Here is a 72,089-nt window from a genome sequence, read left to right on the forward strand (position 1 = left end):
AACAAGTAATAAAATCAAACACGTAAATATTTGTTTGATTTTACTTGAATTACGTGTTAGGCTTATTATTGCATGTGAGGCCTAATCAATTCAATTCATTAGATTTTTTATGACCAAAATATGGCAAACCTCCAAAAATTAGGCCAAATCAATATTTGGGTGGGCCATAATATTCAAAATAGAATTCATGTTACATTCATTGATGGAAGGTCTATCAGGGAACTAATGAACGACTCAGATCTCAGATAGAAAGTTAGGAGGGACTGAGATAAGGAAGGTATTAGTTTTAATGGTGGAAGAATGGTCAGTATTGTTCATGATGGTTCGGTTCACTAGAATGATAAATATACCTCTTTTTTTACCAGTATCCTAAAACTATGTTGGTAAAATGGTGAATGGGATAGATTTTATGCACACATATCATGTGTGGACCATTTGGAAAAAAATAAAATAATATAAAATAGGTGTAAAAACACTCCAGCATGCAAAAGTGAAGTTGATCTATTTACGGTATTGGAATTAATCCGGAATTAATAGTATGCTATTACAAGATCCAAGCCATCCATTTGGTGGGTCATCTTATAAGATATCTAACCTGCTCTTTTTGGCTAGGATAGATAGGATAAACCATATCCATTAGGTACATTACCTTATAAAACCTAAGCACCACTCTCATGTATAACCTTAGTAATCGAAACAAATAAGGGACTTTATGAACTTGATATTTTTTTTAATATTATAGTGTACTGCATATGAATTATAGGTGTTCTCTGATCTGCTTCGGGTAGATTTCTCCCTAAATTATCAGGTGAGTAATCCCAAAATGTTTCTTCTCCATATGATTAAAATAAACTGCCGTGTTGATATGATTAATAATATTATGATTTCTGATGTACTAAACATTTGTGCCTAACATTATTAACACTCTTGTACGATTACCTAGGGAACAACCCATTGTACCCACTAGAAGCCCACTATATGTGAAAGCCTGCCCAATGGGGGGATGCGGGCCTTGCCCATGCCTACCAATGGTAGAAGCCTACCGAGTTTAGATGCGGGTTGTTGATATCTAATTCAAGCAAGTGGACGGTCTCTATTTATACCCACTTGATGCATCATTAATACCATTTATAACATTCACATTAATTATATTAGTCGCATTGTATTTCTGATTTTTATGCTTTACTTGTGTGTATTATTTTAATTATATCATGCATGAACGATGATGAGTTCACTCATTGGGCCTGGCCAACTGACGATTTATTGATGGAAAAACCATACAGATAGAATTGAAGCAGATACAATGACTTAAGAGCAAGAACATGAAGTCAAACCAGTGGATGATCCACAGGAACAATGGCCGTATTTAACTGAAAACGAGCTTACTTCATTGGATCGGTAGAATAATTAAATGGGACACATGTTTCATATTATTATTTTATTTCTATTTTATAAGTTTTGAATAACTCGATAATTCTAAGGACTTAATCAAAGTCTCAATTTGGTGAACAAAAATATTTTAGATTGTATTCTTATGAATGTGTGGTGGTGAATGTTTGTGAATGGATTGAGTTAATATGAATCTATTGATGGATGTTAATGAGAACATAAAATTCAGATTATATTATGCCTCTATTAAATAATGTGACTCATTGATTTAAGTACACTAAGTGTACGAGTCATGGACCGTAACTCAAGTCTGAGGGTGCACACTCAATACCTGAATTTCGGGGCCTGACAAATGGTGACAGATATGTACGTCTAAGTGACATTCCACTGCCCGAGCTGCCTCGAATGTCAAACTTCATGACTAGTCAAGTTAATGTGCCTTTCGAGGATGGTGCATTCATTAATGCATATCTATCGGAATATTCAGATTCATTGGATGACTCGATTGAGATAGCCATTGGATAAACGTTTAAAGATAAAAGTTGGTGCCAGTATGTTTTGAACCAATTTGTAATTCACAGAAACTTCCCATATATGGTCATGTACTCATCATCCAAGAGATTCACCGTGGTGTGTTTCAAAGATAATTTTGAATAAAGGGTTCATGCATCTAGGGTGAATGATGCAGAAATATTCAAGACAATGACTTACATGTCTAAACACACATGTGGTATGTCATGGATGAAGAGTGTCACCGACAAACAAATAGTAACTTAACCAGTGAGTTGGTTATTAGTCATATTGAACAGTGCATGGGATTGAGACCGAGTGACATTATATTAGTTATGCATGAGAAATATAATATTTTTATCAGTTATAAGAAGACATGGCAGGCTAAGGAGATTGCAATCAAGCATGTAATGTGATCTTATGAAGACTCTTATAATGAACTCCCAGTCTATTTGTATGAGCTGAGGCCAACCTAGGAACAGTAACTGATGTGCTTGTTAACACACAAACGAGTAGGTTTGAGAGATGTTTTGTTTCTCTCGAACAGTGTATTAGAAGTTTTCAAAAGTTTTTCTGAAGGGTGTTAGCCATTGACGGGACCTGCCTAAAAGGTAAATACAAAGGTGTTCTATTTGGGTAATAACCTTGGATGGAGACAATTATATCGTAATAGTAGCATTTGGTATTGGGGAATCAGAAAACAGTAGCAGTTGGAATTGATTCCTGACCCACCTCAATTGTATGTTAAGGTATCTTCCGAGTCTTACCATTATATCAGACCGACATAAAAGTTTAATGAAAGAAGTCCTCGAAGTTTTTTAATATGCAATCCATGGCTACTGTGCTTACCTATAAAAACTTGGTTAACACATTTAAAGACAAGTTGTTTGAAAAGTATTATTGGCGGGTTGTAAAGACATGCAAAAAGACTGCATTTAAAAAGTTAATACACGACATTGAAATGACTAATCCCCTAATACATGCATGGTTGAAAGAAATATGATACGAAAGATGTGCATCTTTGCATTTTCAGTAAAAGGATTCAATTTGGTGACTTTTAAAATATTAGAGTGTGTTAATGCTTTGTTCAAAGAAGCAAGAAAATACGCTGTGACCATATTGTGTGAGATTATAATGACACAATTAAGCTCAGTAAAATTTTGTGTACATATTGTGAGTTTGTGTCAAAAGATTGCCTTATATTTAAGTGTTCTTTTAGCATATATATATATATATATATATATATATATATACATATTATAATATTCTTTATTATATTTACCGCTCCTCACACTACAACAAAAACGTGCTTACTCGGCACTCTGGGTGCATCATTCAGCGGTGCTATGTAAAACGGTGCCCATGCATTTCACTGGATATATAATAATAATTAAAAAAAACCCTACTCCCTCATTTCGTTCCCAACTCCTGACTCTCTCCTCGTACCGGCCCCGACTCTCTCTCTCTTTCTCTCTCTCTCTCTCTCTCTCTCGTTTTCTAGGGTTTTGATCTTTCATGAACATATGGAAACCAGATCGGATCTTTGATGGTGGATTTAGTGCAGACGCCATGACTCCATCTCCTCGCCATCCCATCCTCCTCATGCGACGCATTCCGGCCGTCGATTCTGCTGCCGTCTGATTCCTTCAAGGGCCGCAGGAAGGGTTCCTCAATCGCACATGCACGTTGATGATCTTATCAACCTCCTCCATGGCTCCGACCCCGTCAGGGTTGAGCTCAACCGCCTCGAGAATGAGGTCCGAGGTCAGGATTTCCTCATCTTCTGTTACATCTTGGCTGTGGATTCATCGGTTTTTTGCTTGATTTTGCTGGGTTTTAGGGGTTTAGGGCTTGATTGGGGCAGGTTTAGGGTCTTTGAGGTGTTTTGGATGTGTCAGTGCACGGCCGCCCAACTTCCATTGGAAAGCCGCTACCATCATAAGAGGCCGCCCGTCCCTCATCATCAACAACCAAACACATCTCCACCTACAATCGTCCACCATCAGTTCTGATTGGTAGGGATTTTTTTATTATTATTAGGGTTTTGATTATGGATTTTTGTTTTGAGTTTTCTGATGGATCGGCATTTAGGTCAGGCTTTCGATTAGGGTTTTTTTGTTTTGGGACTTATTATTAGGGCTTTTTCAGTGTTTTTATTATTAGAGCCCTCACAGCTGATACCATCGCAGACAAGGTGAAGGAGATGATGAGCCACTATTTTGTTTGGGTTTTTCTAGTAGTTCTTTTTTTTTTTTTTTTTTGGTTTCAATTTATAATGACTATAGAACTTAGCAGTTAACCATCTATATGGTATGAAGCCATTGCAAACTCCTCGACTTTTGTTTATCATGCATGATTCATTGCTCATTTGGATCTATGTTCAATCATTGATTCAAGCTCTGTTATTATTGAGGCTTTTTTTTTTCCAAACTTGTCCATATTTTGTATTCCCATGTGATTGCTTAAATTGCAAGTCATTTTGTTTTCTACATTTCTTGCTTATATTTGGAGCAGTACTTTTCCAGTGCTATTTAAGGAGAGATTATATGTCATGTTTCTGTTTAGTGCATTTCTTGGTGCTTGTTTGATTTCTTGAATGTGTGCAATAATATTTGTGTCAGTTGACCTCTTTGTTGTTGCTATGTAATAAGGCTCTATTACATTTCCTTGATCCAGAGAAATTCAAGAATAAAGATGATTTTGTTGAAAAATACAAGAATCTAAGCTCCTTTAATGACATTGAGGTTTTATCACTTACCTTGCACTCTCAGTTCCATGTGGTATATTCTGTTTCCATATGTAGTTGAAGTTTACTGGGTTTTTCTTTAGCTTGCTAATCTTCACAAGGAATTGAGGCCTCACATTCTTCGAAGAGTTATCAAGGATGTGGAGAAGTCTTTGCCTCCAAAAATTGAGCACATCCTCCGGGTTGAAATGTCTCCCCTTCAGAAACAGTAAGCACACTGCCCTTAACTTGTAAGGGACTACTTAAAGTACTTAGTATGTTTGCTAACTTGGAGTGTGTCTGTTTATGGTTGCATCCTTCCATGTATTACAAGTGGATTTTAGAATGTAACTTTCACAACCTGAACAAAGGAGTCCGCAGAAATCAAGTTTGCACCTATTTCAAATATTTAGGGCCCATTTGTCATTGAAGAAATGAGCACTTGTGATCCTTAAAAATCACTTATTAAGCACTAAATATGTTTGAGTTAATACTTAATTTGTTGCTTAATAAGCAATTTCCCCAGTAATCGCAGGTTTCTGAAATGTCCAGGGGGTCATTTCCCAACTTAATAAGCAATTGAGTACTTCTCATTTAACTGTTCATATGTTGGCCACCAATTGGAGGTCATAGTCATCCTTTAATTTTCTTTTCATTCATTCATTCATTCATTCTTCTTTTTCTTTTTCTTTTTTCTTTTTGGTTATGAGCTATGACTCATCTATAGTGTGAACCATTGTTTTAAAAAGTTGAAATAGATGTACAAATGTGCCAACTGTAGAGTCAGTAGGACCTGTTGAGAAAATTTTCAAGAAAATGAAGAGTGGTGATTAGACAATTCTGACTGTGAAAACAATTCCCTGTAGGAAATTTTTTCTTTCATGTATGTTTAAAAAACAATTTCCTTTTGTTGGCATAAGCATTTCTCAATAACATCTTAGAAGAAGCAAAAGACTTACTAAATCACTGGACGTTGTCACCCATCTAAGAAGAAGCAAAAGGCTTATCTGAATCACTGACTGCTGTTGTCAACGACATAATGGTCTGCTAATGAATGGGTGAACAAATTGGCAAAAGATGGGGCCTTGTTGCAAATTGGCTTTTTTTTTTCCCCCTAATAATATTCACCCATTCATAAACAAAAATCTAGAGAACTGTTTATCATTAATCAATTCTCATTCTGCACGCCCTCGGGGCAATGCAAAGGAGCCCTGTTACAAGGGTTGCAGGAAACTCACTCTCTTCTGTTATATGGAGAATATGAATAGGAGACTTGTATGTGGGTCCATTGTAGGAAGATAGCCTTGGAGAAATTCTAATCACCAAATTTCACAAGCATGCTAATTTAGTAGTGCCATTCATTCATGAATCCAACTCATTCACTGGTTAGCACTCACCATTGTATGGTTGTTAGCTCAAAATCACATGGCCTGATGTTGCCTTAAATAAGTATACTGGTTTTGTTGAATTTTCTTCTTCTTCCTTTTTTTTTTCTCCCTTTGAGCAGTCTTAGCACATTAGTGAAAAACTCAGGAACTTTTGATTGAGGGAAACCTGAAAACAATCTAAAGGGCCTCTTGCTTATTTGAGAAATTTGTTGTTGTTTCTGATTTTTCTGGAACACTATAATCTCCAAGATCAATTCATGGGGTTATTCTACCATAAATTTCTTTGCTCCAATGAGCCGCTATGCTAGTTCTGACAAATGGTGAAAGCCTTGCATAATGTTGGAATTGAGGTATGGTAGATCTTCCATTGTTTTAGGCAGTTTGCTTTTCCTCTTAAGGATAGTTTCTGATCAGCAGTCTGTTTGACATTGATTTTATTTGTAATTCATGACTTCTCAATAAGTAGCTTGTGATTTTTGGGTTAAAGCATATTAAGATAGTTTTCATATGTGAATGGCATCTATCCTATGTAATATTCTCCTTTTAACAAAGCTTGGCAATGGGTCGGGCCTAGGCCAACAAAATCAAATTTTCAAAATCAAAATCCAGGCCAACCTTCGACTATCATGAAGCAATATAATCTTGTGCATTACGATTCCTCTTTCATTACAACTGTGGCCAACATCAAACAACATTGATCTTCGGTCATGCACATGCATAATCAGGGACACTGTCAGACAAACTCGACTTTCTGCATTAACTTTGTATTGAAGCATGTTGAATATCTTTTTACACACCCATATGTGCATTTTCATGGTTTGATAGCTCCACCCATTTGTTAGCTGTGCATTTACAAACATTTTGAAAACAGAGCAATGATCACATTCATCAGGCAAATGAACTTCCACATTTGGATGAAACCATTGGATCATATAATTTTTTTTTTTTTTTTTTTTAATGCCAGATCCATACCATGATGTGCATTAGCACCCCACTAATTTGCTTAAGCATCAGAACCAAGAATTGAGATTCACTCTTCCAAAAGGGAGAGAATCTCTCTTAAGAATAGAAAAAAAAGAAGAAGCCTAATTCTATGTTCGACTATTATCAAAGGAGGCTCTACAAGCATGTATAAGTATGGAAAAATCCCAACTATCCATACAATCTAATTGTAGTCATTAAAAAAATTCACCTAAGCAGTCCCTCACATTTTTCTACTTTTGCATAAAATAAAAATAAGACCTAACCAAATTCTAAACAAATTAGAAGGCCAGTTAAAAACCTCAAAACTATAATCCCATTGTATTCTTGTACCCACCATACTTTGGCAACAACTTCCTAGAATCATGGAGGGATCACATTATCAAGGAATCATTTTAATGCTAACTCAAAATGCTTTCAAATGGGACTTTTTTTTTTTTTTTTTTTGAAGTCCTCAGCCGGACATCGTTTCACACCCAAAAGAATTATGATGCCCCACTGAACACAACTTTTTTTTGCTTGGCCAAGAAACTATATGGGTGGGGCCCTTATGGTGACCTAGAAAGTTCATTTGTTGGGCCCATCATTGACAGATGATGCTTTGGAAGTCTAATTAGTGACATGGAAATGGTGGTTTAGCCAATGGTTCACATTCAGTGACAAAAAAAAAAAGAAACTATCTAGCATATGATAGTGTTTTTTTTTTTTTTTTTTTTTTTTTTTTTTGATGGATGAGATATTTGGGATATGCTCATTCAAGATGAGTCACATTTGATGAACCTCTTGGATTGTAGGAAGATCAATCTGCCTGTATTGTTGCTTGTCAAACAAATGTTGTTTAGTCTAGTCAAACATTGTATAGTTCACGTTCTTCTCTTTACCTCCCTACGAGATGCCTTGTACTAGGCTTGGTTTATATTATTAGCTTCCATCCTCTAGCATGTATTCATCAATCTCAATTAGTTTCTACTAGGTGATATTGTTTGTGCTTCCCGGATTTGAATTTACATGGGGGGCAAGTAAGGATGTCATCAAAGCCTCCTACTTTGTGATCCCAATAGAGAAGGTTGATACTTTGGAAAGTGATATTCTGATAGAAGAGTATTGAAATTCAGTTCAGCTTAGCAATGTTCAGTTAAATTTTGTAGCTATGGGAGTAATTAGCCAGATAAAACCTCGTGGGAAATTGATTATTTCCACTCAAATCACTTGAAACCTCAAGGGAAACATATGCTTTCAGCTCAAATCATGAGCAGCGCTGTTTCATGGATGGAGTCACAACTCCATCCATGATTTCAGGTGAAAATGCTCCTTTTCTTTTTCAAGATACTTGCGCTACTCAAGCTGCCATTTTTCTTCCTAAAACATGCTTCTGCTTAAATCATGAGAGGCTATTTCTAGTAGGATTAAGCTACTTTATCTGTCTACAGATGGTCTTCTAAATGGAGAAATCCCAGAGTTTGCTGGGAATATAACCTCACTTGTGGGTCTTGAATTGAAATTCAATGTGAATACAAGAGGTAGCATTCCAAGAGCCATAACTAAGCTAATCAATTTAGAGAGGTTGTCATTGTATGGATACCATATACATGCAGCCATTCCTAATTGGTTAAATGAACTCAAAAATCTTAAAGAACTTGTTCTGTACGATTGCATGCTGACATACCAAATATTTAGACCATTAATTGTGATTTATTGTTGTTTTCTTAATTGCGATTGTATTGAAGTACTATTTCATTGCAGATATCATGCTGACAAGGTTTTTCTTCTCCATGTGTTTGGTTTTTCAGGATAGGTAGGTTGAAACATTTGAGAAGAGGTACAAGAGTTTGTATGTTGTGGGTTTCTCATTTGAGTTTGAACAAGGTTGTATTTTAAATAGATACAAGAGTTTTATGAAATTGTAAGAATTACAACCAAGTGCAGTATGGCCATGTAATGATGGATGTTGTTTCTTTATTGCAGGCCCCTGTTTACATGTTACCACATTCACGCACATGTTTGATGATAGCAAAAGGGGTGGGTAGTTCAATTGCAAGAAGAGAATCATTGCATGTCAGTTGCTTCCATTTGTACAACTTCTCTCTATTTTTTGTTCTAACAAAGAATCCATGTTTACCTCCATTTGTACAACTCTTCTCGTCTTTTCTTTTTTCCTTTTTTATTTTCTTTTTCTTTGGTAATTTACCTTGACTGTTTTTTCTGATAATCTTGTAATTTGAGAATTTAGAACAGCTAGAAGCCTTTCAAAAGTCAAAATCAGAAAAGGCTTTGGAGGGAAAGGAAGTGTAAGTAATAGAAGCATTGATTAGACATTGTGTTTTTTGTCATTCTCTGTTTGCACTGTCTTGATAAGTAGAACTTTTGAAAAGATCCCCTGACACATAATTGTTGACAGTTCATCCTTATATGTATATTTTTATTTTTGTTATCAAGTACCTTATAATTTTGTTATATGCTTGCACAGGTGATTATCCTACAAATGTTAATAAGCTCTGTTTTATAGTTCTGTTATTTGAATCACCATTCCCATTTTCTGTGAAAGTGATTAATGCTTATCTATTACATTTATTTCTTAGATTGGATTGGCGATGTCTCCATTGAGCAACAACTCCTTGTTTCTGGAATATAGTTTTGCTGCACAGGTTTATTTGATTTCAATTCCTGCTTTTTTGTCCAAACATCCAAGGTCAGGTCACTTAAAGAGTGATATGTTTTCAGGTATGGAAGCTCACTGCTTGTGATCTCTGTGAGATAGCAAGAAATTCAGCTCATCAATCTGGATTTTCCCATGCAGCAAAGGTGTGAAATCTCAAAAAATGTTTACTTTTTTGCTTTCTTTTGATTGATTTTTAGTTTCTTTTAATCATGTTCTTACTTTTTGGTTGTTAAGCTATTAGCGGCTCTTACTTTTTTGGTTGGAGAGCATTCTGATTACAGTATATTCGCATCCAACATGACTGTTCATTTTCTGAAATCTCAAAAAATGTTTACTTCTTTGCTTTCTTTTGGTTGGATTGATGGCTATATTTCCCAAAAATCAAGGAATTGTTACTGATTTCCACTGTTTTACTACTAATGACCTCCATCCATTTCATCTAAAACTTTTAGAAATTTAGTTAATTAAGTCTTCCTTTTTTGTATGGACTTTAGTAAGCTGAATTTGCAGTTAGTATGGTTTGCTAAACAAGAACTTTAAAAAAAAAAAAAAGAAAAAGAAAAAGAAAAGTGGAAACTAATCCCATTTGCTTGGAAACAAATTGTGGCTGCAATCATTGTAATAGTACAGGTATTGTTGTCTCTTACTACCAAGCAAATTGTTAATTCTAATGTTTTGTTTCTCAATTCAAGTGCTTCAAATGTGAGGAAATCGCTTCTTTAAATCTGAAGCATTTTCAATGTGGATTTATATCTTATATAATTTTTTTCTTGGACCAACAGATTGTCAATATTTCTCTTTTATGCACAATTTAAGTCTGGAATTCATCTGCTGACCTATTCATATATGCTTGTTCAGGACATACGCATGTGGCTGAGGCACTAAAAGTACCACTTCACATATTCTTTACTATGCCTTGGACGTAAGTCTTGTTGTTTGAGTAGAAATCCAATACTCTTAAAATTATCAGAGGCACCACCTTATCATTATATTGTTCATTTGTCACTACCTAGGTATTTCTTATCTATTAAATTGATCACACCCCTTACAGGGTTGGAACATTAAAAAAAGATGCTATTAAATGCACGCAGACTGTTAGATGCATACATTCATGAATGCTTATATACCCTAATGTGTACATGCATACTTAGGAAAATTTACTCGTTTCAAATCTTGTAGCTCCCTATTGGAATTAACCCCAATGAGGCAATATACAATTGTCTATCATGTGTTGATAGACCCAATAGCTGTTATAGGGTGTGAAATCATATACCATGATGCATTTTGAAGTAGAACTGGTGATTGCTACCTTAATTTTCATATATGAGAGTTGCTAATATCTCCTTCAATGCATGTTGAGGTTGCTCTGAGAGATCTTATACTCTCAGATTATGCCAAGAAGAATAATATAAACACCTCGGCACTGACACAGTCTGAAATTCATGATATAATACTGGGGGCTGAGATAACTCCACCTTCACAACATAGGCAACAGATTACGGAGATTGAGAAGCAGGTGATGTGTTTAATAAAAGCTAGCAAGCTGAGAAGCTTCTTTGCCGGTTTCACTTGGCTAATAATCTTTAGCAAATCTTCATGTGCAGGCGAAAGAAGCAAGCCAACTTATAGTAGTCACAATAAGGACAGCAATTGTGCATGGCGATGAACTCATTGTCACCACAACAAGCCCCTATGAGCAAGCAACATTTAGTTCTAAAACTGATTGGCGTGTGTAAGCAATTTCAGCGACGAATCTATATCTTGGAGTCAATCATATTTATGTAAACAATGAGGACATTAAGGTAAATAATTATGACTATTTTCCATTGTATGCACTTTTTAACTTTAAAGGTTCTGGAAACTGAACTTATGCGAGTAATTCATGATTACAGGAGACAGGCTACACATACATCATGCCCAAGAACATTTTGAAGAAGTTTATTTGCATAGCAGATCTTCGGATTCAAATTGCAGGATATTTGTATGGCATAAGCCTCCCCAGATAACCCTCAAGTGAAGGAAATCCGCTGTATTAGTTATTAATTAACAATATTAATTTTTAGCCAACTCATCAAATTGAAGATATGTATTGTAATAAATATATATATTTTTTTATTGTCTAGTAATATAAATTTTGTTTAATATTTAGTTTTATTTGTATGGCATCATTTTTATGTTTCAAATATTTTCAAAATATAGGTTTCGATTGAATTATATATAATAATAAAAAAATTACTGGCATGCTAGGGCCTACCAAATCTATACAAAAGCTTTAGTGGCGCTTGTGTAGAAACTTTGACGGCGCTTTTTCTTAAGAAAAAATGTTCAGAAACCACTTCTACCGGCGCTCGGAGCAACTTTTAGCAGCGCTTATTTGCGTCGGGAAAAACTACAATTATTGGCGCTCATACAGGTGCCAATAAAACTCACCTAGTGTCGACAATACTTTTCCCGACATACTCATTTATCGGTGCTTGGTTAGGGCAAGTATTGAAATTACCGGCGCTTTTAGGGGATTTTAGCGGCGCTTTCGAGCACCGGTTAAACTCCCAATGGTTGCAGTGTCATTCTAAGCCACGCGAAACTATAGGATGCATCTCGAATGAAAATGTGCATGTCGAGTGATAAAAGACTGAATTCTAACACACGGCGACTGAAGGTAGGATCCAACTGAAGAGTGGCCAGGATGTTGTGCATTGGGAAGCGGATTGGCTGATGTACCACAGATCAGCTATATAGCAACTATAGGTACGTGCCGTGACAGGACGAGCACAGGCGCCTCGGGCTCCGAGTTGTACGGACGGTTCAAAGGAGATTGAAGTTACACCGGCCCCACAGTGATGCATTTATTATATCTACACTGTTAATATATTTTTAAAGATCATTTTAGAATATTATATAAAAAATGAATCATATCAAAAATGAATCATATCCTAAGATCATATGGACCACACCACAAATAGTAGCGGATATAGTAATTTTCACGGTTAAACTATCCGCAGGGCCAGCCCACAGTAACATTTATTTTCTATCCAATTTGTCCATAAGGTTATAAAGACCCAAATAAAGAGGAAAAACAAATTTCATATTAATCCAAAACTTCTGAAAACCAAAAAGAGTTTCAATGGTAGACAGTTCAATCCCACACTGCTTTTTGTAGTGTGGTCCACTTGATAGTTAAATCCGTCTTATTTTTCGTCTCAAGCCTTCAGACGAGCTCGCAAAATGGATGGACGGTTTGGATATAAAACATACCTCATGATCAGAGCCACGGAACTTACTCTGGCGCCAATGCAGCAGCTCTATAGCTGATGGGATGTACACCAGCCAATCCGTTTCAGTGCGTGTGAGCTGCATGTACGGTGATCTGATCATTTAATAATTAGCTCAGCTACCAGCGTTTTGCCCCATGGTGTCAAATCTCCTTCCCTACGAGATTTTCAAAACTTGAGTATTTTCTCGAGATATTATTGAAAATTTTAGAAGAAAATAAAAATCTTTTAAAATTTATAAGTAAATCTAAAATTTAACCATAGGTTTCTATAACAATTTCCTTAATGTTTTTATTAATCTTTTACTTAATATCATGATAAAAATGCAATATTTTAAAATATTTTGAGATTTATCGATTAATGCATTTATTGTGATATTATCACGATATTTTAAAAATCTCGTAGATATTTGTCATGCTGTTTTGCACCGATCTGCTTCCTTCTTCCCCATGACTTTTCTTCGAAATCGGATTGCGTGCTGAGTTACTCTGTACGCTCTCATCGTATCGAGTAAACTCAGTTGGGCCCACCTTGAATGTATGCGGTCTATCCACACCATTCATCCATTTTTCCATTTAATTTAAGGGTTTGAGCTAAAAATTGAAGCGTATCAAAAGATGAAGTGTATCGTACCACCGGAAACAGTGGGTATAATGATTTCCACCGTTGAAACCTTTCTAGGCCCAAATTGATGTTTATCTGTCATCCGACCTGTTTATAAGATCATACAGACATGGATGACGGGAAAAGACAAATACAGGCTTGATCTAAAACTTATTGGCCTCCAAGAATTTTTGGACAGTAGACGTTCAATTCAAATGTTTACTGTGGTGTGGTCCATTTGAACATTGGATATGCCTCGTTTTTTGGCTCAAGACCTAAAATTATCCAGTAAAATGGATGGATGGAGCGGATAAAATACATAAATCATGATGGACCTCACGGAGTTTACTTAGTACGCTATGTTGGGTCTAAAACCCAGCTTCTTGCTGATGTGTGGCTGCAGCCACCAAAAAAGAAAAAAATTGAAACTTTTGGAAGAAGAAGAGAGATTGCTGCTGTATTGGAATGAATGAAAACGTATTACACTGCTACCTTTTATAGGCTTTCTTATTCTATGAAATGACTAATTTATCCATGTCTAGATTCATCGTAGGGGTAGCTAAAGAAAGAAAAGAATCCAAAAAATATCTACCGTTTATCTTCACCTAGCTAGCAAACTAAACTTAGAAAAATCTCATAGCTAGCATACACGGCATGCACAGCTAGCTCAAAAAATCCTTATACAGTTATGGATTTGCACAAATCCTCTACCGTGTCCAACACGTTAAGCGTAGTGAGTTACTACACAATCCGGGGCTTGACATTTCCTCGTTTGTAAGTCAGTATGTAAGAACTTTTCCTTTGGTTCTGAATTTCCCGACGAGTATCTATCATCAGAACAAACTTCTTTTTAGCTTTCTTCCTTTCAGTCTCTAAATTCTTTTCTCATGGCCGATGGACTTGTTCCATCGGTTCTTGGTTCCTCGAATTCCATCCTCCTATCCGAGCTAGGATCCATGTTGTCCTGTCGCCAAGAGCTACAAGACCTTTCTAGTGCATTCAAAGCCATTCAAGTTGTTCTTCGTGATGCTAAGAGGAAACAGAGAAAGGAAGAAGCTCTGAGTGACTGGCTGGAGAAGATCAAAGATGTGGCCTACGACGTTTAAGACTTGCTGGACCAGTGCAAAGCCGAGTCCCTCAGACGTGACAATGAAGAGAGCAGAATCCCACCTTTTACAAAGCGGGTATGCAACTCTATCTTACTTACTCTTAATGTCGATGAAACAGTCGATGAACTGGGCTTTCATGTTAAATTGGGCATTGAGATGGGGCGTAGATTAAAAAATGTTAGAAAAAGGCTCAATGCTATATGTAGTGAGAAGTCTAACTTTCATTTGGAAGAGAGCATAGATAGCAAGATGGCGATGGCGGAGAGGAAAACTAGTTCCTTGGTTGATGAAACGGAGATTATTGGTAGGACTCTAGATAAGGAAAGGATCATACGCTAGTTGGTTACCAACCAGCGTATGATCCTTTCTCTAACCTATGGGTCGTGGTTGTGATGCAATCTACGAGCAGAAAATCAAAACCATGATACATATAACATGACATACATAGATATCAAATATCTCATGTACTCACCAAGTTAGTGCAAGTCACATCATAGTCGTGCAAATGATATTTGTATCGTAGCATAGGCCCAGGTGGTTGTAATGCGGTAAGGGTTGTGGTTGTCATGAGTTATGGGTCATGGTTGTTATGTTATATGTCTCGTGGTTGTCATGGATTGTAGTTATCATGTTAAATGGGTCGTGGTTGTGTTGTTATATGGGTCGCGGTTGTAATGGATCACGACCCATCAAAGTTAGTACATGACATATGTAGATATCGAATATCTTATGTATATATGGGTCGTAGTTGTCATGTTATATGGGTCGTGGTTGTGATGCAATCTGGGAGCAGGAAATTAGAACCACGACCCATATAACATGACATACGTAGACATCGTTTATCCCATGTACTCGTGGATATGACGAACAATGGGTCGTGGTTGTCATCCAAAATGGATCGTGGTTAGATAACACCGCTCAGTACCATGACGAACAATGGGTCGTGGTTGTCAGATGGATACATCGTGCATATGATATATGTATCATATGACAAGTCATGGGAGTGCAGTACCATGATATATGTGCCATCTGGACGCTATAACAGTCAAATGAATCAATGCTATAGAGGGAGGCTGATTGACTGTGCACACAGATATTCCTTTACCCCTTGTTGTACAAAGCTACTAGGGCCCACAGATATGCCCATAGCAAATCCAATCCATCTGGATGACAACCACGATCCATTATGCATGTAAACCATGAACCATTGTATGGGTCATGGTTTTACAACATGAAGGCTCGTGGTTGTCACTATCAATGGTCGAGGTTTGATTTCTTGAAGGGTGGACCATGCATTGAGGCTAGTACGAAGGGTCGTGGTTATGAAGCACAAATGGTCCCGGTTGTCATGGACAATGGGGCGTGGTTCAAATGCACAATGGATCATGGTTTTCATGCACATGGGTCGTGGTTATGATGAGCAATGGATCGTTGTTATATCCTGCGTGGAACGTGGTTGCCAACCACGATCCATGTACCATGACAACCACGACTCATGTAACATGATAACCACGACCCACATCAACTGACAACCATGACCCGTGTAACATAAAACCATGACCCATATAACATGACAACCATGATCCGTAATAGCCTTCAAGCCATGATCCATATATCGTCACAACCACAACTCATGTAACCGAACAACCACGATACAAGATTATGAGCCAAACGAGTTAGGCCTTGCATAGGGCAGTACACGGCATGAATTATGGACGGCTCGGTACTTATGTTTTTTATCCATGCCGTCCATAATCCATGCCGCCCATCCTTTTTGCCATGTCATTTTAGGGGTAAGGCATCTATGCCGTCCATAATCCATGCCGTGTCATTTTAGGAGTAAGGCATCCACGCCGTCCATAATCTATGCTATGCATACTTTTTGTCGTGTCATTTTAGGGGTAAGGCCGATTATCAGCCGACAAGGTGGATAAAAGTGGATACTGCTTAAATCAGGACTTTTTAGGCCCACAGCGAGCTAGCCGATAGGGTGGATGGATCAAATCACCCCATTGTGGGCCTTAAGTTATGATACCAATGGTTTGGTAGAAAAGGAAGTGAACACATTGAAGACAACAACCACGATCCATGCAACATGACAACCACAATCCATATAATATGGTAACTACAACCCATATAACATGACAATCACGACCCATATAACATGACAACTACGAACTATGCAACATGGCAACCATGACCCATGCAAACCACGACCCATATAACATGAAAATCTTAACCCCTATAACATTAAAATAACGATCCATGACAACTGCAATCCATATAACATGACAACCACGACCAATATAACACAGTCACTACCAGAAGAGAAGCTCAGTGAGGCACAAGACACTGCAAGTTTCTTCCACTTAAGTAAAAATGGGGATATTATCATCCTCCTCACTCTCATCATCACTGGTGAATAACTACGACCCTTCCCTTCAGACTCAGTTCATCCCTTCGGAATTAGTGCCACATGTTAATAACTACGATCCATGACAACCACGACCCATTTAACATGACAATCACGACCCATATAACATGACAACCACAACCATAATTACAACATAATACAAAGTATATTTTTCTTTGACGGGCACCCAGGGAGTTGAAAAACTCCATTGAGAATGTCTTATTTTAACCCGATCAAAAACTCCGTTGAGAAGGTCAGGCTTAAACAAGTCATTCTCAACAGAGTTTTTCAGCTTGCTAGGTGCCATTGAAGAGAACTGTTCTTCCTATTGTATTGTAATTTTAGTCGTGGTTGTCATGTTGTATGGGTCGTGGTTGTTACGTTATATGGGTCTTGCATGTTATGTTATGTAGGTCGTGGTTGTCATGTAATATAGGTCGTGGTTATTACGTTATATGGGTCATGTCGTCGAAGAGAACTGTTCTTCAACAAAGTTTTTCAGCTCGCTGATTGCTCATTGAAATTGTCGAGTTGCCAGAGTTTGAAAATTGTCTTCAGAATTTCATGTGGAGGCCGTTAAGCTTCAGGAAGATCGTCAACATCCCTGAGGAAAGAGAAGGGATCACCAATAAAGGAAGAATACGAGAGGGACTCGATGGCTTTTTCGATTATCTCCCCCATTATTTTGATTGAAAGAGCAAAGAAATGCATGAATGCTTAAGTTGTTGCAATAAGAATTCTGGTTCGGATTGACTTGTGGAAGTAATTTGAAATCCAAGTACCACTTTTATAAGTTGGTCAACCAATGGTCAAGGTGCTGATTCCGAAGGGTTGCACTAATTCCCAATAGATTACGGGAAAGTAACGATATTAATGACATTTTTTAAAAAAGAATGTGGCGCTGATTCTGAAGAGTCGCGCTGAATCCGAAAGGAATGATCATGGATATGACGAACAATGGGTCATGATTGTCATCCACAATGGATCGTGGATAGGAACTATGACCCAGTGTGTATGACAACAATGACCCTGTCATGTGATTGTCGTTCACATGGACATTGGATCGTGGTTTTCATCCATGTTAGATCGTGGTTATCATCCAACGCTGGATCGTGGATCCAGGAAAAACGGAATGGCAACCAAGACCCATATAACACGAGAACCACGACCCATATAACATGAGAATCGTTCATCTATTTTTTGTAGATCATTTTAAGGCTTGACCTAGCTAAGCTGCACTCTCACTACTTTGGTCAGAATACCATTCATCTATTTTTTACAGATTGTTTTAGGTCTTGATCCCAAAAATGAGACAGATATAAATCTAAGGTGGAATACACCATAGGAAATCAACTGACAACCACGACCCATATAACATGACAACCACGACCCATATAACATAATAACCATGTCCCATGAAAACTACGACCCATATAACATAACAAACATGACTCCATTGGAAACAACGACCCATATAATGTTACAACCACGACCCATATAACATGACAACCAAGACCATAATTACAATACAATATGAAAAATAGCTCTCTTCAATGGGCACCCGACGAGCTGAAAACCTCTATTAAGAAGGTCCATATAACATGGGTTATGGTTCTCATGTATTATGGGTCATGGTTGCAATTCTATTTTTCCCCGATCCACGATCCAACGTTGGATGATAACCGTGATCCAACGTGGATAAAAACCATGATCCAATGTGCATGTGAACGATGATCACACGACAGGGTCATTGTTGTCATACATACTGGGTGGTGGTTCCTAATCATGATCCATTATGGATGACAACCACAACCCATTGTTCATCATATCCAGCGCGACCCTTCGGAATCAGCACCATATTCTTTTTCAGAAAATCGCATTAATATCGCTACTTTTTCGAAATCCCTTGGGAATCAACACGACCCTTCGGATTCAACGTGACTCTTTGAAATCAGCGTGACCCTTCGGAATCACCGCCTTAACCATTGGTTGACCAACCCACAAAAGTGGTACTTGGGTTTCATTTCACGAACCAGAATCTTTATTGCAACACCTTAAGCATTCATGGATTTCTTTGCTCTTTCCATCAAAATAAGAGAGGATATATTCGAAGAAGTCATCGAGTCCCTCTTGCGTTCTTCATTTATTAGTGATCTACAACCATTCACTTCAGATTCAACGAGACCCAGGAAGCTGAAAAACTCTATTAAGAATTTCGATGGAGTCGCTGACCCATATTAGATGACAACCACGACCCATATAACGTAACAACTACGACCCATATAACATGACAACCACGACCTATATAACATAACAACCACGACCTATATAACGTAACCACCACGACCTATATAACATGACAACTATGACCAAAATTACAATACAATAGGAAGAACAGTTCTTTTCAATGGGCACCCAGCGAGCTGAAAAACTCTGTTGAGAATGTCTTGTTTAAGCCTGACCTTCTCAACGAAGTTTTTGATCAAGCTAAAATAAGACATTTTCAATAGAGTTTTTCAGCTCGCTTGGTGCCCGTTGAAGAGAACTGTTCTTCCTATTGTATTGTAATATTGGTCGTGGTTCGCATATTATATGGGTCGTGGTTGTCATGTTAAATGAGTCGTGGTTGTCATGTTAAATCAGTCGTGGTTTTCATTGATCATAGTTATTAACATGTGATGCCGATGCCCAACGGTCGCGCTAAATTTGAAGGGAAGGGTCGTGGATATGACCAAAAATGGGTCGTGGTTGTCATATTATATGGGTCGTGGTTGTCATGTTAAATAGTTCATGGTTGTCATGGATCGTAGTTATTAACATGGGTTGTGGTTCGCATGTGAAATGGGTCGTGGTTTTCATGGATCGTAGTTATTATCATGGGTTGTGGTTCACATGTGAAATGGGTCGTGGTTGTCATGGATCGTAGTTATTAGCATGGGTCGTGGTTTGCATGTGAAATCAGTTGTGGTTGTCATGTTAAATGGGTCGTGGTTATCATGGATCGTATAGTTATTATTATGGGTTGTAGTTCGTATGTGAAATGGGTCGTGGTTGTCATGTTATATGGGTCGTAGCCCTAAAATGACACGGCAAAGGATGGGCGGCATGGATTATACACATACTTCAATGTGGGCCCATATGGGCCGTGGTTCTCATGTTATGTGGGTCGCGGTTATTATATGTTCACTTCCTTTACTACTAAATGATAAGATAGCCATTGGTACAATAACCTAAGGCCAACAATGGGGAGATCCGTTTCGTCCACCTTGTCAGCCAGCTCGGCGTGGGCCCAAAAAGTCTTTTTTGTGCAATGTCCAATTCTAACAAACATTACAGTGAGCCTGGAAAGTTTCAATAGTGGCTTCCATTGTCGTGATTTTTTTCTATTATGTGACCCACACGAGCTCTAGATTAGGCTGATATTTGGGCCATAGCCCTAAAACGATGCGGCGAAAAGGATAGGCAGCATGGATTATACACATATATCAATGTGGGCCCCATGAGTTTGGTCCTTGCCCACGCACAAAAAAAGGGTTCCGTACACATTACTTTCTTAGCATTAAATACGACGTAACTTCTTATCCCTTAGAAAACCGCACAACTTCTGAAACAAGAACAAGGACATTTTCATCCGAAACAATCTTCAAACCTTGTCAGAAGGCCACTCTTAGGATATATGGAACGTCCTACTTTTCTAGGTAATTGACCCAAACTTCGAGGTCAGTATAGTCAATTTCCCTTTTGCTTCCTTATCGTCCTTTGACATTTTGTTCCTCAGGGCTTCTGAATTTCTCGATGATGATCAATCGTCGAAACGAACTTCTTTTTAGCTTTCTTCTTTTCATCGACAGGGGTTCTAAATACTCGAAACAACGGCATGGAAGACTCTAAGCATAAAGGAAGTAAGATCAGTCTTATTCCCTGCTTTACGATACACATTGGATGTGAAGATGTGATGTAAGACACGATATTTATGAAACAGTTTGTTTGAGGGTAAGGCATCAACAAATCACTATTCAGCATTGAAACCAGACATTACTGCTCTTATAATAGTTTTCTTTTTAGAGTTAGACATTTTCTTTAAAAGTGTGGTAATTGGAATTCCATCATCTGCAATGTCTATACCCATTAAGGTATATATGACAGAAGGTGTAACCATGAATGTTTCTTCTACAAATTGAATAGAGAAAGAAAAATTCTCAAGAGAAATATCACAAATAGAGGCATACATACGTTACACTACGGACCAGTAAGTCGTTCCACCTCAATTAAAAATACATTCCCATCCAACCTCAGAAAGAATTGGAACTAGACCAAAACGAGTAATATGGTCCAGATTTACTACTTTTTCAATGATAATGTTCCTTGTGTGGAAATCTTGGATAATTTTTGGATCATCCTCCGGCGAAGGTATGGTCCGTACACCAAGAGGGTGGGATCTAGAAGATGAGCCGGATCTTGATTTACGTACTATTTTTTTAGCCCGACATTCTATTATAAATGCACGAGAAATTACAAGAAAAATGGAAGGAAGAAAGTATATCAGATTTTGATGAAAAACCCAACAAGAAAAGGGTTTCAAATTGATGAAGAACTACTTAAACTAGCACATCTAGTGACGGACAACCAAAATCTAGAAGGAAATTGAAATAAAATTACTTATAAGAGAGTTTGGTTGATGGGTTGGTCAAATGGGACACCGGCTAATCGAGGAAGAAGATGTGGAGTGAAAACAAATTGTGAGGTTTTTCCCCTTTTGAGCAAACCAGCGCGATCTTCGGCTAGCCCAAGCATTTGCTCGGCTGGCCGAAACATCTTAAAAATTTAAATTTTTTAAATTTTATTAATATTTTATTTTTCATTTTACCTTTCATGCATTTCATAATTACGAATAAACATAAAATTAAATGTAAAGAAAAAATAATTAATTAACAATATACAATCCAATATCATGCTTTAGATTTGAAAACTTAACATTGTCGAGCGGCTTCGTCAGTATATCTACAAGCTGCTTCTCAGTTTGAATGTATTCTTGCATGATAGTTTTATCTTCAACTAATTCTTAAATATAATGGTATTGTATATCGAGGCACAGGTGAAACCCCATGTTGACACATGTACTTATATTAATTTTAACAAAATAGTAATGATATCCTGATAAATGCTTGATTCCTTCGACCAATATAAGCATAATTTCAAATTTCATTCTCGCAGTCACTTTATCTCCTAGCTTTAAATTCTTTCTCTTCTTTGAAAATCTCATTCCCTTCCTCCAATCCTCAATGATGACCACCTCTTCTCATCTATTCCTTCCTGATATAATGGTTGTGATGGACGAACTTGCCGACAAGTGCGCTGTGAAGACGGTCTTTGAGCCGTTGCTGGAAGAATACTTTATGCCTTGGTCCAACATTCTATGGACTGGTTCCCTTGATATCTAGATACGATTTATTTTGAGGGTCCTGGATTAAAATAAGCTTGTCCAACGGATGGACGGTATGCTGCGGACCTCGTAAACACACAGGACTGATTTACGTAAGTACACTTCCAAAAACGCCAATGATGTCAGTAGCTCTGGCCCGCATATAGCTACAAGTGGGGGGTAAAAGTGTCTAATTTTTATTATTATTAATTTTTAAATGTTTTAGGATAGTACTTACGATTGTTTAAGGTCACTAATGTTAGGGGACAATGCTAATACGGTCAAAATCTCCAAGTCATACAGAAACCTTACCTTTGGTTCTGAATTTCCCGATGATGATCTATCATCGGAACAAGCCTCTTCTTTGCTTCCTTCCTTCTGCCGTCCAAACTCGTTTCTCGTGGCCGGACTTGTTCTCGATTCTTGGTTCCTTGAATTCCATCCTCTTATTGGAGCCAGGATCCGTGTTGTCCTGTTGCCAAGAGCTATTTGTGGTGTGGTCGAGATGATCTTTAGATGTGATTGATTTTTTGGATTATGCTCTAAAATAACCTCTAAAAGTATATAAACGGTGTAGATATAATAAATACATCGAGGAGCGTCGGCGCTCGTCTTCGCACGACACGTACCTACAGCCGCTATATAGCTGGTGTGTGGTACACCAGCCAATCCGCGTCCCTTGTGCGTGTGAGCTGCATGTACGGTGATCTGACCATTTCATAATTAGCTCACCTATCAGCGTTTTGCTCCATAGGGACAAATTTCGTTCCGTAAGAGATTTTCAAAACTTGAGGTTTTTCTCATGATATTATTGAAAAATTTAGAAGAAAATAAAAATCTTTTAAAATATTTAAGTAAATCTAAAATTTAAATACATGTTTCTATAATAATTTTCTTAATGTTTTAACTAATTCTTTTAGTTAATATCGTGATAAAAATGCGATATTTTAAAATATTCTGAGATTTATCGCTTATGCATTTACTGTGATATTATCACAATATTTTCAAAATCTCGTAGATATTTGTCATGCTGTTTTGCTTCTTTATCCTCCTTTGACATTTCTTCTTCGGGTCATAAACAGAAACATAACATTTGGTTCTGAATTTCCCGATGATTATCTATCATCAGAACAAACTTCTTTTTAGCTTTCTTCCTTTGACCCTCTAAATTCTTTTCTCATGGCCGATGGACTTGTTCCATCGGTTCTTGGTTCCTTGAATTCCATCCTCCTATCCGAGCTAGGATCCGTGTTGTCCTGTTGCCAAGAGCTACAAGACCTTTCTAGTGCATTCAAAGCCATTCAAGCCGTTCTTCGCGATGCTGAGAGGAAACGGAGAAAGGAAGAAGCTCTGAGTGACTGGCTGGAGAAGATCAAAGATGTGGCCTACGACGTTGAAGACTTGCTGGACCAGTGCAAAGCCGAATCCCTCAGACATGACAATGAAGAGAGCAGAATCCCACCTTTTGCAAAGCGGGTATGCAACTCTGTCTTACGTACTCTTAATGTCGATGAAACAGTCGATGAACTGGGCTTTCATGTTAAATTGGGCATTGAGATGGGGCGTAGATTAAAAAATGTTAGAGAAAGGCTCAATGCTATATGTAGAGAGAAGTCTAACTTTCATTTGGAAGAAAGCATAGATAGCAAGATGGAGATGGTGGAGAGAAAAACTAGTTCCTTGGTTGATGAAACGGAGATTATTGGTAGGACTCCAGATAAGGAAAGGATCATACGCTGGTTGTTAAATGATATTAATCATGTCAGTAATGACATTCCCGTCATTTCTATAATTGGTTTAGGGGGAGTAGGAAAGACTGCTCTCGCTCAATTAATATATAATGACCAGCTAGTTATTGGGCACTTCTCGAAAATGATGTGGGTCCATGTTTCAGATAATTTTAATGAGACTAAGATTTGTAATGCAATCATTGAATCGGCAGAGGGTCGACCTGCCCCTGGTTTCTCGGAATGGCAAATGGTGCAAAATCATCTACGGAAAATCTTGATAGGGGAGCGATTTTTAGTTGTGCTTGATGACATCTGGAATGAAGATGAAGACAAGTGGAATAAATTGAGGCTTCCTTTGAAATATGGAGATATTGGAAGTAGAATTTTGATCACGACTCGCAATGAAGGCGTGGTTAAAATTATGCGCGGCACGAAAATGCATGAACTAGCGCCCCTATTAGAAAGGGATTCTTGGTCATTGTTCAGTCATATTGCTTTTGGGGAAATAAATACAGAGGAACGTGCAGAGTTGGAACAGATTGGCAAAGAAATTGCTAGAAAGTGTGACAGATTACCTCTTATTATAAAGAGAATAGCAAATGCAGTGCGTTTCAAGAGGACGAGAAGGGAGTGGGAGCATGTGTTGGAGAGTGAAACATGGGATTTTCCAAATGTTACAAGAGGTCTTCAATTAAGCTATGAAAATATGCCTCCTTACTTGAAGCGTTGCTTTGCCTTTTGTTCTATATATCCTAAGGATCATGTTATAGAGAGGGAGACATTAATCAAGTTGTGGATGGCCCAGGGCTTTCTTCCAGAGGAAAGTACAGCAATGGAAGGTATAGGCGATGGGTATTTTTACGAATTAATAGGGCGATCCTTGTTTGATGCTCCAATTACAGATTGCTTTGGCAATATCATGCACTGTAAGATGATGGATATTGTTCATGACTTCTTCCAAACTGTCGTGAGAGAATGCCATACCATGAACATGGAATTGTCGAACAGCATCCCCCTGCATGTGCGCCATGTCTCATTGAAATGCAGTAAAGATTTCTCATCAATTCCGGGAAGCTTGTGCAAAGCCAAGAATCTGCGCACGCTCCTGTTCATTGGGTGGTCAACAATCACTGTGCTGGCTGATGATTTTTTTGAAAATTTCAGGTGCCTCAGAGCATTAGATTTGAGTGGTACAAACTGTTCCCATATTCCCAAGTCCTTGAAGGACTTGAAACTTTTAAGATACCTCAACTTATCTACTGCTCAAGTAGAGTTGCTTCCTGAATTCATATGCGGACTGTATTCGTTGCAAACCTTGATACTTAATGCGTGCCGCCGAATCTCTATACTTCCCGAAAAGATGTGGAAACTTGCGAGGCTTAGACATCTGGAAATTGAAAGTACCTCGCAATTGCAGGCTTTACCCCATTGGATTGGGAGGTTAACTTCCCTTAGAACATTGTCAAAGTTTATTGTTGGGGAAGGGATGGAATGCAGGATTGGGGAACTTAAAAACCTCAATCTCCTCCAAGGAAAGTTAGCGATATACCATTTGGAGAGGGTGTTAAATGAGGGTGACGCCAAGGAAGCAGAACTAATGAATAAGAAACACCTTCGCCATTTGGAATTGTATTTCATTGGCTGGGGACTGTCAGCACCATTGCTTGGAAGTTCAGTAGTGTCAGTCGGGATTAAAGTAAAGATCAATGAGGGCGTGTTGGAAGGCCTTCGGCCCCATGCAAACCTAGAAGAACTGAAAATATCGGGTTACATGGGATTGAAGTTCCCGGGATGGATGGAAGATGCATCGTTCTCCAATCTAGTTAATGTGACTCTTCGTAACTGCCATCACTGCATAAAACTACCAGCACTTGGGACACTACCATACCTTAAATACCTTACCATAGTAGCAATGGCTAAGGTGGAATTCATCGGTCCAGAGTTCTACGGGAACAACGATAGTAGAGACGTAACAGGTGCAGCTCCAGCATTCCCCAAGTTGGAGACACTCGTTTTGATGGGAATGGCTACTTTGAGGGAGTGGGCTGGAAGACCAGATGGAGGAATGCCGTCTCTCCTTGAACTACGTATTGCAAAATGTCCCATGTTAATGAAAGTGCCCTTATTCCGTCATGGTAAACTGTGGAAAGTGGATATTGAATTACCAAGCACCTACTGGACATCGTGCATTTCAGAATCTGTCGAGTGTTTGGTTGTAGACGACATCAGAGGCAGCCATCATGTGTTAATCAGAAACAACGTAGACGGCATCAGAGGCAACCATGTGTTAATCGGAAACAACGTAGACGGCATCAGAGGCAACCATGTGTTCATCAGAGACAGCGATGCGCTCCACATCAAAGACATCGATATGATCCACCTGCCGTTATCTAACAACCTCAAGCACTTGGTGATTAAAAACTCACCATATTTTGAGCTCCCCGCTGGGATACAAAAACTCCGTGGGCTCCAGATACTCCACGTTACAGACTGCCGAAAACTGACACATCTGCCTAAAGAGCTCAAAGACCTCCGTAACCTTCGTCAACTGAAGGTCATGCGCTGTCCGAATTTAGAAAAATGGTGTGAAAAATATGCTGACGATGATCAGGAACTAGCAATGTCACACATCCCTAATATCTGGATCGGCAACCGAGAGATAAAGCGAGATGGGCAAGAAATCTCTGGACATGAAGGTAAGAGTCATTTACTTCTCTTTTTGAACCCTGCCACGTGACTCCTGCATTGCACCTGTACTTGCCCCACACGTCAAAATATGGCCACTCCCGTGCATATCCGATCCGGTCATCAGGTTTGCCAATGTATCTAGGCATGAAAAATGGTTGCCATTTTCTTTCTTCTCTGTTTCTGGGCTCCGCACCCAGATTCCATCAAAACTCTCTATTTGTTGCGCCCTTTTCTAGCCTCACAAGCACCTTTCCACGATGCACCAACATGCTGCCAAGCTGTCAAAATGACATGCGGGTAGAACGACCCAGCCATGTGTCAGGTGGGACGACACACCGTCAAAATATGGTTTTCCTCAGTAGCCCACGGTAATCCCCAAAGAAATCGGATTGTGTACTGAGTTACTCAGTAAGCTTTTATCGTACTGAGTAAATTCAGTTGGCCTTACTATGAATGTATGTGGGTTATCCACACCATCCATCCATTTTTCTAGCTCATTTTAGTGGTTGAGTCCAAAATGGAAGTATGCCCAAAGATAAAGTGGAACACACCAAAGGAAACAGTGAGAAAAATGACTTCCACCGTGGAACACACCAAAGGAAACAGTGGAACACACCAAAGGAAACAGTGATGTTTATTTGTCATCCAACGGGTTCATAAGATCACACAAACATGGATGAAGTGAAAACACAAATATCAGCTTGATGGAAAACTTCTGTGGGCCCCAAGAAATTTTCAACGGTAGAATTTCAATTCATATTGTTTCCCATGGTGAGGTCCACTTGACATTTTGATATACTTAATTTTTGGGCTCAAGTCTTCAAATTATCTTTTAAAATGGATGGACGGATTAGATAAAATATGTAAATCACGGAATACCCCACGGAGTTTACTCAGTAAGCGTACTGAGGTACTCAGTACGCAATCCACTTCCCTGGCCAAAACCCAGGTTGCTCGATTATCGGAGAAGGTTGCTCGATTATCGGAGAAGCCACACGTTTACAAAAATTACGTACAACTACAAACAAACCTTTTGTAACTACATTTCCATGGCATTTCTTAACGTGTGACACAACTACGGGGATTGTACTGAGTAACTAGCTTACTTAGTAAACTCTATGCCCACCATGATGTCTTTATCCATGCTATCCATCTGCTTTTTGAAATAGTTTAAGGGCATTAGCACAAAATTGAAGCATATTCAAAGCTCAAGTGGACCACACCATAGGAAATGATAGGAATTGAATATCTACTTTTGAAATTTTCCACGGAAGTTTTGGATCAATTCAAGATAATATTTGTGTTTTCCCTTTCAAACCGCTTGTGTCAAATTGTAGCAGAGTCTGTCACAACATTAGTAACAATATCAACATCACCAACTATAGTATATCTAATCAAATGACATAAACCACCCATTAACTTTCCTTTCGCCACTACCATTGCTCACTTTACAATTTCCAATCGACTCCTTTCATCCGAAATTTTGTACTTATCTCATTTTCTTTTCTTTTTTTTTTTGCTCGCACGCACGCACACACCATATTGTAGTGGGATTTCACCACCTATGGGTACTCAAACTCTTGACCTAGTGTTGAAACTCTTGTGAGTCTACTACTGCTGCAAGAGTAAGGACCTGGTGGTCATCTTCATTGAACTTTCGCAATGACAAAAGATTGTTCCATAGGTTTGGTATGTACCACACATTAGAAACTGTATGTATGTGTGATACTATCAAATATAGTAATTCTGACATATATAATCCTCGCAATTTTATACCTATTATCACCAATGTAAACTGTGCAGCCATCATATGATTGATATGTATGAAAACAATCTCTATATGGAGTCATAGACAACGAAGTGCCTGAATCTAAGATCCATGATGGCTCAAATTCTCTCGTGAAATCACTGCCAACAACATTCCCCTATTCTCAGATGAATTGTCTTTCTTAACTAGATTTCCTTAGGAATCCATTGAATCTTATGTTTGATTATGCGAATTAGGTTTGTAATTTTCATGATTTGCTTTTTTGAGTCTATAATTTCTGCGCAAGTGGTCATTTTTTTCGCAATTTTGACACTTAACCATTTTGTACATTTTGACTTGGATCTTGTGTGATTTTTTCCATCAGTACTCTTTTGATCGGTAGATGGTCTTCTGACTAGTATGACATCACCAACTGATTCTACATGCATTTTTTACAAGATTCTTCAGTAAACAATATGTATATGAATGACTTTATACTAAGATCCAAACCGTTGTTGAAATTCATAATCAAACCATCCCACAATTTTAGCATTGAATAGAGTGAAAGTGCGACATTCTCTTCATCGTCAATCTTCACATTGATTGCCTCCAATTTACTAATCAGAGTATTAAACCCATTAAAGTATTCTTATAAAGAAGATCATTCCTTCATTTTCAAGTAGTATAGTTGTCGTTGAAGAAATATCTTGTTTGACATTGATTTCGTAATTTGTCCCACAGGCCTTTCGTGGTGGTTTGATCAGACACATTGAACAAAATTGAATTATCTAATGTAAGAAGAAGGTTTGCCATGGCCAATTAATTTTTCTCCTCAAATATCATATTTTTTTATTTCTTCATGCTTCTTTTCCTTTTCTTGAATCACAATTGCACATCTTTCCTTCACCAATTGCAAAACAATTGGCAACATAGATCTCATGCTAAGAGACTTCTCAACCTTTAACTCTGATACCAATTGTTGTGGAAAAATGCCTGCACATGATTAATGTAGATGAAGTTAAAACACAAAAGAAAACGTCCAAAGAAAAGCGAGAAAAAAATACGACGCATAAGAATTTACATAGTTCAACAATATACCTACTCTATTGATGAAAATGTTGATAGACCTATTAGATTTAATGTCCACTCTCCCCCATATATTACTTGGTTAGTTTTAGGCACGTCCTCCGTGCGACTATGCATTGTCAGGCCAGCATACTGTGCGATGCTAGATATTTCATATGTCAACCACCCAAGGAAACTAACACAAGGATGAATGTGATGAGGTCGATCATCGTCTTCCTCAAGGGGATAACCACTCCAAATCCATGGAGCTTCTCTGGACTCTTCACAGAGATTCCTCGAATCCACGAGAAAAAATAAGAAAATAGAAATAAATTATAAGAAATTTAAAGCTGATTGATTGATTCGTGATAAAAATAAATTTACAACTCTTTAAATAGTGATACCAAACCTTGGAAGAAGTTTCCGAATCAAATTCCCTAAAATTCGTAATTACCAAAAATAGTAAAATTCTAACTCTGATAAAAATCCTAATTCCATTAAAATTTTCTAAAGCCTAATTTCTAAAAATAAAAATTTCAAAAAAACTTTTCCTAGAAGAGTCCTAGCATGATTACAAATTATTTCTAAAGGAAGAAAAATCTAAAAGTCTAAAAATAAGAAATTAATAATAAAAATTTTTAAATTACTAAAAATAGTAATGTTTTCCTTAAATTTTTGTTTTTGAGTTGAAACTGTGCTTTTTTTGGCGAAACAGATAGACACGACCCACTTTGTGGGTCGGTTCACTTCAGATGGCCTGTTTTAGTAAAGATTGATAAGTTGTGCACCCCGTAAATATACCCGGATCAAAAGTTAATTATGGTCAATTTATGGTTCACCTTATTTTGATCCAATCATGCTAGGAATATATTTATGCCACTTTCTATATCAAAAACTTGCACATAATGGATGACTCTGATCATTAGTATACTTGTATAAATACAAAATATGCCCAAATTCATTCCAAAGTTATTTCTTACCAAGTCTACTCTTGCCCCACGTCCCAATATGCCACTTGTGTGCATCGGCCGGTCGTCACAGGCACGTCTACTGCTATGACAACACGTGTTCAAAAAATGTACATGCTTGCCATGTTGGCACTAGTGGGGTAAGCGAGCATATCATCTCTCCTCTTATATTTAATGCATTACTCTTTTATTTTAGTTCCACGAAGAGCAGCGGCGGAATGACGCATCAGGCCTGAAGGATTCGACTGTAGTGTAAGAGGTATGGAACGATCTGACCATGTGCAGGACATCTAACCATGTATGGAATGGGACATATCATCTTGGAGCATTTGACAAAAAATAAAATAAAATCAGGCTGTCTGGTTATCAGGTTGCCGGACTTTTTCTTTTTCCAAAGCAGTGGATAGCCAAATAAAATTAATTTATTTCTTTCAGTGTATTTTTAGTTACCAGCCATTGCTTCTCAAAATAGGTGGGATGCCTAATAATTAAACAGCCTGAGTATTTGATCAAATGATTTGGAGATCCACCAAATACATTGAGTATATTGTTCCTGGAGCAACAATTAGTGGGGTCTACTATTAGAAAATATCTGTTATAGAGTGCTGATATCGTGACAGTGTGATTGGGTTTCGAAAACAAATGCCATATATCCATTGAGGTCTTCTCTCCACAGAAGCTGTACGAGTGCATTTGTGATTGCCCGTGCCCCCATGAAAAGTGATCAAAGCCCTTCATCACAAGGTCTTTCTAACAGAAAATTTCTGGTCTGTCGATCACAATCTAATCAGTGTCACGGTCCTCACTCTTGCCCCCGTGGTGGACTCAACAGGAGTTTCAACACTAGGTCAGGGGTTCCGTAGGTGGACAGCGTGGGTGTGTGTGCGTGAAAAAAATAAAAAGAAAAAAAAAATCACAATGTCACAGATACTCCCTGTTATCTACATGGTCTTACCATGGAATGGCTGGATGCAACATCCCTCTCGTTGCCCATAACTCTCTCTCTCTCTCTGGTTAAAAAAAAAAAAGAAAAAAAAAGAAAAACAAGAAGAAAAACAGAGAGAATGAAGAAAACAGAGGAGAAGAGAGAGAAGAAGCCAGGGCTTACTCATTATTGATCCAGACCTTGACTACGGGCTTACTGTCACTTCACTCTGATAGTGGGCTAAAGAGGCTCATCCTCTTGACGTGTGATTGATTTATGCTGGTCTCCATGTTTTTGTGTTTTAGTGCCTTATTCAATCCCATTGTGCAGTTGCTGATATCAATCTCCACCATCCATCAAATGATACTCCTCTTCCAATCAACACTGATGCCCGAAAGTCATAACAGTCGGTAAGGGGTGGCTGTAGGTAGAGCAACCATAGAGGTTTGTTACCACACTTTCTCCCTCATTTATTTTGGATTTCAAGGCATGTATGCCAATGTGTGTTGGTGTGAAACTCTTTAACTCCAAGGACAGTATACTTTGGATTTTTAAGGCATGTAATAGTGTGAAACTCTCAACTCTAAGGGCATGTGGCTAAAGGTGGAGCAACCATAGAGGTTTGTTTCCACAGTTCTCCCTCATGTATTTTGGATTTCAAGGCATGTATGCCAATGTGTGTTAGTGTGAAACTCTTTAACTCCAACGACAGTATACTTTGGATTTTTAAGGCATGTAATGGTGTGAAATTCTCTACTAAAAGGACAGTAAGACTGTAATATTTGTGTGGTGTGGATTTTTCATTTGGATGTTAAGGCATGTGTCAATGTGTCTTCGTGTATTGTAATGCAATATGTTGTGTGCCAAGAACTATAAAACATGTTAAAAAATAAACATGTCTTGAAATGCTAATGTTATATGCCATGAACTGAAAAACAGGTTCACAAATGAAGAGGTGGTTACCTGGCTCTAGCAAGCTAATAAACTGATTTCAATCAACCAAGACATCAAGATGTGTCATGATGTACTACTTGAGCTTGCAAAATTGGATTTCACACTAATTGAACAGTTCTTTTATTATGTTTTGATATTATTGTGTTCTTAATTAGATGTTGTATACAAATGAGTATTTATTCGATGCAATGTATTGTGTTTAATAGTAAATTTTATTTGTAGGACGTGATCAAAGTTCTTCTAAGTATCGTGAAACCTAGGGTTATTGTTGCTAAAGGAGTTGTTTTAAGTAAGGATTCACTCACAAAAGTAGGGGGGTTCCAACTTGGATATGGTTATTGGGAAATATCTGTTCAGGTAGCAATTGTACGTCAAGAGCATTTGATGAGACCCCATGTACGATACAAAACAATTGGGGATGCAATTGGAATGAGTATTTGTTGGCCCACTAGTTGTTGTTTGGTAAGAATTTTTTATTTTTTATTTTTGCATATACAATATAACTTCTTATATAAGATTGTAAATATTAACTAATTTCTTTTTGTTATTTTGTTTTGTAGGTTGTGGCAGATATGGATTGAGCTAAATGGAGGGATCTCTCTCTCTCTCTCTCTCTCTCTCTCTCTATCTCCCCCCCCCCCCCTTCTCTCTCTTTTCCTGAAAACAAAAAAGATTGGTTTTGAAAGTTGCTCAATTTACTTGGCTAACCTTAGATTGAATTTCACTTCTAGAACTTTATTTTTTTGGTTGAATGTCATATCATCTCTTTCATTAGATTGGTTTTGCTATGATCTTTCAATCATTCTCTAATTTAATTTTCAGTATCTTGCTAACCTTCGTTTGTGGATGATCTTGGCTTCTGCGTAGATGATTTCTGTGCATATTCAGTATTCCATCTGGAGCTGGTTATGAGTGTAGTTTTCTGTGTAACTATTAAAAGGAAATCAATTTCCCCCTCTTTATTGGTGACTCAAACAGAAGAAGCCATCTCATGGTGAGTTTTATATATGTTCTCCATCCTTTTGGCACCAACACACTTGGTAAAATCATTCTATTTCTTTTCTTTTTATAGGTGGTCACTTGGTCATCATATTTGTAGTGCAAGAGTTCCTGTCATACCTTTTAGTAAATTTGCCTATCTTGCTTCATATTTGTAGTGTTATAAGTCTTAGGCTCCATTTGGTTATCACATCAATCTTCATGAATATAATTTTTTCTTAAACCAAATGGAGCTTAAGCCCCTTTTTAACTCCGCCAATGCACTTCTTGCATTGCCGGTCCCAAGCCCGGGTAAAGGAGGAGGGAGAAGGGTGTCAAGGTGAGTTGTGTCATTTTCTTCCATTTTCTTTTACATACAACGTTAATGCATATTTCTGATGTTTTGAATATACTTCACTTCGACGTATGTTTTTCTTTTGTATTTTGCATGATCAAGTTCAGGGTTATTACTTTCCTTGAAAATGAGCAGAGTAAGATAAAAAAGGACTTTTGAAATGTGGAAGGTATCTAATTATTAATATCTTATGCGTTGCAAACTTTTCAGTGCAACTGCCACATAGGAACATTTATAAGTTTGCTACTCTATGCAAGTAGGTTGGCCTTCATATTTGATCAACCAAATCTGCCCACACTGGAAGTAGCTCCCTCTCTCTCTCTCTCTCTCTCTCTCTCTCTCTCTCTCTCTCTCTCTCTCTCTCTCTTTCTTTCTTTTTTTTTTTTTTTTTTTTTTTTTTGATAAGAGGGTCCACAGGCTTCATATATTGGAGAAATATTTACAACCTAGGCTATTTCGGGCGGGGCAGCAACAACTTAGCAGCCCCGCCTATCATATCCTATACAATCGAAGATTTTTTAAGATTCCTAGCAGAGCTGAGGCCGGCTTTGTCCAAAAGAAACCGGCCCCTGATCGGCCGAGGGAGGAGATGGACGTCCGGGAAGTACCTGTCAGATTGCGTCGTGCTCCCCTCTTTAGCCAAACCATCTGCTGGCCCGTTCGCTTCCCTAGGGGTAAGGGAGATACAGAAGGTTCCCCTACCGCATAACCCCTAGATCCGAGCCACCTAGTATTTCCATTTCCATAAGATTATGGATTTCCTAGATGAACACCCCACCACCCAATTGGAATCTATTTCAATTAGAACGCTGTCAAGACCGGAAGAAACACACAGCTTCACCCCTTCGTAAACAGCCCGGAGCTCAGCCAAGTTGTTGGAAGCAATCCCGTATCCATTGGAGAAAGCAAATTTCATATTACCTTGATTGTCTCTACATATGCCCCCTCCACCACCTAGGATTGGATAGGGCGGACCCGTCCACATTGAGCTTAGACTAGCTGTGGGCCCCACCGTGATACTTTTCGAACATTAACGCCGTGCATTGGGTGGGCCCTTAGGCAGTGGCCCCCCTGCCAAAAATCAGCCGTATACGGAACTCAGGTGGGCCATACCATCTAAAATCATGTGAGGACATGCCTAAAACATATAAAATCACTCGGTGGGGCCTACCTGAAATTTGGATGCGGCTGAAACTTGGTCTGAACCCTCAGTCAAGTGGGACACACATAATGGGAGGACCGGATTTGTGAACAACATTACCGTGGGCCCCAGGCCCACCCCCAGGTCCATGTGGTCTTATAAACAGGTTAATTGATAAAAAAAAATATTACGATGGGCCCCCTCCCTGACCATGTGACCCTATCAACAGGTTGTATGGCAAATAAACATTCCAGTGGGCCCCAGTCTAGTGGGCCCTACTCTAGTCCACGTGACCTTATGAATAAATTGGATGATAAATAAATATTACAGTGGGCCCTACCCTGGTCCACGTGACCTTATGAACAGTTGGTTGGAAAATAAACATTATGTTGGGCCCTAGGTTGGTTGGAAAATAAACATTATGTTGGGCCCTAGGTTGGGTGAAAAATAAACATTTCAGTGGACCCCAGGTTAGGTGGGAAATAAACATTATGGTGGGTCCTACTTGGGACCCACTTGTGTATGAATTGTGTCCACACCTTTCATCAGTGTGGAACTCCACCATGAAGTATGTGATTTATCTATGCCTTCCATCCCTATGGGACCTACCATGATGCATATGTTTCATCCTAACCGTCCAACCATGTTAGAGGATATTTTAAGGCCATGTGATAAGGCCCATATTATGAGGCCCATTGTGATGTAGGCAAGGCCCATGTGACTAGGCCCATCTTGATGCATTTGTGGCCCGTCGTTGAGGCCCACCTTGATATATATATATATATATATATATGAGACCCATGTATGAGGCCCATTTGATGTACTGAAGGCCCATGGGTCAAGGCCCAATAGGACGTACATGGTATATGTGTTGATTTTATAGCGGGCTACACCTTGAGAGCAATGATGGTTTAATTTCCACATTGTAAGGATGATGTTGGTTAAATATCCGCATTGTCACTCTCTCCCTAGGGCCCATTAATAGGCCCATACCTGTAATGTGCAGGCCGTCTAGGCCCATATTCGTTTTGATCAGAACCCATCACCCCATATCATGCTTAGTATAGATTTGTGAATCATGATCATATGCATCTTATGTATGCCTAATGTGAGGATTGACCGATCATTGCACATGCCTTCAGGTAGATGGTTTATGGACTTCCTGATAAGCAGAGTTGTCCTACATGAGAACGCGGTACGCACAAGATTGTTGCATGTCTGATGATATGATTCATGCACTTACATTCGTGTGATTATGCTCATTGTATGCCCTAGTGACATCAGGGCCATAGCCTCCACAGACACATCGTGGGTGGCTGGATTGGATACCGAAAATGTTTGGTTCTAGTATACGGGCACCATAAATGTCCCTAGGTGAAAGTCCCTAAACCCGATGGTACTAGAGGATGACTCCAACGTCGAGACCGAGTGAATATATGAGCGCACGAGGGCCGAATACCAAAAGGCCGCGTCTCCCACTGTGTCGTGGTCGGTTGGAAAGGGGTGTGGCCTTACTCGCACGAGGTTAGGGGGCAATACTAGGCTGAGTTTGACCAGCTCGTGAATGGGTCCGCTATCGATGTGCCGGATAGGTATTGGTAGACTATTGGCCAGGCGGATAGTGAGGTTTCTTACGCTCACTTGGACTGTGCGGCTAGGAGAGCAGCAGTGCCATTTGGAGTGTACTGAACCCTGATGATTATCCAGAATGAGAACTGTACTGATATACGATGAGGATTGACATGCTTGGGTTGCATCTCGCATCGCATGGCCATGTTATGGCCGATAGCATTCACATCTTCCACCGCATAGCCTTGGTACGGCTGATTGCATTCATGTACTCATCACCATGATTCCGCATTACTCTGACCTTGCATTCTGAGCACGCTTATATTGTGAACACACTTACACCACCCTTTAAGCTTTCTATAAGCTTATGCACGATTGATGCATGTAGGTAACGTCAGGACATAGCTATAGCATAGTAGCAGCAGGAGCGTGCAATCGAGCTTTGGAGTTTTTGTTATTTGCATTATCTTGTATTTCCCTTCAGACGCATTGTACTTAAAAGTTTTTGATCATAGTGAATTTTGTGATGGTGTTCTTGTTGTTATTATTCGTGGGTTATGCTTGTGGTTATGCTCACTACGAATCAGACTGATGATTAAAAATCCTCCTTTTAGGATCCCAGGATCGGAACCTGGTAAATGGGTGCTGGGAGCCGAGAATGGGGTTCTACGGAGGCTGTCGGCGCCGGATTTGGCGATCGAAAATTTTGTGAGCCCGGTTTCCGAGTTCGGGCATGACACCAGCCCTCGGGGGGCCTAACCCATTTGACGATGACGACTGCCGAGGTGGGGAGAGAATGCGAAGTTGGTCTCATGCAAACAACTCTTAATTGAGTTCATCTTTGTGCAGCTAGCCATAGTTCCTTGTAAGCTTTTAAACTATGCTTTCTATACTGCCCCCCCATACTTTGAGTAATGTAGTGGTTATATTTCCAAATAATAGAAATGGGTTTATTTATTAAGAAAAAAGAAGTGCTAATCACCACTAATGTAGTTTATCCTACAATAAGAAATAGATGAATATGTGCATGCGTGCATGTTTATAGAAATGTTTTAATTGATATTTGTGCCAAGTATTTAGATTGGAAAGGTGAATTGTGGGACCCATGCCAATTTGGCACATTTGTAGGAGATATGGCTCATTTATTAGAGGGAGCTTAAAATAAACATATCTCTGCTCATCAAGTAGGCCACATGTGCACATTGGATATTAGCCATTGGTGATTTTGTATCTGACAATTCCTTTTTGTTGTAGATCTGTGGTCCCCCTGATGATGTATTTATGGTTGGCCCATCTAATGAATGAATTGGATTGGATCTCATACATTTTGTACCAAGTCGGCATGTACATGTGTGGCTGAATTTCATTTCTTGGGCCTCTCCTTAGGGTCCATGAATGACAGGCAATGGCAGTAATTGATTTTGTCAAGTCAAATGAGATATTGGAATTTCATTATGAGAAATTATTATCATGGCTGTAGTAGTCTTGGCATGAAAGTAAGTAGGTAAGGATGATGGTTTTCTAATTACTCATCACAAGAAATAACTGTTATTATTATTATTATTATTATGCCCCAAACTTGGAAACCGGGCTCACAAAATTCCCGATTGCCGAATCCGGCGCCAACAGCCTCCGTAGTACCTCATTCTCGCTCTCGGCACCCATACACCAGGTTCTGATCTTGGGATCCTACAAGGAGGATTTTTAACATTAATTTGATTCGTAATGAGCATAACCATAAGCATAACCCACGAACAATAACCACAAGAACACCATCACAAAATTCACTATGATAAAAAACTTAAGTACAATGCGTATGAAAGGAAAATACAATATAATAAAAGTAACAAAAACTCCAGAAGCTCAGCTGCACACTCCAACTACGGCGAGGCTATGACTGCTTCCTGGCATCACCTGCAAGCATCAATCGTGCATAAGCTTATAGAAAGCTTAGAGGGTGGGGTAAGTGTATGTGCAATATGAGCGTGCACAGAATGCAAGGTTAGAGTAATGCAGAATCATGCTGATGAGTACATGAATGCAAACAGCTGTACTAAGGCTATGCAGTGCAAGATATGAATGCAATCGGCCATATCAAGACCATGCGATGCATGATGTAATTCAAGCATACCAATCATCATCCAAATCCACATACAACTCATTAAATATCAGTACAGTTTTCATTCTGGATAATCATCATGGTTTAGTACACTCCAAATGGCACTGCCCCTCTTCTAGCCTCATAGTCCAAGTGAGCGTAAGAAACCTCACTATCCGCCTGACCAATAGTCTGCCAATACCTATCCGGCACGTCGATAGCTGACTCATTCACGAGCTGGTCAAACTCAGCCTAGTAATGCCCCTACCCTTGGGCGAGTAAGGCTACACCACTTTCCAACTGACCACGACACAGTGGGAGACGTGGCCTCCTGGTATTTGGCCCTCGTGCGCTCATATATCCACTTGGTCTTGACGTTAGAGTCATCATCTGGTACTATCGGGTTTAGGAATTTTCACCCAGGGATATCTATGGCGCCTTGATGCTAGAAATTGTATTTCCGATATCCAATCCAGCCATCCACGATGTATCTGTAGAGACTATGGCCCTGATGTCGCTAGGGCATACAATAATCATAATCACACATATGCAAGTGCATGAATCACTCTACTAGACATGCAACAATCCTGCGCGTATCGCATGCTCATGTGGGGCAACTTCGCCTATCAGGGAGCCCATAAATAATCTGCCCGAAGGCATATGCTATAATCAGTCACTCCTCATATCAGGCATACATATGATGCGTATGATCATGAATCATGAATCTATACTAAACATATTATGTGGTGATGGGCTCTGTTCATAACAAAGATGGGCCTAGACGGCATACACACTGCAAGTATGAGCCTAATAAGGGGCCCTAGGGAGAGTGACAATGTGTGCATTTAACTAACATCATCCTTACAATGTGGACGTCAAACCATCATTGCTCTTAAAGCATAGCCCGCTATAAACATCATTACATAAACCATGGTAGAATCACACATTGCAATGGACCTCGTGTACATCCCATTGAGCCTCAACCCATGACATTAGATACACTTAATGGGCCGTATCACATGGGCCCCATATATATCAAGGTGGGCCTCAATGGATGGGCCATAACTCAATCAAGATGGGCCTTCTCAAATGGGCCTTATATATGTCAAGGTGGGCCTCATCAACGTGCCACAAATACATCGAGATGGACCTAATCACATGGGCCAAAACAATGAGTTGAATCAACTAGGCTAAGTCGAATGGGCCGAGTTGAATGGGCCGGGTTGAATATACTGAGTTGAATGGGCCGAATCAAATATATCAAATGGGCTGCATCTCGTGGGCCTCATATATATCAAGGTGGGCCTTAACAACATACTCATACACATCAAGGTGGGCCTCAACAACAGGCCATAAATACATCAAGATGGGCCTCATCACATACCCAAAAAGAGTCATATGGAAGGATCATTGGACCATGCCCCAAGTAATAATGGAGATAATTTTCACTGTTTAAACAATTCACAGGGGCCTACCATAAGGTTTATTTCCCACCCAATCTAATCATAAGGTCTTAAAGACCTGGATTAAGAGGGAAAAACAAATATCATATTGGTCTAAACCTTGTAATCCAATGGTTTTAATGGTGGACGTTCATACCCACTGTTTCCTGAAATGTGGTCCACCTGATCCTAGATCTGTCTTATTTTTGGTCTCGAGCCTTAAAATTATCCTTCAAAGTGGTTGGATGGTTTGGATGTAGCACATGCATCATAGTGGGGACCACACTGATGGAAAGTGTGGAGCACACACATCAGTGGGTCCCAAGTGGGGCCCACCATAATGTTTATTTTCCATGCAAATCTGTTAATAAGGTCACGCAGACCCAGATGAAGAGGAAAATAAATTTCATAATGATCCAAAACCTCTGACCCAGAAGGGTTTCAATGGCAGACGTTCAATCCACTGCTTCCAGTGACGTGGACCACCTGAGTCATGTACATGGCTGATTTTTGGGGCAGCTCACGGCTAGAAGGGGGGCCCACTAAATGCACAGTGTTGATATCAACACACATTACGGTGGGGCCGATGGTTGGGACCCCTGCCTCCAGTGCCCACGCAGCAGGACGCTGCTGGGTGTCCTTGGGTTGTCAGCAACAGCAGCGACGGCTGCTGCTGCTGTTATTTTTTAAAAAAAAGAAATTTTGATGTTTTTCCTAGGTGGGGCCCACATCAGGAAGATCCACTCCAGCCATTGCATTCCATGGCTCAAGACAGACCAGTCAAATCTAATATTCAATATTTTCTGGGGTGTAGAAACATCAGAGTGGGTTTTAATAGTAAAACCACTGTTCTCTATGGTATGGCCCGACAGATAATCGGATTCACTTCATTTTTCGGCTCAACGCCTAAAATGAGCTAGAGAATGGAATGGATGGCTTAGATTAAAGACATATATCGAGGTGGGGCTTACATGAGCGGCCACCCAAAACTTTATATTTTTATATATATTATTTATTTATTATTATTATTTTTTATCGTTGCCTGACAGCACATAACACCGCCAGTTCACACATTACTGTGGGGCCATGCCCAGCATCCTTGGACGCTGGACGATGTGGAAATAACATGAGCATCATGGTGGGTCCGACATGGATGTGGCCCACCATGCATGTATATATATATATATTAATATAATATTCATATAATATATTATATGTCATTTAGTCCAGCAAGTGGGACCTCCCACCATCCCAACAATGGATGGTGGATCTCGCCTGAAATGCGGTGGGCCACACCATCTGATGGATGGAGTAGGTTTAACACAAATAGGTGGGGCCCACTTCATTCAAGTGGGAGGATAAAGTGTGTGAGAGAGAGAGAGAGAGAGAGAGAGAGAGAGAGAAGATGACACGTGAAGGGGAGGGACCCCGCCACTATTGGACCCTCCCAAATACAATGCATATATTAAGTGGGTCCCATAATAAATGGGCCCTTAGGAATCGAAAACGATGATGGATCACTTACCTATTGCACTCCTCCTTGATCCCTTGGACTCCTATGCTCCTTGCCTTTACTTTTAATGGTGGTTGATGGAGTTTTGATGGTGGGGATGAGAGATGAGAGGGTGGGCCACACTTGAGTTGCTCTTGAAAACTTGGGGAGCTTGGACGTTAGATTTTTTTGTTGCTTGGGAGAGTGTTTTTGAGAAATGAGAGAAAGAGAAAAATAATGAATAAAAGGGATGGATGGAATGGTGGGTGTAAGGAAAGGAGATGGGGAAGCATGGGCTTAGTTGAAAATTGTGTAAAAGAGTGATGGGTAGGGGAGAGAGAGAGTTGACTTATGGAAAAGGAGGGATGGAGCTTGTACTTGAGGTATGGGGTGTACTTGACTTGAGTGATTGATTGATGGGACATGTTGTAGAGATTCCCTCGAAATTCGTAATGCGCGGTGTTTCTTCGGAATGAATATAGGCCCACATCTCCTAGCCCAAGTATCGGTTAGGTGCGCGAGTTGCGACATTCGAACCGCGGCGACGGCGCAGACGCTGAGGTACAAGTTTCGGATCGAGCCGACTTCGGTATGCAGGACTCGGCTTAGGATCGCCCGCAAATGTCGGATACAGGTCGAGGGTTGTCGGAATTTGACCGGAAGGACCGCGGAAGTCTATGAAATGGTATGGACTAGGATACGGGTCTTACAAATTTTTTTATATCAGACAAAAAATGATTCCCCATTGGTTGTATTCCTGGCAGGTGTTGTTTCAACCCTTTTCTTTGCTCATTGGTGCATGTAAGTTGCAAGTTCCTAATATTTGCACATCACCAGTCTATGATCAACTTAATACACCAATTTCTTCTTGTAAGATCATTCAATTCTCGATTTCTTCCTTCAATATCTTTTCACCTTTAAAAAAAGGAAAAGAAAACAAAAGAAAAAAGACATCATCTCATCTTTAAACATTAACTTTTTCAGAAAAAGAAAGTGGGTTGTATTCGAATCGATGGTACTACTCCATCCTTGTCAGCAGCCGATTTTGGCCGGGAGCGGATTAGGTGTGGCCCTGGCCTCACCTAAGATGGTTTGGCCCTTACTGTGGGCTATACTATACATACGAAAAAATAGTGATTGAACACCCCACCATTAAAAACTTCCTAGGGCCTACTTAGAGCCACTTACCTTCTAATTCAAATTACATTCAATTGCTAAATAGGACCTTAATTAGATTATAATTTTGAGTAGATTATATTTTTTATTCAAATTACATTTAACTGATATACTTTCTGTTTACTATTTTGTTTTGTAGGATTTATGTAGGATGAATGGGAGCAGGATCGATGGATTTCTTTTTCTTCATTCAACTTATTATTGTAAATATTATTTTAATATTCATTTTTAGGGCTGGCCAATGAATGGGCTATGGACGAGCTCAGCTGGTTTGATAGATCTTAAGAACCCGCAGATCCTCGTTACAGGCCCATCATGAAAAGGTTCATCTGATTGATGGAATGGATATCTAACATAGATCAGTGGGGCCCACAACTTGACCTCATAGGAAATCTCTCTCTCTCTCTCTCTCTCTGTTGTGCCATTTGACGATTTCACAAGTTCGTAACACATTTTAATTTCAACCATGATTTGTTTTTTTCAGCATAAGCATAACAAGTTATATATCTGTAGACTCTGCCCATGTGGGCCTTGCTTTACCTGGAGTCGTTTGATCGTGGCAAAGAGAATGCGAGGTCAATCTGGCTTCTTTTTTTTTGTTATTATTATTATTTTTATTTAACATGTTCTTGTAAATGATTTAACCCATGAAATGAAGTGGGTTGATGGGCATGCATTACACCACATAATGGCCGTTGAATGGAATGGGATCACTATAAATTGAAGATCATCACCCTTTGATATTTGGCCTTTCTCTCTCTTGAGTTTTCACCACTAATGTATTTTCTTCTGTGTGTTCTTAAGCCATAACATAAGATGGTTCAGATCTTTGAATATTGGATATCCACCATCCCAGGCGAAGCCCATTATTTCAACACTTTGGATCATCAGACCTTGGGCGCCACATGCACATAATGAGAATCATGATTGAGAGACCACATCCATTGCAAAGCTTTAGAGATCAAGCTTACCCTACAGCCCTATGTGTGGGGCCCACTGTGATGTATGCATGACATCCAAATTACAGGTATATATATATATATATATATATATATATATATATATAACAGGTTTCAATCAAATATACTAGCATATACCAGCATTTCAGTAGACATTTACTGGCGCTTATTGGGGATTTCTTGGCGTTTTGAGAAAGCACTGGTAAAAGTGTATAAACCGCCGGCAAATGTTACATTAGGTGGAAACTGCCAGTAAAACCTTTACCGATGGAGCTTTTACCGGCACTTTTCTGACCGCCAGTAAACATTTTACTAAGCGATTTTCTTAGTCTTTACCAGCGGTTTTAACCGTCGGCAAAAGATGGTTTTCTTATAGCGTGTACTACTTGAGCTTGTAAAATTGGATTTTGATATGTTGCAATTGATGCACCAAAGTGCAGTAATGGATATTTCATGGTAAGATTTTCACAATCTTTTAGTAATGTAATTAGGAAGAAGTAGATCACAACTTGTTTGGACATAGAAAAGGTAAAAGAACAAAAATGGGTTCCTGTCATTGGTATGAAGAATGGCCTTATAGCCTCTTCATTGGAAATATTCCCTTCAATTTCTCACCAAACGGCTTAGAAGTCACGTTTGGGTGTTCTGGCAAGATTGTTGGGATCTTCCTCCCGAGGAACCTGAGCACTGGAAAGAGTCAAAGGTCTCAATTTGGCATTCATCACCAAATTCTCTCCTCATCCCATTTTACCACAAATTAGAGATGGTATCATTTACTACGAATAGGGATCTTCACAAAGCTATATTGTTGAGCAAGATGAAAGTTTGGAATCCTTCAATGGTGGGCACTATATGCAACTCTGGGATTAGGATCTTTAGCATTCTGGCCCATATTTGATGTGAATCACTGATTATTGATATTAGTTTGATGTTTGGTTTCAGGGTGGAATTCAATAAGGGCAAGGTTGATGAATCTTTCATGATGTATGCTGGAGCGAGAGTTGAGGGACTTGCCTCCCCGCAACTTTGCCAAACTAAAATGTGTTTCTTGTGTCAATCAAGAGAAGCCCACAACTATAAATCCTGGCTCTGCGGTCTTGGAGGTACAAAATTTATAGGTCATGGGGACCCAATCGTTTGGACCATCAAAGAACAATGCTAGATTGATGTTGGGAGAGGTTAGGCTGGCTAGTAGATATTTAAGACTCGTATCCTAGTCCGTACCATTCCGTAGGCTTCCATGGTCCTCCCGGTCAAATACTGACAACCCTCGACCCGTATCCAACGTTTACACGCGATCCTAAGCTGAGTCCTGTATACCAAAGTTGGCTCAATTGGAAACTTATATCTTAGCGACCGCGCCGTCGCCGCGGTTCTAACGCCATGACTTGCACACCGAACCGATACCCAGGTCAGAAGATGTGGGCCTGCGTTCATTCTGAAGAAACGCCGCGCGTTGCGAACTTTTAAGGAATCTCTACGACATGTCACATCAAATCAAGTCAAGTACACCACCTTTCCTCCATGCCACCTCACCCAACAACAAGTACAAGTGGCCTCTCTCTCTTTTCCCACAAGTCAACCCTCTCTCTCCCCTCACCACTCCTCTTTTACAAGTTTTCAAACAAACCCATCCCTCTTTACAAAATTTCAAACTAAACCCATGCCTCCCCATCACCCTTCCTTACAACCACCATTCCACCCATCCCTTTTATCCTTTATTTTCTCTTTATCTCAATTATCAAACACTCTCCCAAGCTCCATACGTCCAAGCCTTCCCAAGCATTTCCAAGAGCAACAAGTGTGGCCCATTTTCCCTACCCTCTCATCCCCACCATCAAAACCCTATCATCCACCGTTAAAAGTTGAGCATAAGAGCATATAAGCCTAAGGGAGCAAGAAGGAGGCCAATAAGGTGGGTGATATACCGTAGTTTTCGATTTTAAGGGCCCACCTGTTGTGGGACACACATAATGTATGCATTGTTTAAGGGAGGGCCCATTAGTAGCGGGGTCCCTCCCCTTTCACGTGTCTCTCTCTCTTTTTATCTATCATGATTAGAGTGGGCCCCACAAATATGTGTTATGTACCATCTGACAGTGTGGCCCATTGTATTGCAGGTGGAGATCCACACTATCCATTGTTGGGAAGGTGGAGATTCCCACACTGGATTGAATAATATATGCCATACTATATTTATATTATATTCATAGGTGTGTGTGTATATATATATATATATATATATATATATATATATACACACACACACACATACATACAATGGTGGGCCACATATATGTGGGACCCACCATGATGTGCTGTGTGCAAACCGTCCAGCGTCCAGAGACGCTGGATGTAGCCAGGCCGACCGTGAAGTGTGGACGGATGGTGTGGTGTACTGACACCACAAAAATAATAGCTTGGTTCAAAACGTTTGAGTGGACTACTCCTACAGGCCCCACCTTGAAGTATAAATCAAATCCAAGCCATCCATTCTTTTCTTGAGATCATTTTAGGCGTTGAGCCGAAATTTGAGACCTATCGATCAGGGGTTGTAGAATCCAATGGTCGAATTGGATTTTTCAGATGCGGGCCCTATACTTGAAAAACTGTGGAAAAAATAAAATAAAATGCAGCAGCTGACGCTGCTGCAGCCAAAAGGCACGCAGGCAGCGCCTACGCGCTGACGGACGGACGGACGCCCCACCATGATGTGTGTCTATCATCAACACCGTGCATTTTGTTGGGTCCCCTCTGACAGTGGGCCACCCCAAAAATCGGCTGTACATGGGACTCATGGCCCACACGGTAGGAAATAGTGGGTTGAACGTCTGTCATTGAAACCCTTTTGGGTTAGAAGGTTTGGATCAATATGAAATTTGTTTTTCCTATCCATTCAGGTCCATGTGACCTTATCAACCGTTTGGATGGCATATAATCATTACGGTGGCCCCCATGTTTATGTGGCCTTGTCAACATATTGGATGATAAATAAACATTACGATGGCCCTTGGGCCATGTGACCTCATCCACAGGATGGGTGGAAAATAAACATTTCGGTGGGCTCCATATCTGGGTGATCTTATCCATGGGTTGGGTGGAAAATAGACATTATGGTGGACCCCACATGGGACCCACTTATGTATGTATTGTATCCACACCTTTCATTGATGTGGGCCTCCACCATGAGGTATGTGATTTATTTATGACTGTCCATCCCTATGGGACCCACCATGATGCATGTGTTTCATCCAAACTATCCAACCATTGAAATCCTTGGGACCTTATGATCAGATGGGATGGGAAATAAATGTTATGGCGGGCCTTGGGAATTTTAATAGTGGTAATTATTATCACCACTTACATTTGGGGTGTGGCCCATTTGTTATACACGGGGCCCATTGACGTAGCCCATTTGATATACACATGGCCCATGTGGTGTGGTCCACTTACCATACTTATGGCCCATTGTTGAGGCCCACCTTGATTTGTATAAAGGCCCGTTGTTGGGGTCCATGTTATGAGGCTCATTGTGATGTTTGCGAGGCGTATGTGATTAGGCCCACCTTAATGTATATATGGGCCCATGCTATGTGGCCCATTTGATGTATCTGAGGTCCATGGGTTGAGGCCCAATGGGATGTATATAAGGCCTATTGCAATGTATGATTCCACCATAGTTTATGTAATGATGTTTTGGCGGCCATGCCTTGGGAGCAATGATGGTTTGATGTCCACATTGTAAGGATAATGTTGGTTAAACGTCCGCATTATGACTCTCCCTAGGGCCCATTGATAGGCCCATACTTGTAGTGTGTAGTCCGTCTAGGCTCATCATCGTTATGAACAGAGCCCATCACCGCATAACTTGTTTAGTATAGATCCATGATTCATGCTCATACGCATCATATGCATGCTTGATATGAGGAGTGACTGGTCATAGCATATGCCTTTGGGCAGATTGTTTATGGGCTCCCTGATAGGCAGAGTTGCCCTTCATGAGCGCGTGGTACGCGCAGGACTGTTGCATGACTGGTAGTGTGATTCATGCATTTCACATTTGTATGACATGATTACTATACGCCCTAGCGACATCAGGGTTATGACCTCCACAAACACATCGTGGATTGCAGGATCGGATACCGAAAATATTATTACTAAGCATCGGGCGCCGTAGATGTCCCTGGGTGAAAATCCCTAAACCCGATGGTACCAGAGGATGACTTCAACGTCGAGACCGAGTGGATGTATGAGCGCACAAAAGCCGAATACCAGGAGGCCACGTCTCCCATTGTGTCGTGGTCGGTTGGAAAGGAGTGTGCACTACAAAAAATACCACTTTTAGCGATGAAAATTTTCGTCGCTAAAAGTCAGATTTTCGTAGCTAAAACCCTTTAGCGACGAAAATTTTTGTCGCTAAATTCGTCGCTAAAAGACCGACGTACAAGGATTTTATCGGCGAAAAATCCAATTCGTTGCTAAAGCAAGCTTTTTAGCGATGAAAATTTTCTTCACTAAAAAAACTGTACAAGACTTTCGCTGCTAAAAGAATTCATTACACTTTTAGCGACGAAAATTTTCGTCACTAAAAAACCTGTACAAGACTTTTAGCAGCGAAAATTTTTGCTACTAGAAAAATTTGTTACACTTTTAGCGATGAAAATTTTCATCGCTAAAAAAACTGTACAAGGATTTTAGCAGCGAAAATTTTTGCTGCTAAAAAATTCGTTGCACTTTCTTAAAAAATTTCCAAGACTTTTAGCAGCGAAAATTTTCGCTGCCAAAAAATCATTCCACTTTTAGCGACGAAAATGTTCGTCGTTAAAAAAACTGAACAATACTTTTAGCGGCGAAAATTTTCGCTGCTAAAAATTCATTCCACTTTTAGCGACGAAAATTTTCGTCACTAAAAAACCTTTACATGGCTTTTAGGAGCGAAAATTTTCGTTGCCAAAAAATTCGTTACACTTTTAGCAACGAAAGCTTTCGTCACTAAAAAACTTTACAGGACTTTTAGCAGCGAAAATTTTCGCTGCTAAAAATAAATTACAAAACTTTTAGCTACAAAAATTTTCATCGCTAAAAGTCTATTTTTTTTAATATACAGCTCAAAATTCCACACAAAATTCCTGATATATACCTGTTAACAATATATTTCATCATATTCATCCTGATATACACCTATTATATAATATATTTCATCATATTCACATTCACATCCATCTAAATTGACCTAAACCCAAACATAAACTACATTCATCCAAACACAAACAGTCTTATTCGCATCACATTCATTCATGCATAAATACATATAAACTTAACATCATAAACAAATATACAAAAAATCACAATGATGAAGGCAGAGGTGGTGGGGCATCGGTGGGTAAGCATACAGCGAAAACATGAAACATCTCCATCATCCGTCGCTCATGCTCCACTCGCATCTCCTCCATCCTCCTCTCCTGCTCCTCCCTCTGCCTCGCTAGCTGATCGTCCATCCTCGTCTCCTACTCCTCCCTCTGCCTCGCAAGCTCTTCCTCTATCCTCGTCTCCTGCTCCTCCCTCTTCCTCGCCAGCTCCTCCTCTATCCTCCTCTCCTGCTCCTCCCTCTGCCTCGCCAGCTGATCCATCATCTTCCTCTCCTGCTCCTCCCTCTGCCTGTCCAGCTGATCTTTGATGTCATCGATGACGACCCGTAGCTGCTGAACCTCTCTCTTTACGGTATCAGCTCGGCGTATGACGCTATCACCAACAACGATGGATCGGCTGGAGGTAGCTCTAGCGGGTGCCATGAGCTTGGCATCATGGCCAAACCCACACACATATCCAGAACGGGTGCCAAGCACCTGACTCAGGATCTCTGGCTTACTCCGCTGAGTATCATCAAGAGTGGGCTGACTGCGTAAGGTGTCCATCTCCTCCTGTAATGAAAACATATGAATTTTCATAATAAATGACATTATTATAATTTAATGCAAATAAATTTTACAATGTAAGGATCTTTACCCAAATCTCGCTGGCTCTAGGATGTACCCAAGATCCCGTCGCCTGTCGACAGTGATCCCTTTTTAGAAGTCTACTGGTCTAGGCTCCTGGCCAGTGACAGAATCTCGCTGCGCAATCGAAAAGACAATAGAGTTGATATAAATGCATGGAAAGAATATATAAACGTAATAATTACCAGTACTTTCTTACCATGTCGTGACAAAGTCGTACAAATGACTTTGAACCAGCTACATGGTTCACATCTAACTTTCCTCTGTTATCAGAATTTATTTTGCTCATCTTCTGAACACATTATTCATAATACATTGTTATTAATTATGAATTTAATTATTACGTTAAGATATCATAAATATGTAAATATTACCTAAAAAGAATCAGACGAAAACCTATCATAGAGTATCCGCTAGTCCTCATCGGTCACGTGCAGCGGTGTGGACTGTACCGCCTCCTCGTGGCTCATGCACCGCTTGTACTGCCAGTGTAACTTACTGCGGTAATCCTTGAATCGCTCCTTCATCATGTCGTCGACGATATGGGAGATGTGCGGAACACTCAAATCCAAGTCAAATTTATCTTGCAGCGTAAATAATAAATTAAGACAATAAACTTATTAAGAAAATAACTTAACCGTAAGTGAACTTTTATAAAATAAATTTTAATTTACTAAAATTTACCTGAAGGCGCTGCCGGATGAGCTGCCGCACATCATCTATCACGTCTCCCCAACAGGGGGTCGTGGGGGGATCAGAGATCAGCATAAGACACCAGCCTTCGATGTAAACAACATGGCATTGTTCCCAACAGGTCTAATGCAGTCCTGTGGAAACTTTACTGTCACCCTACCCTCATGCGTAAGTCGCTCTAAAAGTAACCCGCGCATGGGTCCACGTCCTCGTCGGCTGGTCGACGACGCTGTTGCAAAAGAAATATGTAAGTCTAAACATAAACAGAAATCATTAAAAGAAATATATGTCTAGACTTACATGCAGTACTCGGTGTATGCGCGACTGAGGGATCAGACGCCTGCGATGCAACATGTGACGGCGATGCTGGCTCCGTCGCATCACGGGTAAAAAGGGTAAATCCAGTGCGCGAACGACGTACTCTCTCACCTGGTGCCATCACTGAATATGTGCGAGCTACGAACTTATAAATTTAAACAATGTCAATACAAGTGGAATGTACTAAAATATTATACAAGTAGTGTTGACGGTACAATGCATTTGTGCTTATGCTTAGAGAGATGATTAAAATATGATTAGACCATTACACTATATGCTAGCAGAATATAATAAAACTGTAAACTTTAATTTATAACCATTGAAAATTCCATTATATATTGTCATTCTATATTAAATACACATATTTCGTTGTAATACGAAACAACTTTGAGGTAAACTATCCGAAGTACTCCCTGCGTAAGCTATCGTATGCTTAAGAAGCATATGTCATTTCATGTGAAGCACTCGACATATTTATAGCCAACATGCCAGTCACAATAGGAGAAATCTGGTCTCTTGGGACTCCATTCAGATGTGCAAGTGATAGAGTTGCATCTTCCATATCTCGTTTCCCACGGTTATATATCTCTATCAACCCCGGAATTTTTTGGGATGGCATAATCTTTCCTCTGAGTCATCGTCGATATATTCTACTCTACACTCATCGATCAGACCGGGTATCTTTATGGCCCTACCAGAAGAAGATAGGACCGAAACATCCATCTGCAACAGCTGATGAAGTATGTTGCGTGATTCTGCTATGCTCCAGTTTAAGGTGGACATGATCAGAAATTGACTCAACTGCAAATGTGGATTATAAATAAGTCAATAAAAAGAATTAATCATGACTTGTAATTTTCACGTATACATGGAATACATAAATTATTTGAATTAAAAAATGACATGTAAATCATGTGTACATTTAATAATCGTCATCTGTATCACTATCGCTTAGGGCTATTTCTTCACCATCACTATCGCTGATCAGTATTTCATCCTCATTGTCCGTAACGTCGTCATCAATAAAACCGCTATCATCTGTAACAATATCACGTATTATTGAGGCATCAACATGATCAGGTGGCACATCATCTCTATCTAATTGCACCACATCAATATCAACACTTGAATCAGTCCCTGTATCCCTAGATGGCATGTCTTCTTGATATGCTTCTTCAACCCTAAACATGTCATTTCCCTCATCCTCGCTATCTTTAACTTCTGGTACAGGAACATCAAATATATTCCTAGGCTTTATTTTCTACACCACGTGCCAAAAACCACCTAACTTGGTGTCAGTGAGGTAAAATACTTGTTCGGCTTGACTGGTGAGGACAAATGGGTCGTCTTTAAACCACTTTCGAGATAAATTTATTCTTGTAAAGTAGTTGTCAGTCTGTATTCCCAACTTCTTATTTCTAATATCTCACCAATCACATCTAAACAAGTACACCCACTTTCTCATACAATAACTGAACTCAATAATATCTATTAAAATGCCATAAAAGTCAATTTCATCCTCCTCATTTGTTCCCTTCACAACCACCCCACTATTTTGTGTGGTCCTGTACTTCTCACGTTCTTCGGTGTGAAATCGAATCCCGTTTACAATACAACCTATATATCTAGATACACGTATATCAGGGCCACATGCCAGTGAGTATAATGCATCAGACGTATCCGTAGAGTTGCTCGTGCGCAACGTCTTCATCTATTATCATGTACAGAATATAATTGTTTAGGAATTTTCATAAGTTAAAATAATGTGCAATATAACAAAAATGCTAAGTGCGGTGAGCTACAATGTGAAATCTTACACGTTTGGCGAACCATTCTGGAAACTGATCCTGATGCATTCGATCATAATTTGTGGAGAATTTGGACTTCATCTTGTCTATGTGTTCGCTACACATAAATGACACGTCATCAGCAAGAAACATTAAGATCATCGTATGTAGAGAAAATAATAATCGAAGGAAGACTTACTCCAAGTACGACTCTATTTCTTCACAATTATGCAACACATACCACTGCACCTTTGCTAGATCCCCAAGGTCCATATCCTGAAACGTCGGGGATCCTAAAAGACGAACGTTATGTGCAAATACAGATATGAGTCCTTGTTCATGCTCCTGCCCTTCATCGGCATTCTGATCTTCTCGGTTGAATCTAGTCTCTATGCCACGAAAATACATGGAGCAAAATGTAAGGCACTCATTATCAATGTACGCTTCAGCTATCGACCCCTCCGATCGTGCCTTATTCCTCACAAATCGTTTCAGTGTGTGAAGGTATCTGTACGCAAAACCACTATGCTATACGTATGAAAATATGGATATATATAGTTTATGGAATGAATAAAAATTTTAACATATTGGTACCACCTTTCGATCGGATACATCCAACGATATTGTACTGGGCCTGCAAGCTTCGCCTCGTGCAGTAAGTGAATCGCTAGGTGTAGCATGACATCGAAAAATGCAGGTGGAAATATTCTTTCAAGTTTGCAAAGGATTACGGTAATGTCCCTCTCCAGTCGTTTAATAACATCTACATTCAATGATCTCGAATACAAATCCTTAAAGAATATCCCCAACTCAATCAGTGCTACACTAATATTCTTGCTCAAGAATTCACGAATCACAACCGGTAGTAGGCGTTGCAGAAGGACGTGACAATCATGACTTTTCATTCCTGTTACCTCACAGTCCGTAACGTTTACGCGTCGAGATATGTTTGACGCATACTCATCGAGAAACTTCACCGATCTCAACCATTCACATAAATGCTTTCTCTCTAGTTTTGTCAACGTGTAGCAGGCTGTTGGTATAGTATACGAATTTTCATGTGGTTTTAAACCCATTTCTTGTAGATCCAATCGAGCCTTGAAACTGTCTTTTGTTTTCTTCTCTATGTTCATCAATGTTCTGAAGACATTGTTACATATATTTTTCTTAATATGCATGACATCCAAGTTGTGTCACAATTTTAGATCACTCCAATAGGACAAGTCAAAAAAGATGCTCTTCTTCCTCTAGTTATAGTCCAATACTGTACATTTCCTCTTCTTCAAGTGCGATGCCTTACCAAATCTAACTTTTCTGATGTTACTCAGTTGCTGCATCACGTCTTCTCCAGGTAGCTCTTTCGGAGGTAGCCTATGATCTTGTTTGCCATCAAAGATCATCGTCTTCCTACACCAACTATGATCGCTCGGAAGGAAGCGACGATGGCCCATATAACACGTTTTCCTACCATGCTTCAATGACAATGAACAAGTCTCAATACCACATGAAGGACAAGACAACTTGCCCTTCGTGCTCCACCCAGATAAATTTTCATATGTTGAAAAGTTATTTATCGTCCACAAGACCGCTGCATGCAATCGAAATGTCTGTCCTGCAAATGCATCATACGTTTGTACACCTTGACTCCACAACTCGTTTAACTCATCTACTAACGGTCGCAAATACATATCAATGTCATTCCCAGGTGACCTGGGTTCAGGAATAAGCAATGACATCATAAAAAATGACTCCTTCATATACAACCAAGGAGGTAAATTGTAGGGTATAAGTACCACTGGCCACATGCTGTACGAGCTACTCATATTACCAAATGGATTAAAATCATTACTTGCAAGGCCTAGTCGAACATTGCGAGAATCCTCTCCAAACCAGTCATGTTGCTTGTCAAAATTTTGCCAAGCTTTAGAATCCGCAGGGTGCCTCAGTGTACTATCATCATGAACATGTTTCTCCTTATGTCACCTCATATCTTCAGCCGTCTTACGAGACATAAACAATCTTTACAATCTGAGTTTCAATAGGAAGTACCTTAACACCTTTCGCGGGATTTTCTTACCCCTGGATCTGTCATTCTTCCACCTAGACTCTCCAAATTCTTGACACTCTTTAGCCTTATCATGCTTTTTTCAATATAATAAACAATCATTTATATATGCATGTATGAGTTCATAACCAAGGCCCAAGTCTCGCATCAAGGATTTTGCCTCGTAATGAGACTTTGGCAATGTCTCACCATCCGATAATACTTCTTTCAACAACTCAAGCAACATGTCAAACGATTTATTACTCCAACGATTTATTATCTTCAAATGAAGTAACTTTGTAAGAAAATTCAACTTGGAGAAGTTCTCATACCCCGGATAAAGTGGACGTTGTGCATCCCTCAACAACCTACTAAACTTTTCTGATTCGACATCACCCATTGGAGGAATATCTTGACTACTGCTTTTCACTACAAAATCAGTATCCGCAGCTGTTCCCCTGAACACTTCTCCTATGATATCTAACATTTCGTTAACGTCTTCATCCTCGTCATCCGGCACAATTGAGTCAGCAAGGACTTTAGTGGGCTCAACTTTATGGGTCATATCTTCACCATGATAGATCCACCAAGTGTAACCCTGGTCAATCCCAACTATGAACAAATCGTCCTCTACTTTATCTAAAGTTTTATATATCATGTTCTTGCATTTTTGACATGGACACCTAATCCTATTCCTTGAATCTGCCCGATTTCGCGCAAATTCCATGAACTCTTGAACCCCTTGTTTATACTCTGGGCCAAACCTATTCTTAGCTCACATCCAACTCTTATCCAAGTCTACAATGAAAAGACTAAAGTCAGTTTACGAAAATAGCTTTAAGATTAGGCTAGGTTATAGGTTTAGGTTATATGTTTAAGTTTAGGGAATAGAGAATAGGTATAAGTTTAGGTTTAAGTTTAGGGAATTGAGTTGAGATTAGGATTAGGTGTAGGTTTAGGTTTAGGGATTTGAGTTTAGGTTATAGATTAGAGGTTATAGGTTATAGGTTATAGGTTTAGGTTAAGGTTATAAGCATAGGTTAAGGATATAGGTTAAGGTTTAGGTTTAAGTTATAAGTTTAGGTTTTGGGATTTGAGAATAGATTTAGGTTAAGGTTATAAGTTTAGGTTAAGGTTATAAGTATAGGTTATAGGTTAAGGTTATAGGTTAAGGTTATAGTTTAGGTTAAGGTTATAATATAGGTTATAGGTTAAGGTTATAGTTTAGGTTAAGGTTATAAGTATAGGTTATAGGTTAAGGTTAATGTTTAGGTTTCAGTTATAGGTATAGGTTTTAGGATTTGAGAATAGGTTTAGGTTAAGGTTATAAGTATAGGTTAAGGTTATAGGTTATAGGTTATAGGTTTAGGTTAAGGTTAGGTTATAGGTTATAGGTTTGGGTTAAGGTTTAGGTTATAGGTTATAAGTATAGGTCATAGTTTAGGTTAAGGTTATAAGTATAGGTTAAAGGTTAAGGTTATAAGTATAGGTTATAGGTTAAGGTTAAGGTTTAGGTTTCGACCATAAGTATAGGTTTTGGGATTTGAGAATAGGTTTAGGTTAAGGTTATAAGTATAGGTTAAGGTTATAGGTTATAGGATATAGGTTTAGGTTAAGGTTAGGTTATAGGTTATAGGTTTGGGTTAAGGTTAGGTTATAGGTTATAAGTATAGGTTATAGTTTAGGTTAAGGTCTAGGTTTAGGCTATAGGTATAGGATTTGAGATTTGAGAATTGGTTTAGGTTAAGGTTATAAGTTTAGGTTAAGGTTATGGGTTATAGGGTTGGGTTAGGGTTTAGGTTATAGATTTAGGTTTAGGTTATAAGTGTAGGTCATAAGTTTAGGGAAAGGTTAGGTTTAGGTTATAGGTTTTGCGATTTGAGAATAGTTTTCAATTATAAGTATAGGTTTAGGTTATAGGTTTATGTTTAGGTTATAGGTTATATGTTTAGGTTAAGGTTTAGGTTTAGGTTATGTGTTTTGGGATTTGAGAATAGGTTTAGGTGATAAGTATACGTTTATGTTGGGTTATAGGTTAAGGTTTAGGGATTTGAGAATACATTTAGGTTTTAGCTTTAGGTTATAGGTTTTGGGATTTGAGAATATGTTTAGGTTACAAGTTTAGGCTTAGGTTTAGGTTATAGGTTTAGGTTAAGGTCTAGGTTTAGGTTAAGGTTATAAGTATAGGTTATAGTTTAAGGTTTAGGTTTATGAAATCGGATTCGGGTTCGGGGTCGGGTTTAGGTTATAGGTTTAGGTTTAGGTTTTAGGTTATAGGTTTAGGTCTAGGTTTATGTTATAAGTTTAAGTTTTGGGATTTGAAAATAGATTTAGGTTAAGGTTATAAGTTTAGGTTAATGTTATAAGTATAGGTTAAGGTTAAAGGTTATAGGTTATAGGTTTAGGTTAAGGTTAGGTTATAGGTTAAGGTTAAGGTTATAGGTTATAAGTATAGGTTATAGGTTAAGGTTAAGGTTAAGGTCTAGGTTTAGGCTATAAGTATAGGTTTAGGTTATAGGTTTTGGTTTTAGGTTATAGGTTTAGGTAAAGGTTTAGGTTTAGGTTATGGGTTTTGGGATTTGAGAATAGGTTTAGGTTATAAGTTTAGGTTTAGGTTTATGTTATAGGTTTAGGTTAAAGTCTATGTTTAGGTTAAGGTTATAAGTATAGGTTATAGGTTAAGGTTTAGGTTTATGAAATCAGATTCGGGTTCGGGGTCGGGTTTAGGTTATAGGTTTAGGTTTAGGTTTTAGGTTATACGTGTAGGTCTAGGTCTAGGTTTATGTTATAAGTTTAGGTATTGGGATTTGAGAATAGATTTAGGTTAAGGTTTTAAGTTTAGGTTAAGGTTATAAGTATAGGTTAAGGTTATAGGTTTAGGTTAAGGTTAGGTTATAGGTTATAGGTTTAGGTTAAGGTTTAGTTTATATGTTATAAGTATAGGTTATAGGTTAAGGTTAAGGTCTAGGTTTAGGCTATAAGTATAGGTTTAGGTTATAGGTTTCGGTTTTAGGTTATAGGTTTAAGTAAAAGTTTAGATTTAGGTTATGGGTTTTGGGATTTGAAAATAGGTTTAGATGATAAGTATAGGTTTAGGTTGGGTTATAGGTTAAGGTTTAGGGATTTGAGAATCCATTTAGGATTTAGGTTTAGGTTATAGGTTTTGGGATTTGAGAATAGGTTTAGGTTATAAGTTTAGGTTTAGGTTTAGGTTAAGGTCTAGGTTTAGGTTAAGGTTATAAGTATAGGTTATAGGTTAAGGTTTAGGTTTATGAAATCGGATTTGGGTTGAGGATCGGGTTTAGGTTATAGGTTTAGGTTTTAGGTTTTAGGTTTTGGTTTAGGGTTAGGTTTAGGTTTTAGGTTATAGGTTTTGGGATTTGAGAATAAGTTTAGGTTAAGGTTATAAGTATAGGTTATAGGTTAAGGTTAAGGTTTATGAAATCGGATTCGAGTTCGGGATCGGGTTTAGGTTATAAGTTTAGGTTTAGGTTATAGGTTATAGGTTTAGGTCTAGGTTTATGTTATAAGTTTAGGTTTTGAGATTTGAGAATAGATTTAGGTTAAGGTTATAAGTTTAGGTTAAGGTTATAAGTATAGGTTAAGGTTATAGGTTATAGGTTATAGGTTTAGGTTAAGGTTAAGTTATAGGTTATAGGTTTAGGTTAAGGTTTAGGTTATAGGTTAAGTATAGGTTATTGGTTAAGGTTAAGGTCTACGTTTAGGCTATAAGTATAGGTTTAGGTTATAGGTTTCGGTTTTAGGTTATAGGTTATAGGTTTAGGAATTTTAGAATAGGTTTAGGTTAAGGTTATAAGTATAGGTTAAGGTTATAGGTTATAGGTTATAGGTTTAGGTTAAGGTTTAGGTTTCGGCTATAGGTATAGGTTTTGGGATTTGAGAATAGGTTTAGTTTAAGGTTATAAGTATATGTTATAGGTTATAGGTTTAGTTTAAGGTTAGGTTATAGGTTATAGGTTTAGGTTAAGGTTTAGGTTATAGGTTATAAGTATAGGTTATAGTTTAGGTTAAGGTCTAGGTTTAGGCTATAGTTATAGGTTTAGGGATTTGAGAATTGGTTTAGGATAAAGTTATAAGTATAGGTTATAGGTTAAGGTTAAGGTCTAGGTTTAGGTTATAAGTATAAGATTTGAGATTTGAGAATATGTTTAGGTTAAGGTTGTAGGTATAGGTTATAGGTTAAGGTTAAGGTTTAGGTTTTGGATATAAGTATAGGTTTTGGGATTTGAGAATAGGTTTAGGTTAAGGTTGTAGGTTTAGGTTATAGGTTAAGGTTAAGGTTTAGGTTATAGGTTAAGGTTAAGGTATAGGTTAAGGTTTAGGTTATAGGTTATAGGTTAAGGTTTAGGTTATAGGTTTTGGTTTAGGTTAAGGCTATAGGTTTTTATTTAGGTTTAGGTTTAGGTTTGAGGTTTAGGTTAGGGTTATAGGTTTAGGTTTAGGTTATAGGTTATAGGTTTGGGTTTAGGTTAAGGTTATAGGTTTTGGTTTAGGTTTAGGTCTAGGTTTTAGGTTTAGGTTAAGGTTATAGGTTTAAGTTATAGGTTTTGGTTTAGGCTTAGGTTATAGGTTTTGGTTTAGGTTAAGGTTATAGGTTTTGGTTTAGGTTTAGGTTTAGGTTTAGGTTAAGGTTATAGGTTTAAGTTATAGGTTTAGGTTAGGTTTAGGTTTAGGTTATAGGTTATAGGTTATAGGTTATAGGTTGTAGCTTTAGGGAATTGAGAATTGGTTAAGGATTAGGTTTAGGACACTAGGTTGGGGTTCGGGATCGAGTTTAGGTTTGGATTTTCAAGTTTAGGTTTATGTTTAGGTTAGGGAGTTGATATTAGGATTAGGTGTAGGTTTACGTTTAGGAATTTGAGAATACATTTAGGTTTTAGGTTTTGGTTTAGGTTTTAGTTTATAGGTTTAGGTTATAGGTTTAGGTATAGGTTTTAGGTTTAAGTTAAGGTTAGGTTATAGGTTATAAGTTTAGGTTACAGGTTATAGGTTATAGGTTAAGGTATAGGTTATAGGTTTTGGTTTAGGTTAAGGCTATAGGTTTTGCTTTAGGTTTAGGTTTAGGTTTTAGGTTTAGGTTAGGGTTATAGGGTTAGGTTTAGGTTATAGGTTATAGCTTTAGGGAATTGAGAATAGGTCAAGGTTTAGGTTTAGAAAATCGAGTTCGGGTTCGGGATCGGGTTTAGGTTTGGGTTTTCAAGTTTAGGTTTAGGTTTAGGCTAGGGAGTGGAGATTAGGATTAGATGTAGGTTTAAGTTTAGGGATTTGAGAATATATTTAGGTTTTAGGTTTAGGTTTAGGTTATAGGTTATAGGTTAAGGTTATAGGTTTAGGTTTAGGTTTTAGGTTTAGGTTAAGGTTAGGTTATAGGTTATAAGTTTCAGTTATAGGTTATAAGTTATAGGTTAAGGTTTAGGTTATAGGTTTTGGTTTAGGTTTAGGTTTAGGGTTAGGTAATAGGTTATATGTTATAGGTTATAGCTTTACGGAACTGCGAATAGGTTAAGGTTTAGGTTTAGGAAATCGGGTTCGGGTTCGAGATCGGGTTTAGGTTTATGTTATAAGTTTAGGTTTTGGGAATTGAGAATAGATTTAGGTTAAGGTTATAAGTTTAGGTTAAGGTTATAGTTTAGGTTAAGGTTATAAGTATAGGCTATAGGTTAAGGTTAAGGTTTACATTTCGGCTATAGGTATAGGTTTTGGGATTTGAGAATAGGTTTAGATTAGGGTTATAAGTATAGGTTAAGGTTATAGGTTTAGGTTAAGGTTAGGTTATAGGTTATAGGTTTAGGTTAAGGTTTAGGTTTGGGTTTTCAAGTTTAGGATTAGGTTTAGGTTAGGGAGTTGAGATTAGGGTTAGGTGTAGGTTTAGGTTTTGGGATTTGAGAATACATTTAGGTTTTAGGTTTAGGTTTAGGTTCTAGGTTATAGGTTTAGGTTTAGGTTTATGTTTAGGTTCTAGGTTATAGGTTTGGGTTTAGGTTTAGGTTAAGGTATAGGTTTAGGTTTCGGTTTAGGTTATAAGCTATAGGTTTAGGGAATTGAGAATAGGTTAAGGTTTAAGTTTAGGAAATCGGGTTCGGGTTCGGGATCGGGTTTAGGTTTGGGTTTTCAAGTTTAGGTTTAGGTTTAGGTTAGGAAGTTGAGATTAGGATTAGGTGTAGGTTTAGGTTTAGGGATTTGAGAATACATTAGGTTTTAGGTTTAGGTTTAGGTTATAGGTTTAGGTTTAGGTTTAGGTTAAGGTATAGGTTTAGGTTTCGGTTTAGGTTATAAGCTATAGGTTTAGGGAATTGAGAATAGGTTAAGGTTAAGGTTTAGGAAATCGGGTTCGGATTCGGGATTGGGTTTAGGTTTGGGTTTTCAAGTTTAGGTTTAGGTTTAGGTTAGAGAGTTGAGATTAGGATTAGGTGTAGGTTTAGGTTTAGGGATTTGAGAATACAATAAGGTTTAGGTTTAGGTTTAGGGATTTGAGAATAGGTTTAGGTTATAGGTTTAGGTTTAGGTTTAGGTTATATGTTAAGGTTAAGGTTATAGGTTAAGTTTATAGGTTTAGGTTTAGGTTAGGTTATAGGTTTTTGGTTAAGGTTTAGGTTATAGTTATAGGTTTTGGGATTTGAGAATAGGTTTAGGTTAGGTTATAGGTTAAGGTTTAGGGAATTGAGTTTAGGTTATAGGTTCAGGTTATAGGTTATAGGTTTAGGTTATGGTTTAGGTTATAGGTTTTGGGATTTGAGGATAGGTTTAGGTTAGGTTATAGGTTAAGGTTTAGGGAATTGAGTTTAGGTTATAGGTTCAGGTTATAGGTTATAGGTTTAGGTTATAGGTTTAGGTTGTAGTTATAAGTTTTGGGATTTGAGAATAGGTTTAGGTTATAGGTTAAGGGTGTGGTCCCTGCAAATACAGATATAAACACGGCCTACTCCAATTGGCCAGGCCCTTCCAATGCTGTCCATAGGAAATAAACATTTTCATCATAGTCATAACAGCGGTTCCCATCTTTCAGGGACCCCCTCTCAACATCCGAATAGCTCCGACGCACATCCGGGTCTACTCCATTAATTTCAAGCAAATACAGATATAAACACGGCCTGCTTCAATTAGCCAGGCCCTTCCAATGCTGTCCATAGGAAATGGACTGCTTCATCATAGTCATAACAGCGGTTCCCATCTTCCAGGGACTCCCACTCAACATCCGGATAGCTCCGACGCACATCCGGGTCTACTCCATTAATTTTAAGCAAATACAGATATAAACACGGCCTGCTCCAATTGGCCAGGCCCTTCCAATGCTGTCCATAGGAAATGAACAGCTTCATCATAGTCATAACAGTGGTTCCCATCTTCTAAGGACCCCCGCTCAACATCCTAATAGCTCTGACGCACATCCGGTTCTACTCCATTAATTTCAAGCAAATACAGATATAAACACAGCCTGCTCCAATTGGCTAGGCCCCTCCAATGTTGTCTATAGAAAATGGACAGCTTCATCATGGTCATAACAAAGGTTCCCATCTTCCAGGGACCCTCGCTCAACATTCGGATAGCTCCGACGCACATTCGGGTCTGCTCCATCAATTTCGAGCAAATACATAAACACAGCCTGCTTCAAATGGCCAGGCCCCTCTAATGTTGTCCATAGGAAATGCATAGCTTCATCATAGTCATAACAGCGGTTCCCACCTTCCAAAGACCCCCGCTCAATATCCGGATAGCTCCGACGCACATCCGGGTCTGCTCCATCAATTTTGAGATGATATAATTAAATCCTAAATTAGTTACTCATCCAAGGTTGGATAGATTGTAATACTTTCATATTCCCACTTAAACGTCCACGACGAAAATCCGGCAGCATCTCCCCATGCCTCTCCGGATAAGTTGATCTTACGTTACATTTCGATGCCAAAAATCTTAAGCAATGTAAAGATATTTGGCATTGGATACGGAACGGAAGAAACAGATCCAGAGAGAAACGAGGAGATGGACCGCAGATTAGGCATGAACATTTAAATAGATTATATGAAAGCATACTATCCATCTAACCTTGAACTCTCCAAAATGAGACAATTTGAGCGATTTCTATGCCACCAAAAACACACCATATCTATGTATGGCCCCATAGAAATCCTCAAACGAGTAACTAATTATCTAACTTACAAATCTATAAATTACAAGTCACAACTATAAACTAACTAATCATAATAATAAGTCAAGACAAAAAAATGTAATTTACAAGACAATTAAGGTTTGCAACGATAGAAATACACATTTTATCTTCATACTGAGAACAGAAATACAATGTTAAGTAAAGAAACATTTCTAACAAACTATTACGTGAAAGAAAAGCTCTAGAAGATGAGAAAGTCCTCATGTATAATGCTACTATCAGCTACTTAAAACAAGAGATTTAATTCATATGCGAATGATAAATGTAAAATGAAGAGAAGGATGCCCGTTGCCGAGAGAGAGAGAGAGAGAGAGAGAGGTTCATATAAAAAATGAAGAGAATACATGTTCTAGTGCGCTGATCTTTGCATCATTACCACACATCCAAGTGGATTGATTTAAGCATCATAAACACATGTCCAAGTAGAGTAGACTGATTTAAGCATTGTAAACACATGTCCAAGTGGACTAATTTAAGCATCATAAATGCATGTCCAAATGGAACTGATTTAAACATCATCAACACATGTTCAAGTGGGCTAATCTTAGCATCATTGCCTGAACTGTTTTGGGCCCACTAGGCTGTCCTATGTGTCTTGCCACCTCTTGCCTTAGATCATGCAAGGAGGAGAAGAAAAAAAAGGAGGGAAAAAGCTATTTTCTAGGTCAAAATTGTGATTTACTCCAATCACCTAGATCCACTTTCCCTAGAATGTGCAGAAAGCAAAGAATGGTTTGAAAGAGGAAAGCGAGTCCACCCAGAAATGCAAACCACATCTTTTAGTGCAAAAAAAGAAAAAAGAAAAAAGAAAAGGTCCTGTTTGGAACGAGGGAAATGAGAATATGAATTTAGCATATCTATAAACTTGTCAAATTCACAAGTTTGAATTAGATTTGGATTTGGCACATCCCAAGGTCAATTATTTGAAAATCAAGATAAAACCCATCGACTTTTAAGTATTTATTTTAATAGAATAAGGTTTATTACCTTTGAAGGTCATATTCCATAGATTTTTTCCCTTTTTGTTACTTAGATTTACATGAAATCCATGGGTTTATGGGTGTAGAATTTAAAAATCAAAGGATTTGAAATGCTCCCAACAAAATACAAAATGGGGAGATTTGAAATCCACGGATTTCACATATCTCTGCCCCAAATCCCTCACCCCAAAGAACCCCTGAACACAAACCATAGAAAATCCGTTTGTTGGGCTTTAGAAAAAAATATCACATTTCAATATATTTAATGCCAAGCACATATGCAACACACACTTAGGATGTGTGCTATTTGGGATCCCAAATGTCCATCATATGATCCCACGAGTCCATATGTCCTTATCCAAAAAATAATTTATCCACTCATCAGGTGACACATGCCTTGCGAACAAAATGCTAAACATTTACCAAAACTAATCAGCTATTTGGAGAAGGTTCTTACTTAATCAACTACTTCAACTCAAAACTTCTGTTGCAGCACCCACAATTTCTGATGCTGCAAAATAGTAACAAAAGAAGACCTGAGAATCTAAACTGTTGCTCTCTTGCATGATAATATGCTACAAACAAGCGTAACAAAATGAGGAAGGCTAGTAACAAAGTGACATAATAACAACAAAGAGAAGCTTATGAGATTTACATCTGCAGCATCGAAAACTTTACAAACACAACAAAAAGCACCCATATGACAGCACCGACAAAAGCAACACACACACACACACACACACACACACACACACACACACACACACACACACAGAACCATTCCTTGGTAAATTATTATAACAGCAAAAGAAAGACATAAAACCATCGTGTTGATAATTTGCAACTTCATGTAAACCATAACGGATCATCAAATGTAGACTTTATAACATAAAGCCTCAGCGACTCAGTATTTGGGCTAAATATCCCAAGGACATGCCAACCGTTTCACATGAAAAGTGTTTTTCACTTGTAAGTGGGTACTTCTCCAAATTCTAATTTCAAATGTCTCCTTTTGCTCAATAATGAAACTAATGAATCCTTGCTTATATACTTATTCATGAGCATTTAATTTGTAATCCGTGCAACTATGTCAGCTATAATTTCTGTAAATTGCAAAATGGATTCAAAGTTGTGAAATTTTCTATTAGATTATGTGCTTGCACTTGAAATAAAAAAAATACATTCCTTACAGATCATTTTGTGGTCTTCTTTCTTTCACTTTATTCAATCATTCATGCACTTAATTTGTTGAGAAACTTCTTCTTCTTTTCTTTTTTTCAGGCAGTGGTACAGGGACTCTGCTGAACTGAGGAAAAATACCAATTAGGGATTTTTAATTTCGAGTTCCTCACCTCCAGACACGGTAAATGATGATCAACCATACAAAATCCCAATCTGGGATAGAGCTCCTCCAGAAATAAGGAATTACAAAAGCAGAAATACCAATTAGGGATTGAAAGTTCAAAAAGCCCCAATTAGGGATTTAGAATTTCAAAAATCCCTAATTTGAGATTTTCAATTTCGAAGCCCTATTAGAAAAAGAAAAAGAAGACAGAAGAGGAAGAGGAGAATACCACTGCCGCCGCTGAGAGAGAAAGCTGTTGGTCGTGAGGTTGCGAGCGAGAAGGAGATGGCGAGAGCGAGAAAGGATGAGGATTGCATGATGACCCTGCCACCAACGACCAGATGTGGATTGCGTGGTAGGGTAGGGAGAGAGAGAGAGAGAGAGAGAGAGAGAGAGAGAGAGAGAGAGAGAGAGAGAGGGTGCACGTAAGAGAGAGAGAGAGTTTTAGGTTTGGGTTTTGGGAAGATGGGTGTGTGCGGAAGGATTAGAAGGGATTTGGTTTTGGGGGGTGGTGGGCCCAAGATTTGGGGCAGGCGCTGGGAGAGTTGTGTGGGCCCCACCATAATGCGTGTCAAACATCTACCCCATGAGTCAGATGCACCATTCCATGGTGGGCCCAAAGATTAAAAATCAAGTCAATTTATGAATTGTGTGTGCCACACCACATACAAAAGTTGAGAGGGGTTACCCTCCATTAAAACATTCATAATTATTTTTTGGGCCCACCGAGATGTGGTCCACAAATCCAGCCCATCCATTATGTGTGTACCACTTGGATGAGGGGTCATACCAAGTTTCAGACGCATCCAAATTTCAGGTGGGGCCCACACCGTGCTTTTATATGTTTTAGGCACATCTTCACATGATTTTAGATGGTATGGCCCACCGGAGTTCCATATACGGCTGATTTTTGGGATATCCTATAATTTAAAGGGGACCCATCAAATGCATGGTGTTGATGTTTGGCACACATCATGGTGGGGCCCACCAGCATGGCACACGTGAGCTACATTCTACACACGCGTGGGCCTTTGTTTCCAAAAATTGAACGGATCCAAATATCAGGTGGACCACATCTAAGGGAAATTGTGGTGTTGCCAGTCCATTTTGGTTCTAAAAATTGAACAGATCCAAATATCAGGTGGACCACATATAGGGGAAATTGTGTTGTTACCAGTCCATTCTAGGACGTGGTTCCACATCTAGGGGAAATTGTGGTGATCGAATGCTCACCATTAAAAACTTCCTAGGGGACTTGTGGAGTTGAATACCAACATGGAAATACCAATAATTTCACAATGGAATGCCAAAGTGCCACATTCATTAGGATGTGATGGGGACTTGTGGAGTTGAATTAAGCAAAGTAATTGCAATCACATGATCAAATTTAATAAAGAACAATATGAATTTATATAAAATAATTTCTTTCAAAAAAATCACGGCACAAAGCAATCATGTGATGAAATTTTATCGATTAAAGCCCAAATAAGAAAATTTTATCTTTTTCTCTCTCTAAGTCTCTCTTAGCCATTAAGCATATTTTTCTCCTTACCTTAATTTCATTTACACTTTTTTTATTTAAACCGAAACGAGAATAGAAACAATTCACGAGGAAACAGTGCAAATTGCGCAACATGTCAATCTGTAAGCTCGATCAATTGAAATCCTTTAACTTGTTGACCAAAGTTTTCAACCTATTGAAAACACATTGGTTTGTCAGCTCACCAGACATTTCAGTGTTGGTTGCATGCGCAACATGCATATGCGGTTGCTATATAAAATCCGTGAACACCACCACTATAGAATCTTCCAATAGGATTAAAGTGAATCAAAAGCATCTCTAGTGAAATAAATATGATTACTTCAATAAGATATTCCTTTCATTTTTTCTTAATTTTATTTATGGTTGTTACTCACCTTTATCTCTGTAGAAGTGAGCATGATACGTTTTTTTTATTTTTTTCTCATCTAGCTCGTTGAACCGGACATGAGACTTTCTTCTCATCACGATCAATGCATCACAAATGGGATGATTAAATAATATTACAGAAGCACATTTATTAGATAGAATGTAAAACCATATATTTTCTTATGGTTTCTCTGCAACATTAGTAGAACAAGCTATTTCTACAACTAGCTAGGCAGGTTTATCCTGAGCAATAAGATGCCAAGGCACCCATCCTGTTTCCTGAAAACATTTCAGATAAGATATCAAAAAAAGGTCTGAGGGTACAGGTTGATGCTGGTAACTATATGATGTGATTCACATATCCAACCCACTTATTATGTGTGTCCCACTTGGATGAGGGGTCAGACCAATTTTTAGCTGCATCCATCCATCCATTTTACCATATAAATTTAAATCTTGATCCCAAAAATGAAAAATATCCAAATATGAAATATCAAATGAACCACATAATAGGAAACAATATGAATTGAACTTCTACCATTGAAAAATCATTGGGGGCCATAGAAGTTTTGGATCAAGCTTATATTTGATTTTTCCATTCGTCCATGTTTGTATGATCTTATGAACATGTTGGTGTCAAATAAACATGACTGTGAGGTCTAGCAAGGTTTCAATGGTGGAAATCATTATTCCCACTGTTTCATGTGGTATGATTCACTTGAGCTCTGCATTTGCTTCAGTTTTGGTCTCAATCCCGTAAATAAGCTGAAAAAATGGATGGACAACATGGATTAATCATATACATTCATCGTGGGCCAATTGAGTTTACTCGGTACAGTAAAAGATCTGATTTCCTTGTCAATAGGTTGGATGGTAAATTGGATTGAGTACTGAGTTACTCGGTATTTTAGTTTTCCCTTCATCTATGTATTTGTGATCTATTGAACAGGTTGGATGATAAATAAAAATCACTATATGTCATGCCCCAAACTCGGAAACTGGGCTCACAAAATTCTCGATCGCCAAATCTAGCACCGACAGCCTCCGTAGAACCTCATTCTCGGCTCCCAGTGCCCATTCACCAGGTTCCGATCTTGGGATGCTACGAGGAGGATTTTTCAACATCAGTTTAATTCGTAATAAGCATAACTAAAGGCATAACCCACAAACAACAACCAAAAACTTTATTGTATTTCCCTTTATACTCATTGTACTTTTAAAGTTTTTGATCATAGTGAAAATGTGATGGAGTTTTTAGTTGTTGTTTGTGGGTTATGCCTTTGCTTATGCTTATTACGAATTAAACTGATGTTGAAAAATCCTCCTCGTAGTATCCTAGGATCAGAACCTGACGAATGGGCGCTGGGAGCCGAGAATGGGGTTATACGGAGGCTGTTGGCGCCGGATTCTGTGATCAGGAATTTTGTGAGCCCGGTTTTGAGTTTGGGGCGTGACACTATAGGCTATAGGAAATTTCAATGGTGGAAATCATTATTCCCACTGTTTCCTGTGGTATGGTCCACTTGAGCTTGGGATATGCTTTAATTTTGGGCTCAACCACCAAATTAAGAGAGAGCTTTGGATATGCTTTAATTTTGGATAGCACATAAGACATAGACTGCTCTAATCTTTGGAATATCTCTTCAAGTGGGCCACATTGGATGGCCCACTGTTATGAAATCACACTGCTTTCTTCAGTGTCGTGTAATTTAATATCGCGGAATTCTTGGGATGTGGAATGCCAATATGGCCATTTATGTGATGGTAATTCACTTGGACGTGAAATGCCCAAAAAATATCTCAGATTTAATGTTTTAACCTTTGATTATATAAAGGTTATCCATTTTCAAAACAAAATAGATATATCATAGGTTTGAAATAATCCAATTTGAGGCTTTTTTTTTTCTTCCTATACACATCCCCAATGTACTAATCTAATAAACATTTGAATCATTGGAACACTATACATATCCAAATGTTAAAGTTCAATATATCACATGGGCATCCAAGAGGGAAATGGATTGGCTACTGCCCCTAACACCATACCCGTGGCTGGTGGTCGATGCTCTATGGGTCCCACCATGATGTATGTGTTTCATCCATACCGTCCATACATTTTTACATATCATATTAGGGCTTGATACCAAAAATGAGAGGTATATAAATCTCAGGTGGACCACACCACATGAAAACAAAGTGATTGGATATTCACCATTAAAACCCTCCTAAGGCCCACTGTACTTTTTATTTGACATCCAATCTGTTGATTAGGTCATACAGGCCCAGATGAAGGGAAAAAATTATCAGATTGATCCAAAACTTTACATGGTCCCCAAAAGGTTTTTAATGATCGACGCTCATTTAACATTATTTCCTATAATGTGGTCCATTTGAGATTGGTATATACCTCATTTTTTGTCTCATACCATAAAATGATATGGAAAAATAGATAGACAGTAGGGATGAAACACATACATCATGGTGAGGCCCACAGAGCACCAACCACCAGCCCTTGCGCTGGTGTCAGTGCGAGTAGCCAATCCGTTTCCTAAGAGAGAGACTTCAAGTCTCTCTCTCTCTCTCTGTGTCCTCTCTCACTCTCTCAATCTCTCTCTCTCCCACTCTCGCGCACCCTCTCTCTCTCTCTCGGCCCTCTCTCAACGGCGCCCTCTCTCTTTGTCTCTCTGTCTCTCCTAGTGCTCTCTCTCACTCTCGCGCACCCTCTCTCTCTCTCTCTTGGTCCTCTCTCAACCGCACCCTCTCTCTCACGCACCCTCTCTCTCTCTCTCCTCAGAGCTCGGGAACCCTATTTTCGGCCTGGACTCGTGATCGGGGCTCCAACTCAAATAGGAAGTTGTTCTCTTCCTGCTGCAAACTCAGTTGACTGTGAGCTATCTCTCTCTCTTTCTCAATCTCTCTCAATCTTGATTGAAACTAGTTGGGGATTTAGGGATTAAGGGATTTGGGAACTTAGGGATTTGGGGATTTAGGGATTTAGGGAGTTGGGTCTAATACACAGCTGAACCTAAGAAGTCCAAAATAGCTGATAGAATGTTGAGAAAATATTTGATCCCTGACCCAAAGTTAATGCAGGGTAATCAGGTTTTCAGTTTGTATAAGTGGGGCCATGGTTCACTGATCCAGATCATCGGTTTGTTGTGCTGTGGATGGTGCACCATGGATGCACCAAACTAAAAAAATCTCCTAAGATTGAGAGATCTTAGCCACCAATCTGTAGCCCTTTTCAGTGAATGTGGATAGTTCCTCTTCAATGCATATAACTGATGGATATCTTAATCACTCAAGCTGAACCTTAGCTGCTAAAAATAGTAGGAAGTGGGTGTGGCAGTGGATGCAGAAACTAGTAGTAAATAACCATTTTCAAGCCCAAAGTTTGTAGGAATTGTGAGATTATGAAGCAAGAAAAAATGGTAGAAGATTTTATTTTTTTGCAACTATAGGGTGAGCTACAACACAACAGATGAATATATATATCTTGGCAACGAACATGACATGTAGATAGGATGAAATTTCTGTTTTTGAACTAGAACGACATGCTTTTTGTTTTTTGGATGATAGATTATGAAATATGATAAGGTCACATAGAAGTGAATGAAGGGAAAAATATAAATATTAGCTTGATGACGTCAAGCAGTTTTAAGCAGTAGGCAATCAATCCCCACTATTTATGTGGTGTAGTCTTCTTGAGCATATGTGATTTGAATAGTGGTTGGAATTTCTTCAATCTTAGATCTATTTCGTGATATTTCTCTTCAGATCTGCATATGTGATTTGAATAGTGGTTGGAATTTCTTTCATTTTTAGTTTTTTTTACTTGAATTTTGTTGAGATGGTTAGCATTGGATTCTTAATTGAATAAACTTCCCTGGATCTATTGATTTGATTTTGTTTTCACTTTTGATTTTTTTGATATTTTCATTCTGATCTATAACCTAAACTTATAACCTTAACCTAAACTTAAAACCAAATAAACTAAAACCTAAACTTAAACCTAAACCTAAACCTATAACCTAAACCAAAACCTATAACCTTAACCTAAACCAAAACCTATAACCTAAACCTTAACTTATAACCTATAACCTATAACCTATAACCTAAACTTATAACCTTAACCTAAACTTAAAACCAAAACCTAAACCTATAACCTAAACCTATAAGCTAAAACCTAAACCTAAACCTAAAACCTAAATGTATTCTCAAATCCCTAAACCTAAACCTACACCTAATCCTAATCTCAACTCCCTAACCTAAACCTAAACGTATACTTGAAAACCCAAGCCTAAACCTGATCCCGAACCCGAACCTGATTTTTTAAATTTTAGTTAGTTGTCCAAATGATTCCTGAACTTTTATTGAAAATGATACTCTTGTCATTCAATATTCAAAACCTTTGCCCGTACTCCAGATTTTTTTATTCAGTAGCTCAGTCAGGTCAATGGTAAGCTCACCAACTTCATCAAAGAATCACAGATTAGAAGGGAGTCAATCAGATAGTTTCTTTAATTTTCTTTTTTCATCATAAATTGATACTGAGTTTAAACCAGCCATTACATTCTTTGGCACATATATTTTTAACTGTGGAAAACAGTCTTAGAATCTCCATCATGCTATATATATGTAGTTTCTCTTTCACTTGTGAATTTATTTCTCTACCTAGTTTTAAAACTAATGAGTTCTTTGTACTAATTTCATGTAACATCTCTTGGTATCATCAGATTTTGCCTCCATGCAGTAACATCTACTGAAATGGTTGTTTCAGTATGAACATGAGCACAGCCAATGGTCGGCCATTATCTCTTTGGGACTGATATCAAGTTGTTTACATGCAATGGATTCAAGACAAATTCCAAATCATCATCGGACTTCTTGAGGTACATACTGGTCCATGCATACATACAAATGCCAACATCATTGTCGTCATTATCATTGACATCACCCGACTGTGTATGGTCGCTTAACTTGTTCTTAATGTTACTACAGATTTCTCAAACCTTATATAGTGAGACAGTTCAGCAAGTTCCACTTTTTCTCAAATTGAATTTGAAACCTT

The 72,089-nt window shown here is 38.7% G+C and overlaps 3 protein-coding genes across 5 annotated transcripts; 2 read left to right on the plus strand and 1 right to left on the minus strand.

The window, feature by feature from the left end:
- Positions 1 to 3,465: 3,465 nt before the first annotated feature.
- On the plus strand, positions 3,466 to 11,686 carry LOC131251525 (uncharacterized). Its single transcript, XM_058252282.1, has 8 exons — positions 3,466 to 3,663; positions 4,576 to 4,643; positions 4,729 to 4,853; positions 9,224 to 9,281; positions 9,573 to 9,638; positions 9,715 to 9,795; positions 11,257 to 11,384; positions 11,545 to 11,686. Exons 1-8 carry the CDS (start codon positions 3,579 to 3,581, stop codon positions 11,582 to 11,584), a joined length of 651 nt encoding a protein of 216 aa, XP_058108265.1. The 5' UTR covers positions 3,466 to 3,578; the 3' UTR covers positions 11,585 to 11,686.
- An 11,862-nt stretch (positions 11,687 to 23,548) lies between these two features.
- Positions 23,549 to 32,375, plus strand: LOC131251523 (putative disease resistance protein RGA3). Of its 3 annotated transcripts, none has more exons than XM_058252279.1 (3): positions 23,549 to 26,897; positions 30,866 to 30,928; positions 31,925 to 32,375. In XM_058252279.1, exons 1-2 carry the CDS (start codon positions 23,651 to 23,653, stop codon positions 30,889 to 30,891), a joined length of 3,273 nt encoding a protein of 1,090 aa, XP_058108262.1. In that variant the 5' UTR covers positions 23,549 to 23,650; the 3' UTR covers positions 30,892 to 30,928; positions 31,925 to 32,375. The 3 variants fall into 3 exon arrangements, with proteins under 3 accessions (XP_058108262.1, XP_058108263.1, XP_058108261.1); XM_058252280.1 differs by having other exon boundaries at positions 30,881 to 30,928; XM_058252278.1 differs by lacking the exon at positions 30,866 to 30,928.
- Positions 32,376 to 49,265: 16,890 nt separating this feature from the next.
- On the minus strand, positions 49,266 to 50,147 carry LOC131250678 (uncharacterized). The gene is made up of 2 exons (XM_058250962.1): positions 49,765 to 50,147; positions 49,266 to 49,679 (listed from the first exon to the last, which is right to left on the minus strand). Exon 2 carries the CDS (start codon positions 49,671 to 49,673, stop codon positions 49,266 to 49,268), a length of 408 nt encoding a protein of 135 aa, XP_058106945.1. The 5' UTR covers positions 49,674 to 49,679; positions 49,765 to 50,147.
- Between the last annotated feature and the right edge of the window lie 21,942 nt (positions 50,148 to 72,089).

Source organism: Magnolia sinica, chromosome 7 (assembly GCF_029962835.1).
Source record: "Magnolia sinica isolate HGM2019 chromosome 7, MsV1, whole genome shotgun sequence".
NCBI lineage: Eukaryota > Viridiplantae > Streptophyta > Magnoliopsida > Magnoliales > Magnoliaceae > Magnolia > Magnolia sinica.

Bases quoted from the DNA above. Each gene is read 5' to 3' on its own strand.
- LOC131251525 (XM_058252282.1), top strand. From the start codon at position 3,579: ATGCACGTTGATGATCTTATCAACCTCCTCCATGGCTCCGACCCCGTC. The intron at 9,282-9,572 runs GTAAGTAATAGA...TTTATTTCTTAG, and splicing joins GCTTTGGAGGGAAAGGAAGT to ATTGGATTGGCGATGTCTCC. The intron at 9,639-9,714 runs GTTTATTTGATT...ATATGTTTTCAG, and splicing joins AATATAGTTTTGCTGCACAG to GTATGGAAGCTCACTGCTTG.
- LOC131251523 (XM_058252278.1), top strand. From the start codon at position 23,651: ATGGCCGATGGACTTGTTCCATCGGTTCTTGGTTCCTTGAATTCCATC. The intron at 26,898-31,924 runs GTAAGAGTCATT...CCCATTGTGCAG, and splicing joins AGAAATCTCTGGACATGAAG to TTGCTGATATCAATCTCCAC.
- LOC131250678 (XM_058250962.1), bottom strand. From the start codon at position 49,673: ATGGACACCTTACGCAGTCAGCCCACTCTTGATGATACTCAGCGGAGT.